Raw genomic sequence first — 71,417 nt, forward strand, 5'->3', positions numbered from 1 at the left:
GATGACGGAACTTTGTTGGGAAATGTGCATGGACAAGCCTGGGCCAAAGTTGGACAGTCGGGCTGAGGCCTGTTTTGTGAACTGCGTTGAGCGCTTCATTGATACAAGCCAATTCATCTTGAATCGACTGGAACAGACCCAGAAATCCAAGCCAGTCTTCTCAGAAAGCCTTTCTGACTGACCTGATTATTACCTCTCTGGAAAAGGAAGGTAGTTCAAGAAATGAAGAGCAGTTGATGGGATGGTTGAAGAAAAGGCTGTGGGGGGATCGGCTCCCACCTTTGTCACTCTTGGGACATCCTGTCATCTGAGAATGAACAAAGACCAATTTTTGTGTGTGGGGGTGGTTTGAGGGTCAAATGTGTTTGGGGTTGTGTTTTTTAATGCTAATCTTGGGAAAACAATTGACAGATGAATGGAAAACTCTACTAGGTGTATGTTACTGTATGTGGGACGATGCTTTCCTCATAGTCCCATTAACTGCTTCCTATAATTTTAATAGTGGAACTGCTCTATAATTTGATATGTGGGACCACATAGGTAATAATCTGTTATTTGTGTGGATTCCTTTCAGATTTCTGGAGAGATCGATATACATCTTTGTGTCTCTCAGAAAGGGCAGCAGTGGGGGAAAGAGTAATTTGGTACTTGACTGTAGGCCTCCTTATCTAGTGTTTGATTATCTGTGCTAGAAAAAAAATGTATGGAGTATTCATACAGTACATTTCACCTTTCTAGATTATCTCCCTCCCTTATACTGTGATTCACTTAAATATCTATATATAAAGTACAGTCTTGAGCTAGTACAGGTAGCCTGAGAGTCTAGAGGCCTTTAGTTAAAGGAATCTAGCCAGCGAACATAATTCTCATACTAAACTGCCACAAGGAAGAAGTTAACTTACCCTGTATGTCAGGGTCCAAAAAAATTTAAAGATGTGCCTAAATGAAAAAATAAGTTATAAAGATTTAGGCCAGTCAAAAACTAACAGCAGGGCTTCCCTGGTGGCGCAGTGGTTGGGGGTCTGCCTGCCAGTGCGGGGGACGCGGGTTCGGGCCCTGGTCTGGGAGGATCCCACGTGCCGCGGAGCAGCTGGGCCCGTGGGCCACAGCTACTGAGTCTGCGCGTCTGGAGCCTGTGCTCCGCAGCAAGAGGGGCCGCGATGGTGAGAGGCCCGCGCACCGTGGTGAAGATTGGCCCCCGCTTGCCGCAAATGGAGAAAGCCCTCGCACAGAAACGAGGACCCAACACAGCCATAAATAAATAAATAAATAAATTTAAAAAAAGAAAAACAAAAAAAAACTAACAGCAGTTTCAGGTAGAGGTGCATGCCTAATGTAAACCAGCATACTTTCCATTTACTGCGTTCTTTTAATCACTGAAATAAAAACTTCTACAAGATTCAAAAAAAAAAAAATTCACCAATTAAAGTAAGTGTACAATTCACTAGTTCTTAGTATTTTCACCACCAATATTGTTATCTAATTCCAGAACATTTTTGTCACGCCCCCCACAAAGAAATCTTGTATATGTTAGCTGTTACTCCCTATTTTCCCCTCCCCAACATCCCCTGGCATCCACTAATCTACTTTCTGTCTATACGGATTTGCTCATTCTGGACATTTCATATACATGGAATTATACAATATATGACCTTTTGCTATTGGCTTGAAATATTTCTCCCTTTAATAGTGTCAGTTTTTCGGACTTCCCTGGTGGTACAGTGGTTAAGAATCCGCCTGCCAGTGCAGGGGACACGGGCTCGAGCCCTGGTCTGGGAAGATCCCACATGCCACGAAGCAACTAAGCCCGTGTGCCAAAACTACTGAGCCTGCGCTCTAGAGCCCAAGAGCCACAACTACTGAAGCCCATGCACTTAGAGCCCGTGCTCCTCAACAAGAGAAGCCACCGCAACGAGAAGCCCGCGCACCACAACAAAGAGTAGCCCCTGCTCGCCACAGCTAGAGAAAACCCGCGCGCAGCAACGAAGACCCAACGCAGCCAAAAATAAAAATACAAATAAATAAATAAATAAATTTATTTATTTAAAAATATAGTGTCAGGTTTTATCATTTTAATTCTGTTAGTTTTTTTTGTGTGTATTTGGGACTTGCTTATACTGCATTTGTCTTTTAAGTCATATAGGAGAAAAACTGAATTACAAACAAAAATACATTTATACTGTCTTTTGTATTTCCTTATGTAGTTACCTTTAGTACTTTTTTCATGTGGATTTAAGTTACTGTCTGGTGTTCACCATTCCATCTTGAAAAAAATCTCTTTAGTATTTTCTGTGGGTCAGTTTGCTAGCAGTGGAGTCTTTCAACTGTTGTTTATCTGAGAATGTCTTAATCTCTCCTTCATTTCTGAAGGGTAGTTTTGCTAGGTACAGAATACTTGGTAGGCAGGTTTTTTTCCTCAGCTCTTTGCATATGTCATTGCAATGCCTTCTGGCCTCTATGGTTTCTGATGAAAAATCAGCAATTAGTCTTATTGAAGATTCTTTGTACATGATAACTCCGCTCTTGCTGCTTTAACACTGTCTTTGTCATTTGATGGTTTATGATGTATGTAGATGTGGCTCTCTTTGACTGTATCATGCTTGGACTTCCTTGAGCTTTTGGGATGTGCAGATTAACAGCAGTCATCAAATTTGTGAAATTTTAGGCCATTATTTCTCCAAATACTCCTTCAGTCTCTTTTTCTGTCTCTTCATCTGGAACTCCCATTATGTGTATAATAGGATGCTTGAAGGTGTCCCATAGGACTCTGAGATTCTGTTAATTTCTCTTCGTTCTTTTTTCTTTCTGTTTCTCACACTGGATAATCTCAATTGGCCTATCTTCATGTTCACTGACTCATACTTCTGCCTGTTCAAGTCTGATACTGAGCTTTCTCCAGTCAATTTTTTATTTTAGTTATTGTACTTTTCAACTACAGATCTTCTATTTGGTTCTTTTTTGTAATTTCTCTTTATTGATATTCTCTATTTGGTAAGACACTGTTCTTATACTTCTTTAGACATGGTTTCATTTAGTTCTTTGAACATATTTTAAATAGCTATTTTAACATCTTCATTTAGTAAGTCCAATGTCTGAGATTCCTCACAGACAGTTTCTAAACTGCTATTTTTCTTTTGTATGGTCCATATATATATTTTTTTACTTTGAATTTCCATATCTTGTAACTTTTTGTTGAAAACTGGACATCTTAAAAAATATAATGTGACAACCCTGGAAATCAGAGTCTACTACCTCCCTAGGGTTTCCTGCTGTTGCTTTACGCTGTTTTTTTTTTTTTAAGTAACTTTTCTGAACAAATTCTATAAAGTCTACTGAAGCTGCCACTCAACTAGCTTAGTGGTCAGCTAATGCCTAGATGGAGATATCCTTAAACATCTAGAAACAATAAATCTCCCAGTCTTTGCCGAGGGACTACGTGCACATAGCCATCAACGCTGAGGGCAGGGAGTTATCAATTCGGCCTTAGCCTTCCCTTTCTTCTTGCCCAGAGCCTCAAGGGCAGCCAAAGGTAAAGGGTAGGCCCCTCTCAGATCTTTCCTGAGCATGCACTCAGGCCTGTGCACACTTGTGGTCTTCTAGAGTCCTAGGAATATATCAGTGCTTTTCAACATATCTATGGACATCTCATCCTCAGTTTTTCCGATAAAGCTTTTGGTTAGTCTATTGTTTGTCTCAAGTGTTATCCACTGCCTCATGCATTGTGACATTAAAACAGTTGCTTGGGGACTTCCCTGGTGGTCTAGGGGGTAAGACTCCGAGCTCCCAATGCAGGGGCCCTGGGATCGATCCCTGGTCAGGGAACTAGGTCCTGCAACTAAGGAGTCCGCATGCCGCAACGAAGATCCTGAGTGGTGCAACTAAGACCCGGCACAGCCAAAATAAATAAATTAAATAAATAAATATTTAAGAAACTAAAATAAAACACTTGCCTGTAAGTGTTTTTTGACAAACACCTCACACATAGACACAGAGGCTCATACGCACTGGATAGCTCTGAGTAAGGTCGAATAAAGATAAGCCTTTTGAGTGGAGTCTTCCAGAGAGCCATCAGACAGGTCAAATACTGACAATTCTTTGGGAATGAAATTGTGAAAGAGGTCCAGCTCTGTTCTGCTCCCTCCAGTCCTGGGAATGCAGGCTGATATTTTTCAAGGTTATCAATCACTGAGCTGAGTATGGCAATGAGAATAGGGCAAGGTAAAATGCCACAAGCTTATTACTATTCTTATCAAGGTTCAGCCATTTTTCTTGAATAAATGCTTACTACAAAAGCTACAAGCCTTTGGTTAATTTCCAGAGTTTTGGAAAAGTTTTCCATAAAGTTTTGCCAAAATTCTGTTGCTTTTATCACAGGGCAAAATGTTGGAGGTCTTTACTCCACCATTTTTTTCTGCTATTAACTCCTCACTTTGTTTTAAAACTCCCAGCCAGTTCTCTCCCCATGGCTTTTTGCTCCTATTGACAGTACTAGTACATAAAGTATTTAAATGTCTTTAAATGAATATCAAAATAACATCTATATTATATATTGGTATGAGGTATAAAATGGCTTACAAAAAAAAAGGCATAGTACCTATCTTCACAGAACTTACTGTCAGATATAAATGAAATCCTGTTACTACTTCAGAGTGTTACTTGACCTAATGAGTAAATCTCTAACATCTATCTCTTTCTTTGCGAGGTTACCTTTGCCTTGTTTTTTTGTTTTTGTTTTGTTTTTAATTTATTTATTTTTATTTTTGCCTGTGTAGGGTCTTCGGTGCTGTGCACGGGCTTTCTCTAGTTGCGGCGAGCGGGGGCTACTCTTCGTTGCAGTGCGCGGGCTTCTCATTGCGGTGGCTTCTCTTGTTGCGGAGCATGGGTTCTAGGCATGCGGGCTTCAGTAGTCATGGCTCGCAGGCTCTAAAGCGCAGGCTCAGTAGTTGTGGCGCACAGGCTTAGTTGCTCTGTGGCATGTGGGATCTTCCCGGACCAGGGCTGGAACCCGTGTCCTCTGCATTGGCAGGCGGATTCTTAACCACTGCGCCACGAGGGAAGTCCCTTTGTTTTTGTCTTTAAAAGAATTTTATGAGTTCAATTGTTTACTCATTCTCAACTGAGGAGAAATTATTTGGTCCAAATATCTGCAACGGTTTATGACTTGCCCTTGGCCCCAAACTCTAGTTGGATCTTTCTAGTATCTATAGAATCACAACACACTAATAGACACTATCTATCAGAACAATTCCTAGGCTTTCAGCTAGATCAGCTCTACTGGTCTAAGAAACTATTATTTTCTTCTGTCAACTCCCTCACTCTCAGAATAGATGCAGAACATGATAAATGACAACCTCAAGTATATATAGCCAACAGATCTCTTCTTGTCTAATTGATGCATTCAGTACTTTATTTATACGGACAGTATTTCTCAGGATACAGTGTACCATCCCTGAGTAGTCATTTCCTCTTCCCACTACTGTCCAATTTTTCTCAAAGTTAATGTCTCCAAAGGGAAGAGTTAGGATGTAAATGAATAGAAGTACACAGGAGGCCTCAAAAAATACTGGAACACCTGATTACACTTCTATTGGTACATTCTGTCTTCTGAACTAGGGGGCTGAAAGTGAGACTGAGATAAAAGATTTTCCTACCTACAATCAATTAAGTAAGCTTGTTTTATGTCTCGTAGCCACTAAGTGAATTTTTAAAATCATAGCCATGCAGGTAGTGAAAATTTCTTCCAGTTCCTGGTTATAGGCTTCATAATCAATCCTAACATATGAGCATTTTGTGGTTCTTTTTTTCAGTGGCATCACAGTGGGAAATCAGGAGCAATTATATCAGGGGCTTTAACTCAGTTACCATTAGATACTAGTTGGGTCCTCTTAAAATTAACAGAAAATCTGCATAAGACCAGGGACAACTACTTTCTTTTTAATTTCTACACCTATAAAGATGTCTATTGACAAATCATGAACAATTTATATCTACACGGAACCAAGTCAACTCCTGTGGACCAATCAATATGTTATCCCAACAATCAAAACCCCGCACCATACCAACTCCGTATCCTTATAATTTTCCACAGAAAATATTTATTCAGTTCCTCCACAGGATGCTATTCATTTTCTAAATCTGCAGTTCTATTGTGGTGATCTCACAGGGATGTTGTGGGATATTTTAAAACTCTAGAGAAACAGTGATATGTAATATCTGGTGTACAGGACAAAAACTAATAGCTAAAGATAGTTTAAAGTTTCAACATTAGATACTGCTACATTCCTTTCAATGCTGCTGTCTGTATCTCTGCAGAGTTGGATTTTTGACAGTTTCTGTAACAAAAGCAATAAATGAGGGTGGTTGTGTCCAATCTCATCTCAAGGTGTGAGAAACTGTGCCCTAATAGCCACACATATCTCGTTAGCAAGTAATTATGCATATTTCTGAACAAAGTAAAATGTTTTCTTTCAAACACAAAACCAAAAATATTTTTGCTTATTAAGCTGTAAGATCAAAACGGTAAGTATTTTTATACCCTAATAACATAATAGCTTAGTATCTGAAAAAATACTTCATGTATTTATATGCTGCTGATGATTTATATCCCCACGATGATGAGAAAAGAAATCACCCAAACACTAAGGTGACTGTGAACAGAGAAAACTTGGAAACCTTTGTCCTAGATGGAGTCCACTAACCCAAACAAGTAACTGTTCATACAATTTTCTTCAAATATTTATCAAATGTTTGAGTGTACACAATACATCTGACCAAATAACTCACCTATCTGAACCAGAGACTGTGTCATGAAAATCTCCATGTTTCACTTAAAGATTAAATAGCACTGAGCTTTCATATGTCATCCAGAATTAAACAGCCAATCCACAAATAAAATTTCAAAAAGTAAAATTTTGAATAATTTCTGCATAATACCTGAGTGTGAGCTCTCAATGGTGGTGTCTGACTTGGAATCCAGAGATGAAGGAATTTGTCTTAATTGGGGAACATAGTACATCTTTGTACTACCAGAAGGCTTATATGGCAACAGTAAAGGCTGGCCTAAGGACATAAAGATCAGAATAATTAATAAGAAAACATTTATTAATTAACTGAACAAATATTAAGTACCTTTAATGTGCCAAGCAGTGGTCAAGATTCTTGGAATGTATCAGTAAACTAGCATTCTAGAAGAGGGAGATAGACAGTAAACAATTAGCATACTAAATAAGTAAATCATCTAGTGTTTTTATAAATTATTAGTGACATAAAAAATTAGAAAATACTGGGACTTCCCTGGTCGTGCAGTGGGTTAAGAATCTGCCTGCCAATGCAGGGGACAGGGGTTCGATACCTGGTCTGGGAAGATCTCACATGCTGTGGAGCAACTAAGCCTGTGCACCACAACTACTGAGCCTGCGTGCCACAACTACCAAAGCCCGCCCGCCCTAGAGCCCGAGCGCCACAACTACTGAGCCCATGTGCCGCAACTACTGAAGCCCACGTGCTCTAGGGCCCTTGTGCTGCGAGTACTGAGCCCTCGTGCTGCAACTACTGAAACCTGTGCGCCTAGAGCCCGCACTCTGCAACAGGAGAAGCCACCACAATAAGAAACCCATGCAGCACAACGAAGAGTAGCCCCTACTCACCACAGCTAGGGAAAGCCCGTGTGCAGCAACAAAGACCCAAAACAGCCACTCCCCCCCCCAAAAAATTAGAAAATGCTGAGGAAGATTAGAAGTATTTGGGAAATTGCAGCAGGATGCAGTTTAAATAGAGTGGTAAGGGTAGGATTCATTGAGAAGACGACTTCTTAGCAATCTATTCCATATTTAGATGGCTCTAACTAAGAAACACTTTATCTTATATTGAACCCAAACCTGGTCGTTGTTAACCCCTACTACTGATCTTTGAAGATTCTCCCTCCAGAGTCATAGAAAGTAAATCTAATTCTCTTCTATGTGGCAGATTTTCAAAATAAGTTTTCCATTATAAAAGTATAAATTCTCAATATTAAAAAAATACACAGAAATAAAAAAGACAAAGTCTTACCACTCAAAGATAACTATTATTAATATTTTAATGTATTTCTACAGGTCTTTCCTCTGTATTGCTTATTTGTTTACATAGTTGTGTATAGTATGTATAATGTGGAATTCAGTTTTTCTACTTTACATTGATAATAAAATATTCATTTTATTTCCTATCTTCACATTTTTTATCATTCTACTACACATTAAGTGTTTTTAACCCTTCTCATAATGTTAAAAATTTAGGCTGGATTAAATTTTCAATAATAAAGAATTCTGTAATAAAGACTTCCTGTTCATAGCATACCCATTCTCCCCTGCTGCCCCATTTCACATAAGTTTCCTGATTTCAGAGTGAAAAATTATGTCATTTATAAAGTTTCGTTTTTTTAAATACTAACTGCTAAAATTCTTTCTAAAATGTCTGTGACATGGTAGTAATTTGATTATTATAGAAGATGAAATCTTTTTCTTCTTCTTATTTTTTTGCTTCATTGGGTCTTCATTGCTGCACGCGGGCTTTCTCTAGTTGCGGTGTGGGGGGCTACTCTTCGTTGTGGTGCGCGAGCTTCTCACTCTTCTCACTGCAGTGGCTTCTCTTGTTGTGGAGCACAGGCTCTAGGCATGCAGGCTTCAGTAGTTGTGGAGCATGGGCTCAGTAGTTGTGGCTCGCGGGCTCTAGAGCACAGGCTCAGTAGTTGTGGAGCACGGGCTTAGTTGCTCTGCGGCATGTGGGATCTTCCCGGACCAGGGCTCGAACCCGTGTCCCCTGCACTGGCAGGTGGATTCTTAACCACTGCGCCACCAGGGCAGTCCCTGAAATCTTTTTCTATACACTTGTTTTTCTTTCATGATGTGGTAGAAACTCTGTCTCTGTAACAGCATTTTGATATTTAGCTGGGTACATACTGCTCATCTGTACACTGTATTTCCCAATCTCCCTTGCAGACATGTATGGACATATGACTGAGTCTGGGCCCATAGGTCAAGGGTGAGAATAATGTCTGCAACTTCCAGGCATCCCATGAAAACACTCCACTGGCTGCTGCTAAAATTTATCCTCCCCATTACTCTTCTTTTCCAGTATTTTCTTTATTATTCTTCCTGAAAAAACTTAAGATCAATTAAACAAGTTCAAAAGAACAATTCCATTAGAATTTTGAGTAGAATTACATTAGAGTTTAAATTCATTTGGGAATAAATGACATCTTTAAATATTCAATTTTCCCATTCAGAAATATCCCATCCCTCCTTTTAGTCTACTGTCCTTTTCTATGCCTACACAAAGGATTAGTGTTGCCATCACATGAGCCCTATAAAATTCTTGTTTAGGTTACTCCTCAGTATTCATGGGGTTGTACTGCTCATTCAAATAGAATTTTGTAGATAGCTACCACTTCTCCTGATTAAACACAACAGCTTCTTCAGTTTATCCTTATGGACCATGGTCTTCTCTTGCATCCTGTAATCACCTCTAGATGGACTCCTAGTTGCCCATGTCTAGTTTATAAAAATCAAAATACTCTAGACAGAGTCTGATAGTCCCAGAGTAGAATGAGATCTCCTTCATTCTGGATGCAATAACAACTTATAAACTACTTAGAATTGTGTTACCATCCTTGGCCACTCCATGATTCTGATGATTTGACATGGAATCCATATTACTAGTACCCTGCTTCCAACCAAGGAACTGACTTCATAGTGAAGGAAATGAGACAAAAGGCTGACGACTAAAGGGAGTCACTGTTCTCCTCACAAGCCTGATCACCCACAGCTATGGTAAACTCAAGAACAAAAAAGCGAGTGAACAATTTACTGATAACTGTCATGGCACAAGCTGGGAGGCATCACTTTCTGAGGCTGGAATGCTAGCTTACTGAATACGGCATGTGCTCAGAACCACATGTGGCACTTGCCTATCCCACAGACAGAATGCATGTATTTAGGAACAAAGGCAGAAGCCTTTAAAATCTTTTGCTTTCTATCTCTGTGACTCTGCTTTGTTTGATGGAAGATCTTAGAAATAAGGGAGGGGCACTTCTACCGGGAGACAGGAGCCATCTAGTCATTTTACATTCTTTTTTTTTTTTTTTTTTTTTTTTTTTTTATACCTGTATTCGGTTTTTTTTTTTTTTTTTTTTTTTTATTTATTTATTTATTTATTTATTTATTTATTTATGACTGTGTTGAGTCTTCGTTTCTGTGTGAGGGCTTTCTCTAGTTGCGGCAAGTGGGGACCACTCTTCATCGCGGTGCGCGGGCCTCTCACCATCGCGGCCCCTCTTGCTGTGGAGCACAGGCTCCAGACGCGCAGGCTCAGTAATTGTGGCTCACGGGCCCAGTTGCTCCGTGGCATGTGGGATCTTCCCAGACCAGGGCTCGAACCCGTGTCCCCTGCATTTGCAGGCAGATTCTCAACCACTGCGCCACCAGGGAAGCCCCTCATTTTACATTCTTTATGTCACTGAAACAATACAGGGAATAGGATGCCATAGTGTTGACTAAAACTACAATTGACCTTAACTATCAGGGAGAAATAAGGTTACCTTAAAAGAAGAAAGTCAGTAGGAGTATGGCTTACACCTAGGGGACCACTTTACCAAGCCTGGTCATAGAAATTAACAAAAAATTACCTTAAACCTATGCAGGGCTAGCAAAGCCTTAGACTACTTAGGAACACTTGTACCAACCTATCAGGCAAAACCCCAGCCAATGAGAACCTGGCTGAATTCAAGGAGAATGAAGAAATGTATAGAGGCTGGAAGAATTTAAATAACAGGAAAAATAGGTTGTAGCCTCTACTTCTCTTTGGACGTTGCTGTAGTCATTATTGTTAGGATATTGACTTAGTAGTTTTCTTCCTCCACCAGTGTATATAAAGCTTGGTGGTGATGGTTAAATTTACCATTTAGTTCAAAGTTTGCAGAAAATGGACAACAACAATTGGGCAGAATTACAATGGACCCAGAGCAAGAATGGTTACCATGTGGAGATGGAGAATTCAGAGGCAAGATAAGTGGCTTTTTGAAATTCTCAACAACTTTATGTTTGGATGCAGAAGTCTTAAAGTTACTTTGGACTGCCTATCTCTGGGGGAAGAAGCGACTATTCAGCAAATAATGGTTGTTCCTGGGAGAGAAAGAAAGGACTGGAGAAGGGTAAAGAAGAAAGTCCAACCATAAAATTTATTTCTTCAAAAAACTTGCAAATGGAACTAAATATAAACATATAGCATATTACTCTTAATTTGTTAATTCAGAGCAGTGGACACATAGTCATAAATTCAACATGCTATTCTGTATACTTTTTTTTTTTTTTAAAGCAATTCCTTTATTTTTATTATTTATTTATTTATTTTTGGCTGTGTTGGGTCTTCGTTTCTGTGCAAGGGCTTTCTCTAGTTGCGGCAAGCGGGGGCCACTCTTCATCGCGGTGCGCGGGCCTCTCGCTATCGCGGCCTCTCCTGTTGCAGAGCACAAGCTCCAGACACGCAGGCTCAGTATTTGTGGCTCACGGGCCTAGTTGCTCTGCGGCATGTGGGATCTTCCCAGACCAGGGCTCGAACCCGTGTCCCCTGCATTGCCAGGCGGATTCTCAAGCACTGCGCCACCAGGGAAGCCCTATTCTGTATACTTTTAAAATATTTTTTAAAATTTTACTTCTGAATCCACAGAGTTAAAAATATTTTATTATTAAACCAAATAATATTTCTCTTTTAAAGGAGTCCTTTCTACCAAGTACCTGTATGTAAAGGTAAGACCATGAACTGTGGGCTCTCTATAGACTGATCCATTTGATGTCAGAAGAGGTATAAAATACACTTTCACAGTTGGATTTCCTCTCCTGTGCTCTTCCACCAACATGAAAACAGCATAGCCCAGAGTAGCCTGGGTTTCAGTACAAGGCATGTGGAACAGACCCAAACCGTTTTTGCATCCTGATGCCAAACTCCAACGGACTCATAAGCCCATGAGTGAGGAAAGCAAATGTCTGTTGTTATAAAGCACTGAGATTTTCGAGGTTCTTATACAGTATCACGGTGGCAATAGGTAACTGACACATTAAAGGTGTTCTGTGTGATATTGATTAGACTATACATTTGGGGGGCATAATTTTATTTCACAATAAAAGTGTATAAGAAATATAACCATCTCGGGCTGCCCTGATAGCTCAGTGGTTAAGAATCCGCCTGCCAATGCAGGGGACACGGGTGCCAGCCCTGGTCCGGGAAGATCCCACATGCCGCGGAGCAACTAAGCCCATGTGCCACAACTACTGAGCCTGCGCTCTAGAGCCCGCGAGCCACAACTACTGAGCCCATGCACCACAACTACCGAAGCCCACGTGCCTAGAGCCCGTGCTCCACCACAAGAGAAGCCACCGCAATGAGAAGCCCGTGCACCGCAATGAAGAGTAGCCCCCGCTCGCCGCAACTAGAGAAAGGCTGCACGCAGCGATGAAGACCCGACACAGCCAAAATAAAATAAATAAAATAAAAAAAAAAGAAAAGAAATATAACCATTTCAACATATAAATGTATTTATTCAAATTAAATTCAGTGCAATTTAAATGTGGAACTAAGCAATTTTCTTTATACATTTAGGCATATTCCATTTATACCTACAGACAGATAAACTTTTTGCACAAGTAGGAACACTTAAAATCTATTTTGAATAGATTTGTACAAACTGTTGAATACTTTAAAATTAGTAATTGAAAGTTCCCACCCTCATTTGGAGGTAGAATGGGAACTTAACTTTCCAGTTACTGGTCTGAAAAAGAAAATAACTTGCTATAATTTTGAATGTTATATAGTGTAAGCACTATAAAAATATCACTGTCATGATAGCATAGGAACACTCTAAATGTTGTAGACCTTATGGTAGAAATTGCTAGCTGTTCACCAAAACTCATTTCTTTTTCATCCTGGAAAGCACAGCTAAACTATTCCTAGTCAGTGGAAAGTGATGTGGGCCACACCTAGGCCTAGACCATAAAAGCCTCCCAACATGTGCTCCTCCATGCTTTTCGTCCCTTCCAGTTGACTATGATGATGAATCCAAGGTTCCATGTTTTAAAGAAAGCAGAGTCACAGTCAACCTGGGTCCCTGCTCAACGTTTCTTGAGCAAGAAATAGACTGGTATTGTGTTTGCTATCTGTTCACTGTCTCATGCAAAACAATAGTAAAAGAAACAATGCCAAATAATTATCTACCTCCCTAAAATTGAACCTCTATAGTTTTTATGTTTTCATGAACTACTTGCATTCTTATGACAAGTATTATGAGTTGAAAATACGTCAGCCACAAGTAGCATGAGTTTCACATAGGTTGTTAACTTCACTAGAAATTGAAGTAAAAACATAATAAATTATATTCTCTTCATAGCTATGTAAATAAAAGATGTTATCATCATGTACAACCTAATGCTTAAAATTAAAATTAGGTTTTCTAACTAGAAAGACCCAATCAAGAAATTTATTGGTTAATGACACACAAAAGTTGGTAATGTGACCTAAAATTCTCTTACCATCTGTGCCATGAAGAACAGTAATCTGTTGGACTGAAGATGATGAAGCAAACTTGACAGGAACTTTGCCCAACTTCTGTGTACTGAGCTCTGGAATATCATGTCCACGATCTTCAGCATTACCAAAAATCTCAGATGAAAACATGGTTTTTCCTGGACTCTCTGTTGTTATCTGAGTGACTGCATCAGATGATAATTTTCCAGAGACGGGAGAAAACGGGGTCTTAATCTCCTTTGGTGATCTGAACAAAAAAGGGAAAGCACACAGCAGGTCATATCCTTGGCTTATCAAATACTGTAATTTCTTTCCAAATGTGGCTTCAATATTTTTTGGAGACACATCCAACTCCAATGGTTAAGTTATTTCTGCAGTACCCTTTGCTTTTTTACATACTTATTACAGGGTGATCATGCATGAGTTTACTTTTACTTATTTTAAAATCTACTTTTATTTTGGATTTAGAATGCTATTATATAAGGAAAGGGTACTTTTCAGTTGAAGTGGAAAGATATCCATTACAAAATAATTACTGGAAGTCCACTATAAATTAGGGGACTATGCTAAACGCATAGAGTGTACAAAAATAAAAAAGAAACAGAGCCTTTCCTCAAAGAGTTTATATGTCAGTGGGGGAACCAGAGGTTTTTAAGGTTGTAATTATGTATATAGATGATAAAGAATCCATATTAAAACATAATGGAGTAAATAAATGAGTGTATAAATAAATAAATAATAGGAGGGAGGGAGAAGACAAATCTTGCCAACAGAAGAATTCCATATGTAGGTAACCTCCCCCCCGCCACCCCCCCCCCCCCCCCCGCCGGCATCCATCTCCTCCCCAAGGAGGTGGAGGTGAAGCTTAATCTTCCCCTTAAGTCCAGTCCTGGGCTGGCCTTAATGATTGAATTCCAAAGAGAGTATAAAATGGGAGAAAAAGTAACTTTACAGTGGAGAAACCAAGCAAACACCATGTTATGCAAGTGATGATGTTTCACATCACCAGTGATGTCACGGAGACACTACATACTCTCTGTTATGATGTGATGAGACGGTTACTTCGCTTCTGTGGTATTCTTTGTCAAAACCTATAACTCCAGTCTAATCATGAGAAAAACATCAGCCAAACCCAGACTGAGGACAATTCTACAAAATATCAGACAAATATTCCTCAAGACTGTCAAAATCATAAAAAACAAGGAAGGAATGAGGAACTGTCATAGACCAGAGAAGACTAAGGAGACATGACAACTAACTAAGTGGAATGTGATATACTGGATTGGGTCCTAGAACAGAAAAAGGTCATTAACAGGAAAACTGGTGAAATCCAAAAAAAGTCTTAAGTTTAGTTAATAGTAATGTATAAATGTTGGCTTTTTAATTTTGAAAAATATAGTATGGTAGTATAAGATGTTAGCAATAGGAAAAACTGGGAGAGAGGTAAAGGGAACTCTGTTTGTATCTTTTCTGCAGATTTGAAACTATTTGAAAATAAAAAAGGTCATTTTTAAAAAATGGAGTAATATTGTATTGTATTATATCACAGAAGAAGAAGACCTTTTAAAAGGTCTTTTAAATCTCTACCCTCTATATACTATTCACTAATTAAAAGGACAATTATGAGAAAAGAAAATAGGCCCATCTCCTTTATGTATACAGAAGCAAAAATCATACACAAAATGTTAGACAATCAAATGTAGAGTGTGTGAGTGAGTGAATGTGTGTGTGTGTGTGTGAATTCCTACCAAGTTGTTTTACTCCAGAAATGCAAGGTGAGTTAACATTCAAATATCAATAAATGTCATGCACCACATGAATAAAATAAAGGAGAAAATGTATATGATCATATCAGTATAGTCAGATAAAGCATTTGATAAAATTCAATAATTATGTATGATTAAAAACTCATAGCAAAGGGAAACTACAAAAAACTTTAGAGCCACCATCCTATTTATAGTGAAATGTGGAGAATGTCCACTGTAAGATTAGGAACAAAATAAGAATGCCAACTCTTACCTTTTCTATTCAACCTGTTAGTAAAAGTATTAAATGGCATTAGCAGTAAGGCAGGAAAAAGAAATCAGAAATATAAGGCTAAGAAAGGAAGAAATAATACTGTCACTTTCCATATTTGATATAATTAAGGATACAGAAAATCCAAAACCATCTACAGATAACTTATTAGAATATCAGTTAGTTTTTAGAAGAGTTGCCAGATAAGAGACCAAACATTAAAAAATTCCACTAACATTTTTCTGTGTCTGAAAAGTTATAAAATTAAAAACTAAAAAATATGCCATCTACATTATCATCAAAACATCATATACCTAATAATAAGTGTAATAAAAAATGTAAGAACCCTGAACAGAAAACTATTAATATATCATAGAGAGAAATTAAAGGTGATCTAAATAGGATTTCTACTTTGAGGCAGGATATATAGGCATACCTCACTTTATTGCACTTCACTTTATTGTACCTTGCAGATAATGCTTTTTTTTTTTTTTTTTTTTTTTTTTTGTAACAAATTGAAGGTTTGTGGCAACCCTGTGTCAAGCAGCTCTACTGGTGGTGCCATTTTTTCCAACAGCATTTGCTCACTTCGTGTCTCTATGTCATGTTTTGGTAAGTCTCACAATATTTCAAACTTTTTCACTATTATACTTGTTACATGATCTGTGATCAGTGATCTTTGATGTTACTATTGCAAAAAGATTACAGCTTGCTGAAGGCTCAGATGATGGGTAGCATTCTTAAAGTCTGCTTTCAAATTAAGATATGTACTTTTTTTAGACATAATGCTATTGCACACTTAATAGACTACAGTATAGCATAAACATAACTTTTACATGCACTGGGAAACCAAACAACTCGTGTGACTTGCTTTCTTATGATATTCTCCTTATTGTGGTGTCTGGGACCAAAGCCATATCTCCATAATAATATGCCTGCACTAGGTAGGCACAGGCCATCACTCCTGCTGCAACGAGCAAACAAACTTGAATAAAGGATCATCGAGCTAAGGAAGCAATCAAGAAACAATATCAACTAGTATGCTAGAGAGGGACATTTAGAGATTTGGAGCAGGGGTTTGGTGTAGGGAGACATACTCCACTGGAAAAGAGAAATCACCATACCTTTTGATGAACTCATTTGCTGGCATGATGGAGTGAAATCTAGCAGAATGTCAAGCCGATTTCCCCCACAGGACATTTCCTTAGTGTCAGGGTGGTACAGGATGATGGGGGACTGAGCCAAGAAAGCAGAGTGAAATTTCCTGCACAGTCATGGCACGAACAAACCAAATCCCGCTAGATAAAGGGGCCTGTGACAATCATTAGGTCTCCTCTTCAAGACATTTGCCAGTTTTTGAACCTATAGAAAGCAGGAAGCTTAAATACCTAATGCCTGAGGGAGAGAACTTTCCAAAGTGAGGAATCAGAGACCTACCAGACTCACAGTAAAAACCCAGAAGTGCCATCCCCAAGAAGGGGGCTGAGTCAGAAAAAGTGAAATCATCTGCAATGTTTCAGTGTTTATGAGACAAATTTTCATTGAGAAAGTGTAACGGTAACAAATACATAGCTGGTCTCTCCTTACATTTGCCATACTCTGAAGCTGTGAGAACTGAGAGCCTAAAGAGCTGAATTCAAACATCTGAAAGACTGAAGTCAATAACTGACTGTATTTATTGAAGAATCAAAGACCTGTCAGGCTCACAGCAAAAATCCAGGGAGGCCACAAATCAGGAAAAATCATAGGTAGGATGAGACAAGTAAAGCTCCAACCCAGTTCTGACCTAGTAAAATTCCTGAAATGACTGAAATGATCAGCCACTCTGATTAACAGAGAAAGGGGTAAATCTTCTCTGGTTCAAAGTAATAGCATCTTCAGTCTCTATGAATTTTTTATTCACCATGTCCAGCACACAATCAAAAATTATGAAATTCCTGAAGCAGGAAAAAGTGACTAAAAATTAAGACAAAAAAAAAAAAAAAAAAAAACAAAACAAGAAAAATTGATTTAGAGGGAATTCAGATTCTGGAGTTAGCACAGAACTTTAAAATGACTATATTGAGAGTAAAAGATGGGGATTAATAGATTAAAATATGGAGAATCTCAACAGAAAATTGGAATCAATTTTAAAAAATCAAATACAGATAAATGAAAAATAAGAAAACTGATCCCCAGCAGAACTTAGGGAATACTAGAAGAAATTTTTTTAGGCTGAAGTAAAATGGCCCAACATAGAACAGAGCTGGCCTCTCCGTCCCATATTGAACTCGAGTTGGAAGAGGCGAGTCCGGTCTCAAAACGGAGGTAAAACCGCCGCCCGGTCGCCCCCAGCCCGACTCCGGCCGTCGCCGCCGCCGCCGCCGCCGCCGCCGCCACCGCCGCCGCCGGGGGGGGGTGGGGAGGAGGGCCATGATCCAAAGGAACCAGAACAGTTGAGAAAACTGTTTATTGGTGGTCTGAGCTTTGAAACTACAGACGATAGCTTAAGAGAACAGTTTGAGGAATGGGGCACACTTACAGATTGTGTGGTGATAAGAGACCCCCAAACAAAACGTTCCAGGGGCTTTGGTTTTGTGACTTACTCTTGGGTTGAAGAGGTGGATGCAGCAATGTGTGCTCGACCACACAAGGTTGATGGGTGTGTAGTGGAACCAAAGAGAGCTGGTTCTAGAGAGGATCTGTAAAGCCTGGTGCCCATCTAACAGTGAAGAAAATTTTTGTTGGTGGTATTAAAGAAGATACAGAAGAATGTAATTTGAGAGACTACTTTGAAAAGCATGGCGAGATTGAAACCATAGAAGTTATGGAAGACAGGCAGAGTGGAAAAAAGAGAGGATTTGCTTTTGTAACTTTTGATGATCATGATACAGTTGATAAAATTGTTGTTCAGAAATACCACACTATTAATGGGCATAATTGTGAAGTGAAAAAGGCCCTTCCTAAAGAAGAAACGCAATCTGCTGGATCACAAAGAGGTCGTGGAGGTGGATCTGGCAACTTTATGGGTCGTGGAGGAAACTTTGGAGGTGGTGGAGGTAACTTTGGCCGTGGTGGAAACTTGGTGGAAGAGGAGGCTATGGTGGTGGAGGTGGTGGCAGCAGAGGTAGTTATGGAGGAGGTGATGGTGGATAGAACGGATTTGGAGGCGACGGTGGTAACTATGGCGGTGGTCCTGGTTACAGTAGTAGAGGAGGCTATGGTGGTGGTGGACCAGGATATGGAAACCAAGATGGGGGATATGGTGGCGGTGGTGGAGGATATGATGGTTACAATGAAGGAGGAAATTTTGGAGGTAACTATGGTGGTGGTGGGAGCTATAATGATTTTGGAAATTATAGTGGACAACAGCAATCAAATGATGGACCCATGAAGGGAGGCAGTTTTGGTGGAAGAAGCTCGGGAAGTCCCTATGGTGGTGGTTATGGATCTGGTGGTGGAAGTGGTGGATATGGTAGCAGAAGGTTCTCAAAACTCACAAGAAAAGGGCTACAGTTCTTGGCAGGAGAGAGAGCGAGGAGGTGTCAGGAAAGCTGCAGGTTACTTTGAGACAGTCGTCCCGAATGCATTAGAGGAACTGTAAAAATCTGCCACAGAAGGAACGATGATCCATAGTCAGAAAAGTTACTGCAGCTTAAACAGGAAACCCTTCTTGCTCAGGACTGTCCTAGCCACAGTTTGCAAAAAGTGCAGCTATTGATTAATGCAATGGAGTGTCAATTAGATGTACATTCCTGAGGTCTTTTATCTGTTGTAGCTTTGTCTTTTTCTTTTTCTTTTCATTACATCAGGTATATTGCCCTGTAAATTGTGGTAGTGGTACCAGGAATAAAAAATTAAGGAATTTTTAACTTTTCAATATTTGTGTAGTTCAGTTTTTCTACATTTTAGTACAGAAACTTTAACAAAATGCAGCTTTGAAGGTGTTTCCTTGTGAGTTAACAAGAAGATCATTGTTAATTAATATTTTGTATGAATTTTGCTGAAGTTAACTGTAAAGAAACACCTGCTGACTTGCAGTTTAAGGGGATCTATTCTCCCCATTTCCAAACCATGAAATGAATGGGCTCTGACATGTGGAGAGAATAGATATTTGTGTTTGCAATGTGTGTCTTAGATAATAGACTTGGGTATTTAAATTAGCATATTTGTGAATTTAATAGCATTAAGACTTACTTCAAATGAAAAATCTCAAAATTCAAAAAAAAAAAAAAAAAGAACAGAGCTGGGAGCTCGATTGGAGCTGCCTGTGGGGGAGGAGCGCCGCCGCCGCCGCCGAGAGCTGGGAGCTCGATTGGCGCTGCCTGCGGGGGAGGAGCGTCGCCGCCGCCGCCGCCGCTCCCGCCGCCGCCGCCGCCGCCGCGAGCTGGGAGCTCAGTTGGCGCTGCCTGCTGGGGAGGAGCGCCGCCGCCGCCGCCGCCGCGAGCTGGGAGCTCGATTGGCGCTGCCTGCGGGGTGGAGCGCCGCCGCCGCGAGCTGGGAGCTCGATTGGCGCTGCCTGCGGGGGAGGAGCGCCGCCGCCGCCGCCGCCGCGAGCTGGGAGCTGGATTGGCGCTGCCTGCGGTGGAGGAGCGCCGCCCCCGCGAGCTGGGAGCTGGATTGGCGCTGCCTGCGGGTGAGGAGCGCCGCCGCCGCCGCCGCGAGCTGGGAGCTCGATTGGCGCTGCCTGCGGGGTAGGAGCGCCGCCGCCGCCGCCGCCGCGAGCTGGGAGCTCAGTTGGCGCTGCCTGCGGGGGAGGAGCGCCGCCGCCGCCGCGAGCTGGGAGCTCGATTGGCGCTGCCTGCGGGGGAGGAGCGCCGCCGCCGCCGCCGCGAGCTGGGAGCTCGATTGGCGCTGCCTGCGGGGGAGGAGCGCCGCCGCCGCCGCGAGCTGGGAGCTCAGTTGGCGCTGCCTGCGGGGGAGGAGCGCCGCCGCCGCCGCCGCCGCGAGCTGGGAGCTCAGTTGGCGCTGCCTGCGGGGGAGGAGCGCCGCCGCCGCCGCCGCCGCGAGCTGGGAGCTCGATTGGCGCTGCCTGCGGGGGAGGAGCGCCGCCGCCGCCGCCGCGAGCTGGGAGCTCGATTGGCGCTGCCTGCGGGGGAGGAGCGCCGCCGCCGCCGCGAGCTGGGAGCTGGATTGGCGCTGCCTGCGGGGGAGGAGCGCCGCCGCCGCCGCGAGCTGGGAGCTCAGTTGGCGCTGCCTGCTGGGGAGGAGCGCCGCCGCCGCCGCCGCCGCGAGCTGGGAGCTCGATTTGCGCTGCCTGCGGGGTGGAGCGCCGCCGCCGCGAGCTGGGAGCTCGATTGGCGCTGCCTGCGGGGGAGGAGCGCCGCCGCCGCGAGCTGGGAGCTGGATTGGCGCTGCCTGCGGTGGAGGAGCGCCGCCCCCGCGAGCTGGGAGCTGGATTGGCGCTGCCTGCGGGTGAGGAGGGCCGCCGCCGCCGCCGCGAGCTGGGAGCTCGATTGGCGCTGCCTGCGGGGTAGGAGCGCCGCCGCCGCCGCCGCCGCGAGCTGGGAGCTCAGTTGGCGCTGCCTGCTGGGGAGGAGCGCCGCCGCCGCCGCCGCCGCGAGCTGGGAGCTCGATTGGCGCTGCCTGCGGGGGAGGAGCGCCGCCGCCGCCGCCGCGAGCTGGGAGCTCGATTGGCGCTGCCTGCGGGGGAGGAGCGCCGCCGCCGCCGCCGCGAGCTGGGAGCTGGATTGGCGCTGCCTGCGGGGGAGGAGCGCCGCCCCCGCGAGCTGTGAGCTGGATTGGCGCTGCCTGCGGGTGAGGAGCGCCGCCGCCGCCGCCGCCGCCGCCGCCGCCGCCGTCGCCGTCGCCGTGAGTGAGGAAGCGCCTCGGTCAGGCCTGCTGAGGGCCCTCGCCGACGCCTGGGCTTACCCGCCGCCCCGCCAGCTCCGCTCGTTTCCCGTCCCCCGCGGCCCGGCGCGGGGCAGGCCTGCCGGGGCCATGGAGGACGAGGTGGTCCGCATTGCCCAGAAGATGGACAAGATGATGCAGAAGAACGCGGTAAGCGCGGCGGGCGGCGCGGGCCGGAGGGAGGCTGGGCGGCGGGCGGGGGTCAGTCGGCCTGAGGGGTTTCCCGGCCCGCGGTGAGCGCGGCGGGTGCCGCGTGACGGCGGCGAGGCCCGCGCTCTGGGGAGGGGTTCCTGGGGAGGGGGGAGCTTCGTGTCCTGCGGCCGCGTCCCGGGCAGGGGTCCTGGGGGGCGTCCTGTCTCGCAGCCGCGTCCCGGGCAGGGGTTCTGGGGGGCGTCCTGTCCCGCAGCTGCGTCCCTGTCAGGGGTTCTGGGGGGCGTCCTGTCCCGCGGCCGCGTCCCGGGGAGGGGGTCCTGGGGGGGTCCCGGGGAGGGCGTCCGGTCCCGCGGCCACCGGCGCTGGGGCCCGCCCTGGGCGCCCGAGGCCCCTCGTGATTAGCGCAGCCCGGTAAACTCCATCGAGGCGTCCTCCTCATTATTTTAAACGTGACGGTGGTAAAGCCTCGCTGGTTTAGCTGAAGAGTGCAGAGAGCCCTCCCTGTTTGAAAAGAATTCGTTGTCTTTCCCGGGCTCATTGGCCAGCAGCGAGAAAACAACATCAAACAGAGGTTTGTGATCAGTTTTAGACATGAAACTGTTCAAGCAAAACGTGAATTTCCTGGATCTTATTTTTGAGGAAGGCTGAACATTCCCTTGATTGTCTCAACTCTCCTGCATGTTTGCTTAGCAATTAAAAAAGGTGAACTATGCCAGCGTACTTGGCAAGTTGCTAAACTTTTTGGAAAAAGTGGATCTTGTTAGGCCGCGGAGTGCGGGGAGCTGTGTTTAAGGCACTGCCGCCGACGAGGCTGTGCTGCCGGCTGGATTTGGACACATGTCGTTGCTGGTCCTCTCAGTGGTTTACGGTTGCTACCGGTGGCGTTTTCTGTTACTGATAACGTGTGCACGTGAACGTGTTCTCTTGTGGTTTGTATGAGGTGCTCCAGTTTTTGCATTTCTGTCCACCTGTGTGGGTCACTCTCAGTCCCTTGCTTCCGAGTCGTCTATATTTTCAGCTAAACTTCTGAAATTCCAAGTCAAACGAATGTGAAGGAGAGAAGGGCTGCTCTGATTTGCACAGCACTTTGGAGTTACAAAGCGTTTGTGCAGAATTCTTTGGCGACTCACGACAGCTGTGTTGCATTCATTTTACAGAATAAGAAACTGAGTCAGACCAAGCAGTTCACCTCCTTAAATGAAGTGTGCGTTGTGGATTAAGCCAGGACCCGAGTTTCCTGCTGGGCAGCATGCAGAAGTAATGTTAAACACCGAATTCTTAAGACTTCAGACTTGGTGTGCGCCTCTTTTCCTTTAACAGGTGCATTGCCCGGCGTGTAATTTCATACCCTGTTAATCTGTCTTTGCAATTTTGGCTTTTTAAAGTACCTCCTGTTTGTTTTCTGTTCCAGACATTGCCTGTGCCATTTATTTTTTCTGTTGATACAGGCCTTTCATTCCTCACTGCAAGTGATGAGTTCTGTATATTTGATTGGCTGAACGTTTCTGTTATTCTGTTTAAACTGGCAAGTTTTTTTTCTTTGCCTAGAGAACCCTAGACTCCCCTAGTAGAAGCTGGCTCCTAGGGAAAAAGGCCGTTTCTTGGGTAATTTTTTTCTCGAACTCAGGCTATAAAATGTGTACCTTTTAATCATCTAGTGCACTAGGTGTTTTTGTTTGTTTCCTTTCCTTGAAATAGACGTTTCCTAGAAATGAGGAATTCCTTAGTGAGCAAGTATGGAGAAGACCAGTTTGTATTTATCTGCAGTTCTCAAATTATAAACACATAATGCGTCAGCAGGAGAATGAGGATAAGCTCCACAGATAATCCTCAAGTCTCATTTTTCTTTTCAAATCTTATATTTCTAGTAGTACAGAACTTTACCAATATAAAAACTTGCCCCCCCCCCCCAAAAAAAAAGAACAGAACTGCAGGAAAGAGCAAAGAGCACTTAAAGTCTGTGTGTGTGTTTAATATATATATGTACATATACCCAGGTACATACACCTTTATATTTATATGTTGTTTTGTAAATAAATGACAATAATAATGTCTTGTGGAGATGTAGAACAGAAGTATACAACAAAAGCACAAACAGCAGGAGGGGGCAAATGGAATTAAACTGTTAAACCTCCATGGGATGGTTCCATGGAGGAGGCAGAGAGGGGGATGGGATCCTCGAAGAGCTGCTGAAGACCTTGCATTTTTTGCAGATCTCTTTAGAATGCTACTTGTATATTATGCTCTCACTGAGTGCACCTGGCTGAGCTATGGCACATTAGCACGGTAAACATTTGTCAGATTTGCCCTAGTCAGAAAATTTTCTATACCTGCCATCCTGCTTGGCACTTAAAATAGTTTTTTTTTTTTAAGGTCTCTATGATATAGGGATGATGGGTGAAGAAGGTAGGCTGCAGGGTAATAATGTAGTATGTATGATCCCATTTTGATACAGTAAACAGAAAGTATTAAATGCATGCCTGTTTGTATGAGCAGTGAGTTTGCATGGTTATCTCAAGAGGGAGGGAATGGGACGGGTAGAGAAAGAGATTGACCACAGGCTATTGTTTTACTTGTTACAAGAGGCATGTGTTGCCTTCATTTCTGATTAAGCTTTTTGTTTACAGATTATTGTAGGTTTACATGCAGTTGTAAGAAATAATAGTGAGATAGGTCCTGTGTGTCCTTTACCCAGTTTTCCCCAATGGTAACATCTTACAGAACCATAGTATACTGTCACAACCTGGGTATTGCCATTGACACAGTCAAGATACAGAACATTTCCATCCCACAGGATCTCTCCTGATGCCATTTTATAGCCACTGCTGCTCCCCCACTCCCCACCAAATCATAATGATCTGATAGTGCAGTGGATAAAGTTGCACTAAAGTTTTTGTGCAGATGATCAAGGGAAAATAGCCCCTGGGGAAGATGGCCCATCTCCCAGTCCCCCGGCCCTATCTGTCCCTGGCAACCTGTCATTTCAAGAATGTTATGTGGGACTTCCCTGGTGGCGCAGCGGTTAAGAATCTGCCTGCCATTGCAGGGGACATGGGTTTGATCCCTTGTCCGGGAAGATCCCACATGCCGCGGAGCAACTAAGCCCATGCGCCACAATGACTGAGCCTGCGCTCTAGAGCCCGGGAGCCACAACTACTGAGCCCACGTGCCACAACTACTGAAGCCCGCGTGCCTAGAGCCCGTGCTCTGCAACAAGAGAAGCCACCGCAGCGAGAAGCCCGCGCACTGCAACAAAGAGTAGCCCCCGCTCGCCGCAACTAGAGAAAGCCCACACGCAGCAACGAAGACCCAACGCAGCCAAAAATAAAATAAATTAACTAATTAATTAAAAAAAAAGAATGCTATGTGAATAAAATCATATAGTGTGTAACCTTTTTTTTTTTTCTTAATTAAAAAAAAGTTTGTTTTTGGCTGCGCTGCCGGTTATGCGATCTTAGTTCCCCGACCAAGGATTGAACCCAGCCCAGGTAGTGAAAGTGCTGAGTGCTAAACACTGGCCCACCAGGGAATTCCCAGTATGTAACCTTTTGGATTGGCCTTTTTCAATCAATGTAATTCCCTGGAGAGTCATCCAAATTGCATGAATCAATAGTGCTCCTTTTTTTAAAAAAAAAAAAATATATATATTTATTTATTTATTTGGCTGTGCGGGTATATAGTTGCAGCATGCGGGATCTAGTTCCCTGACCAGGGATGGAACCTGGGCCCCCTGCATTGAGAGTGCAGAGTCTTAACCGCTGGAACACCAGAGAGGTCCCAGTGCCGCTTTCTTTTTAATTGCTGAGTAGTATTCCATGGTTTGGCTATACTTCAGTTTGTTTAATCACTTGCCCATTGAAGAACATCTGAGTTTTTTCCCATTTCTTGACTATTACTGAGAGAGATGCTGTGGACATTTGTGTACCTTTTTTTGTGCGAACATGCGTTCTCTGGGGTAAATGCCGTATGGTAAGTGTTGCTTTTTTTTTTTTTTTTTTTTTTTTGGCTACGCTGTGCCACATGTGGGATCTTGGTTCCCCAATCAGGGATCGAGCCCGTGCCCCCTGCATTGGGAGCTTGGAGTCTTAACCACTGGACTGCCAGGGAAATTCCTGTATTGCTCCCCCTGCCCCACTTGATTGATTGATTGATTGATTGGTTGATTGGCTGTATTGGGTCTTAGTTGCGGCACGCGGGACCTTCGTTAAGGCATGTGGGATCTTTTTTGTCATTGCGGCGCACGGGCTCTTCGTTGCAGCATGAGAGCTTCTCTCTAGTTGTGGCGTGCGGGTTTTCTCTCTCTAGTTGTGGCACGTGGGCTCTGTAGTTGTGGCGTGCAGGCTCCAGAGCGCGTGGGCTCTGTAGTTTGCTGCACGTGGGCTACCTCATTGAGGTGTGCGAGCTCAGTAGTTTGGCGCGAGGGCTTAGTTGCCCCGCGGCGTGTGGGATCTTAGTTCCCCGACCGGGAATCGAACCCGCGTCCCCTGCATTGCAGGGCGGATTCTTTACCACTGAACCACCAGGGAAGTCCCTGTATTGCTTTTTTAAATTAAAAAAAAAAAAAAAAAAGGAAAAGCAATCAGAGGTAAAACAACTAATTATATGATTGCCTTTCAAAGTACATATTCAAACCCTACATTGTTGGTGTACATAACTTCTTTATGTTGATTTCTGGTGTTTAGCTCTAGTAACAAGACAATAATAATAACGCTGTAGTTTTCCTTGTTTCTTTCAACTGATGATCTGTGTATTTCTTACAAATAATAATTAACACTCACAAGCTACCAGGAGGCAAGTAATGGTTAGTGCTGGTGTGGTTAACTCCTTTATAGATAGGGAGGTTGAGGCATGGATATTGTGGAATTTGCCATGTTGAGGCATGGGTATTGTGGAATTTACCTAAGGTTATAACACTGTGTTCTGACTCAGATTCATTCAGATTTACTCCTTCTCTTTCTGTCTCCTGAATTAATAACTCTTTGTAATTTTGACCTAGGTGTGAGGACACGAAAAGGGTTTTTTCCTGTACCTGAGGTTTAGTGCTTGTTTTATAGAAGCAATATAGTATAGTGGTTAGAGTATGCACTTTAGCATCTGATTTTTTTTTCTTCTTAAGTCTTTAATGAATTTGTTACAATATTGCTTCTGTTTTATGTTTTGCACATGCCGGAAAGGTAATAGGCCTTGGCCCCTGGGCCTGGGCTTCGTCTCTTGTGCTGTCTCCTGTCCCTGTTGCCCCCGCGCGCTGGCCCGTCCGTGCTGTGCCAGGGGATATTGGTCGTCTCCCGGCTCAGTTCACAGTAGCTGAAAGGGACAGTGTGTAATGTTCTGATTTCTGCCCATCGTTTTCAAAGGGAGGCTCTGGCCATTGCTCCTCGGGTAAAATGCAGAGGGAGTGCTTTTTAAGATGGGACTGTCAGTGTTAGGGCCACTCCTTAATTACCAAAACGGAATCCCCTTCAGTTCCTCCAGCTGTGTTGTTTTGGCACAGAAAATGTGAGTAATAGGAATTTGGAACTAAGTTGGAGTGAAAAAACGCACCGGTCCCGCCGAATTTTCCATCGAAACAGTTGATTTGTGTTGTCTCTAGGAATTCTAAAGGGCGTACCGTTGCTTCCTAACCGGTGTCATTTGGGAGATCTACCTCTGTACGTTCAAATGATTAATTTTGAGACTTTGCTCATGTGTGCAGTAAACCCTTTAATTCCCTAAGACCTTCCTTTCCTCCATCTCATACCCCATTAAGCCCGCTTCAGTTTATCTCCTGAATTTCTTTGGAATCTGTCAGCTCTCCCTCAACATTCTAATACTGAACTTGCCTGTCTGTTGCGATTAGGTCCTAACTAGTGTCCATATATCTTGTTTCCTTCCAATCCATTCTTCACACAAGAAACCTTCAAAGCAAGTTGGAACATTGCTCATAAACATCGCTCACAAACATTGTTTTGAGAATAGAAAACACAGTGTTGGCCTTTAAGACTCTGCGTGGTCTAGAATCCTCTCTGCTTCTCTAGCCCCATCTTGTGCCACTTGTGCCCTCACTGTCTATGCTTCAGATACACTGAATTAACCTTAGTTCTCACTCATCTGACAGAAGTCAGTTGAGAAATTATTTTTCACTGTGATTCCTAGCATTAAGGAATTTGATGATCAGGTTTTGTATGAGGACTAAAACTAAACTGGGAAGTGGAAGAATTGAGTTTAAACTGTGTCAGTCAACACGCATGTATTAATGATACCTAAGTATTGAACACGGGACTAGGTTTCATGAGGGATACAGAAGTTCTGGCCATCTCTGGTTTTGGATATCCCTTATTTGTTGAGACCTTTGCGTTGTTTGGTTGCCTTTTGTCTGTTTTCCAGATGGGAAAACAGGAACAAGGGAAGTATAGGTTATTACTAAGTGGGGTTGAACAAGTGGAGCAGCAAACTGCAAAGCAGAAAGAAGAGGGACGTACTATAGAGGGATATGATTTCCATTTTCAAGGCGCCTGCGTCCTGTGCAGGGAGACAGCCTAACATAACATGTGCCTAACAAAAAATATATTGACTTCTTACTAAAATCTCCAGTTCATATAACCAAGGGGTTTATACCTTCTCCTTTAAAAGTGATATTCCTGGGGGGAGGGAGGGGCAAGATGGCAGAAGAGTAAGACGTGGAGATCACCTTCCTTCCCACAGATACAGTAGAAATACATCTACACGTGGAACTGCTCCTACAGAACACCCACTGAACGCTGGCAGAAGACGTCAGACCTCCCAAAAGCTTTATTTTATTTTATTTTATCATCTTTATATCTATATATAAAGTACAGTCTTGAGCTAGTACAGGTAGCCTGAGAGTCTTAGAGGCCTTTAGTTAAAGGAATCTAGCCAGCGAACATAATTCTCATACTAAACTGCCACAAGGAAGAAGTTAACTTACCCTGTATGTCAGGGTCCAAAAAAATTTAAAGATGTGCCTAATGCAAAAATAAGTTATAAAGATTTAGGCCAGTCAAAAACTAACAGCAGTTTCAGGTAGAGGTGCATGCCTAATGTAAACCAGCATAGTTTCCATTTACTGCGTTCTTGTAATCACTGAAATAAAAACTTCTACAAGATTAAAAAAAAAAAATTCACCGATTAAAGTAAGTGTACAATTCACTAGTTCTTAGTATTTTCACAACCAATATTGCTATCTAATTCCAGAACATTTTTGTCACGCCCCCCACAAAGAAATCTTGTATATGTTAGCTGTTACTCCCTATTTTCCCCTCCCCAACATCCCCTGGCATCCACTAATCTACTTTCTGTCTATATGGATTTGCTCATCCTGGACATTTCATAGACATGGAATTATACAATATATGACCTTTTGCTATTGGCTTGAAATATTTCTCCCTTTAATAGTGTCAGTTTTTCGGACTTCCCTGGTGGTACAGTGGTTAAGAATCCGCCTGCCAATGCAGGGGACACGGGCTCGAGCCCTGGTCTGGGAAGATCCCACATGCCGCGGAGCAACTAAGCCCGCACGCCAAAACTACTGAGCCTGCGCTCTAGAGCCCAAGAGCCACAACTACTGAAGCCCATGCACTTAGAGCCCGTGCTCCTCAACAAGAGAAGCCACCGCAACGAGAAGGCCACGCACCACAACAAAGAGTAGCCCCTGCTCGCCACAGCTAGAGAAAACCCGCGCGCAGCAACGAAGACCCAACGCAGCCAAAAATAAAAATACAAATAAATAAATAAATAAATTTATTTATTTATTTAAAAAATAGTGTCAGGCTTTATCATTTTAATTCTGTTAGTTTTTCTTTATGTATTTGGGACTTGCTTATACTGCATTTGTCTTTTAAGTCATATAGGAGAAAAACTGAATTACAAACAAAAATACATTTATACTGTCTTTTGTATTTCCTTATGTAGTGGACATACTCCACTGGAAAAGAGAAATCACCATACCTTTTGATGAACTCATTTGCTGGCATGATGGAGTGAAATCTAGCAGAATGTCAAGCCGATTTCCCCCACAGGACATTTCCTTAGTGTCAGGGTGGTACAGGATGATGGGGGACTGAGCCAAGAAAGCAGAGTGAAATTTCCTGCACAGTCATGGCACGAACAAACCAAATCCCGCTAGATAAAGGGGCCTGTGACAATCATTAGGTCTCCTCTTCAAGACATTTGCCAGTTTTTGAACCTATAGAAAGCAGGAAGCTTAAATACCTAATGCCTGAGGGAGAGAACTTTCCAAAGTGAGGAATCAGAGACCTACCAGACTCACAGTAGAAACCCAGAAGTGCCATCCCCAAGAAGGGGGCTGAGTCAGAAAAAGTGAAATCATCTGCAATGTTTCAGTGTTTATGAGACAAATTTTCATTGAGAAAGTGTAACGGTAACAAATACATAGCTGGTCTCTCCTTACATTTGCCATACTCTGAAGCTGTGAGAACTGAGAGCCTAAAGAGCTGAATTCAAACATCTGAAAGACTGAAGTCAATAACTGACTGTATTTATTGAAGAATCAAAGACCTGTCAGGCTCACAGCAAAAATCCAGGGAGGCCACAAATCAGGAAAAATCATAGGTAGGATGAGACAAGTAAAGCTCCAACCCAGTTCTGACCTAGTAAAATTCCTGAAATGACTGAAATGATCAGCCACTCTGATTAACAGAGAAAGGGGTAAATCTTCTCTGGTTCAAAGTAATAGCATCTTCAGTCTCTATGAATTTTTTATTCACCATGTCCAGCACACAATCAAAAATTATGAAATTCCTGAAGCAGGAAAAAGTGACTAAAAATTAAGACAAAAAAAAAAACAAAACAAAACAAGAAAAATTGATTTAGAGGGAATTCAGATTCTGGAGTTAGCACAGAACTTTAAAATGACTATATTGAGAGTAAAAGATGGGGATTAATAGATTAAAATATGGAGAATCTCAACAGAAAATTGGAATCAATTTTAAAAAATCAAATACAGATAAATGAAAAATAAGAAAACTGATCCCCAGCAGACCTTAGGGAATACTAGAAGAAATTTTTTTAGGCTGAAGTAAAATGGCCCAACATAGAACAGAGCTGGCCTCTCCGTCCCATATTGAACTCGAGTTGGAAGAGGCGAGTCCGGTCTCAAAACGGAGGTAAAACCGCCGCCCGGTCGCCCCCAGCCCGACTCCGGCCGTCGCCGTCGCCGCCGCCGCCGTCGCCGCCGCCGCCGCCGCCGGGGGTGGGGTGGGGAGGAGGGCCATGATCCAAAGGAACCAGAACAGTTGAGAAAACTGTTTATTGGTGGTCTGAGCTTTGAAACTACAGACGATAGCTTAAGAGAACATTTTGAGGAATGGGGCACACTTACAGATTGTGTGGTGATAAGAGACCCCCAAACAAAACGTTCCAGGGGCTTTGGTTTTGTGACTTACTCTTGGGTTGAAGAGGTGGATGCAGCAATGTGTGCTCGACCACACAAGGTTGATGGGCGTGTAGTGGAACCAAAGAGAGCTGGTTCTAGAGAGGATCTGTAAAGCCTGGTGCCCATCTAACAGTGAAGAAAATTTTTGTTGGTGGTATTAAAGAAGATACAGAAGAATGTAATTTGAGAGACTACTTTGAAAAGCATGGCGAGATTGAAACCATAGAAGTTATGGAAGACAGGCAGAGTGGAAAAAAGAGAGGATTTGCTTTTGTAACTTTTGATGATCATGATACAGTTGATAAAATTGTTGTTCAGAAATACCACACTATTAATGGGCATAATTGTGAAGTGAAAAAGGCCCTTCCTAAAGAAGAAACGCAATCTGCTGGATCACAAAGAGGTCGTGGAGGTGGATCTGGCAACTTTATGGGTCGTGGAGGAAACTTTGGAGGTGGTGGAGGTAACTTTGGCCGTGGTGGAAACTTGGTGGAAGAGGAGGCTATGGTGGTGGAGGTGGTGGCAGCAGAGGTAGTTATGGAGGAGGTGATGGTGGATAGAACGGATTTGGAGGCGACGGTGGTAACTATGGCGGTGGTCCTGGTTACAGTAGTAGAGGAGGCTATGGTGGTGGTGGACCAGGATATGGAAACCAAGATGGGGGATATGGTGGCGGTGGTGGAGGATATGATGGTTACAATGAAGGAGGAAATTTTGGAGGTAACTATGGTGGTGGTGGGAGCTATAATGATTTTGGAAATTATAGTGGACAACAGCAATCAAATGATGGACCCATGAAGGGAGGCAGTTTTGGTGGAAGAAGCTCGGGAAGTCCCTATGGTGGTGGTTATGGATCTGGTGGTGGAAGTGGTGGATATGGTAGCAGAAGGTTCTCAAAACTCACAAGAAAAGGGCTACAGTTCTTGGCAGGAGAGAGAGCGAGGAGGTGTCAGGAAAGCTGCAGGTTACTTTGAGACAGTCGTCCCGAATGCATTAGAGGAACTGTAAAAATCTGCCACAGAAGGAACGATGATCCATAGTCAGAAAAGTTACTGCAGCTTAAACAGGAAACCCTTCTTGCTCAGGACTGTCCTAGCCACAGTTTGCAAAAAGTGCAGCTATTGATTAATGCAATGGAGTGTCAATTAGATGTACATTCCTGAGGTCTTTTATCTGTTGTAGCTTTGTCTTTTTCTTTTTCTTTTCATTACATCAGGTATATTGCCCTGTAAATTGTGGTAGTGGTACCAGGAATAAAAAATTAAGGAATTTTTAACTTTTCAATATTTGTGTAGTTCAGTTTTTCTACATTTTAGTACAGAAACTTTAACAAAATGCAGCTTTGAAGGTGTTTCCTTGTGAGTTAACAAGAAGATCATTGTTAATTAATATTTTGTATGAATTTTGCTGAAGTTAACTGTAAAGAAACACCTGCTGACTTGCAGTTTAAGGGGATCTATTCTCCCCATTTCCAAACCATGAAATGAATGGGCTCTGACATGTGGAGAGAATAGATATTTGTGTTTGCAATGTGTGTCTTAGATAATAGACTTGGGTATTTAAATTAGCATATTTGTGAATTTAATAGCATTAAGACTTACTTCAAATGAAAAATCTCAAAATTCAAAAAAAAAAAAAAAAAGAACAGAGCTGGGAGCTCGATTGGAGCTGCCTGTGGGGGAGGAGCGCCGCCGCCGCCGCCGAGAGCTGGGAGCTCGATTGGCGCTGCCTGCGGGGGAGGAGCGTCGCCGCCGCCGCCGCCGCTCCCGCCGCCGCCGCCGCCGCCGCGAGCTGGGAGCTCAGTTGGCGCTGCCTGCTGGGGAGGAGCGCCGCCGCCGCCGCCGCCGCGAGCTGGGAGCTCGATTGGCGCTGCCTGCGGGGTGGAGCGCCGCCGCCGCGAGCTGGGAGCTCGATTGGCGCTGCCTGCGGGGGAGGAGCGCCGCCGCCGCCGCCGCCGCGAGCTGGGAGCTGGATTGGCGCTGCCTGCGGTGGAGGAGCGCCGCCCCCGCGAGCTGGGAGCTGGATTGGCGCTGCCTGCGGGTGAGGAGCGCCGCCGCCGCCGCCGCGAGCTGGGAGCTCGATTGGCGCTGCCTGCGGGGTAGGAGCGCCGCCGCCGCCGCCGCCGCGAGCTGGGAGCTCAGTTGGCGCTGCCTGCGGGGGAGGAGCGCCGCCGCCGCCGCGAGCTGGGAGCTCGATTGGCGCTGCCTGCGGGGGAGGAGCGCCGCCGCCGCCGCCGCGAGCTGGGAGCTGGATTGGCGCTGCCTGCGGGGGAGGAGCGCCGCCGCCGCCGCGAGCTGGGAGCTCAGTTGGCGCTGCCTGCGGGGGAGGAGCGCCGCCGCCGCCGCCGCCGCGAGCTGGGAGCTCAGTTGGCGCTGCCTGCGGGGGAGGAGCGCCGCCGCCGCCGCCGCCGCGAGCTGGGAGCTGGATTGGCGCTGCCTGCGGGGGAGGAGCGCCGCCGCCGCCGCCGCCGCGAGCTGGGAGCTCGATTGGCGCTGCCTGCGGGGGAGGAGCGCCGCCGCCGCCGCGAGCTGGGAGCTGGATTGGCGCTGCCTGCGGGGGAGGAGCGCCGCCGCCGCCGCGAGCTGGGAGCTCAGTTGGCGCTGCCTGCTGGGGAGGAGCGCCGCCGCCGCCGCCGCCGCGAGCTGGGAGCTCGATTTGCGCTGCCTGCGGGGTGGAGCGCCGCCGCCGCGAGCTGGGAGCTCGATTGGCGCTGCCTGCGGGGGAGGAGCGCCGCCGCCGCCGCCGCGAGCTGGGAGCTTGATTGGCGCTGCCTGCGGGGGAGGAGCGCCGCCGCCGCCGCCGCCGCCGCCGCGAGCTGGGAGCTGGATTTGCGCTGCCTGCGGGGGAGGAGCGCCGCCGCCGCCGCCGCCAGCTGGGAGCTTGATTGGCGCTGCCTGCGGGGGAGGAGCGCCGCCCCCGCGAGCTGGGAGCTGGATTGGCGCTGCCTGCGGGTGAGGAGCGCCGCCGCCGCCGCCGCCGCGAGCTGGGAGCTCGATTGGCGCTGCCTGCGGGGTAGGAGCGCCGCCGCCGCCGCCGCCGCGAGCTGGGAGCTCAGTTGGCGCTGCCTGCTGGGGAGGAGCGCCGCCGCCGCCGCCGCCGCGAGCTGGGAGCTCGATTGGCGCTGCCTGCGGGGGAGGAGCGCCGCCGCCGCCGCCGCGAGCTGGGAGCTCGATTGGCGCTGCCTGCGGGGAGGAGCGCCGCCGCCGCCGCCGCCGCGAGCTGGGAGCTGGATTGGCGCTGCCTGCGGGGGAGGAGCACCGCCGCCGCCGCGAGCTGGGAGCTCAGTTGGCGCTGCCTGCTGGGGAGGAGCGCCGCCGCCGCCGCCGCCGCGAGCTGGGAGCTCGATTGGCGCTGCCTGCGGGGTGGAGCGCCGCCGCCGCGAGCTGGGAGCTCGATTGGCGCTGCCTGCGGGGGAGGAGCGCCGCCGCCGCCGCGAGCTGGGAGCTCAGTTGGCGCTGCCTGCTGGGGAGGAGCGCCGCCGCCGCCGCCGCCGCGAGCTGGGAGCTCGATTGGCGCTGCCTGCGGGGTGGAGCGCCGCCGCCGCGAGCTGGGAGCTCGATTGGCGCTGCCTGCGGGGGAGGAGCGCCGCCGCCGCCGCCGCCGCCGTCGCCGTCGCCGTGAGTGAGGAAGCGCCTCGGTCAGGCCTGCTGAGGGCCCTCGCCGACGCCTGGGCTTACCCGCCGCCCCGCCAGCTCCGCTCGTTTCCCGTCCCCCGCGGCCCGGCGCGGGGCAGGCCTGCCGGGGCCATGGAGGACGAGGTGGTCCGCATTGCCCAGAAGATGGACAAGATGATGCAGAAGAACGCGGTAGGCGCGGCGGGCGGCGCGGGCCGGAGGGAGGCTGGGCGGCGGGCGGGGGTCAGTCGGCCTGAGGGGTTTCCCGGCCGCGGTGAGCGCGGCGGGTGCCGCGTGACGGCGGCGAGGCCCGCGCTCTGGGGAGGGGTTCCTGGGGAGGGGGGAGCTTCGTGTCCCGCGGCCGCGTCCCGGGCAGGGGTCCTGGGGGGCGTCCTGTCTCGCAGCCGCGTCCCGGGCAGGGGTTCTGGGGGGCGTCCTGTCCCGCAGCTGCGTCCCGGTCAGGGGTTCTGGGGGGCGTCCTGTCCCGCGGCCGCGTCCCGGGGAGGGGGTCCTGGGGGGGTCCCGGGAGGGCGTCCGGTCCCGCGGCCACCGGCGCTGGGGCCCGCCCTGGGCGCCCGAGGCCCCTCGTGATTAGCGCAGCCCGGTAAACTCCATCGAGGCGTCCTCCTCATTATTTTAAACGTGACGGTGGTAAAGCCTCGCTGGTTTAGCTGAAGAGTGCAGAGAGCCCTCCCTGTTTGAAAAGAATTCGTTGTCTTTCCCGGGCTCATTGGCCAGCAGCGAGAAAACAACATCAAACAGAGGTTTGTGATCAGTTTTAGACATGAAACTGTTCAAGCAAAACGTGAATTTCCTGGATCTTATTTTTGAGGAAGGCTGAACATTCCTTGATTGTCTCAACTCTCCTGCATGTTTGCTTAGCAATTAAAAAAGGTGAACTATGCCAGCGTACTTGGCAAGTTGCTAAACTTTTTGGAAAAAGTGGATCTTGTTAGGCCGCGGAGTGCGGGGAGCTGTGTTTAAGGCACTGCCGCCGACGAGGCTGTGCTGCCGGCTGGATTTGGACACATGTCGTTGCTGGTCCTCTCAGTGGTTTACGGTTGCTACCGGTGGCGTTTTCTGTTACTGATAACGTGTGCACGTGAACGTGTTCTCTTGTGGTTTGTATGAGGTGCTCCAGTTTTTGCATTTCTGTCCACCTGTGTGGGTCACTCTCAGTCCCTTGCTTCCGAGTCGTCTATATTTTCAGCTAAACTTCTGAAATTCCAAGTCAAACGAATGTGAAGGAGAGAAGGGCTGCTCTGATTTGCACAGCACTTTGGAGTTACAAAGCGTTTGTGCAGAATTCTTTGGCGACTCACGACAGCTGTGTTGCATTCATTTTACAGAATAAGAAACTGAGTCAGACCAAGCAGTTCACCTCCTTAAATGAAGTGTGCGTTGTGGATTAAGCCAGGACCCGAGTTTCCTGCTGGGCAGCATGCAGAAGTAATGTTAAACACCGAATTCTTAAGACTTCAGACTTGGTGTGCGCCTCTTTTCCTTTAACAGGTGCATTGCCCGGCGTGTAATTTCATACCCTGTTAATCTGTCTTTGCAATTTTGGCTTTTTAAAGTACCTCCTGTTTGTTTTCTGTTCCAGACGTTGCCTGTGCCATTTATTTTTTCTGTTGATACAGGCCTTTCATTCCTCACTGCAAGTGATGAGTTCTGTATATTTGATTGGCTGAACGTTTCTGTTATTCTGTTTAAACTGGCAAGTTTTTTTTCTTTGCCTAGAGAACCCTAGACTCCCCTAGTAGAAGCTGGCTCCTAGGGAAAAAGGCCGTTTCTTGGGTAATTTTTTTCTCGAACTCAGGCTATAAAATGTGTACCTTTTAATCATCTAGTGCACTAGGTGTTTTTGTTTGTTTCCTTTCCTTGAAATAGACGTTTCCTAGAAATGAGGAATTCCTTAGTGAGCAAGTATGGAGAAGACCAGTTTGTATTTATCTGCAGTTCTCAAATTATAAACACATAATGCGTCAGCAGGAGAATGAGGATAAGCTCCACAGATAATCCTCAAGTCTCATTTTTCTTTTCAAATCTTATATTTCTAGTAGTACAGAACTTTACCAATATAAAAACTTGCCCCCCCCCCCCCAAAAAAAAAGAACAGAACTGCAGGAAAGAGCAAAGAGCACTTAAAGTCTGTGTGTGTGTTTAATATATATATGTACATATACCCAGGTACATACACCTTTATATTTATATGTTGTTTTGTAAATAAATGACAATAATAATGTCTTGTGGAGATGTAGAACAGAAGTATACAACAAAAGCACAAACAGCAGGAGGGGGCAAATGGAGTTAAACTGTTAAACCTCCATGGGATGGTTCCATGGAGGAGGCAGAGAGGGGGATGGGATCCTCGAAGAGCTGCTGAAGACCTTGCATTTTTTGCAGATCTCTTTAGAATGCTACTTGTATATTATGCTCTCACTGAGTGCACCTGGCTGAGCTATGGCACATTAGCACGGTAAACATTTGTCAGATTTGCCCTAGTCAGAAAATTTTCTATACCTGCCATCCTGCTTGGCACTTAAAATAGTTTTTTTTTTTTAAGGTCTCTATGATATAGGGATGATGGGTGAAGAAGGTAGGCTGCAGGGTAATAATGTAGTATGTATGATCCCATTTTGATACAGTAAACAGAAAGTATTAAATGCATGCCTGTTTGTATGGGCAGTGAGTTTGCATGGTTATCTCAAGAGGGAGGGAATGGGACGGGTAGAGAAAGAGATTGACCACAGGCTATTGTTTTACTTGTTACAAGAGGCATGTGTTGCCTTCATTTCTGATTAAGCTTTTTGTTTACAGATTATTGTAGGTTTACATGCAGTTGTAAGAAATAATAGTGAGATAGGTCCTGTGTGTCCTTTACCCAGTTTTCCCCAATGGTAACATCTTACAGAACCATAGTATACTGTCACAACCTGGGTATTGCCATTGACACAGTCAAGATACAGAACATTTCCATCCCACAGGATCTCTCCTGATGCCATTTTATAGCCACTGCTGCTCCCCCACTCCCCACCAAATCATAATGATCTGATAGTGCAGTGGATAAAGTTGCACTAAAGTTTTTGTGCAGATGATCAAGGGAAAATAGCCCCTGGGGAAGATGGCCCATCTCCCAGTCCCCCGGCCCTATCTGTCCCTGGCAACCTGTCATTTCAAGAATGTTATGTGGGACTTCCCTGGTGGCGCAGCGGTTAAGAATCTGCCTGCCATTGCAGGGGACATGGGTTTGATCCCTTGTCCGGGAAGATCCCACATGCCGCGGAGCAACTAAGCCCATGCGCCACAATGACTGAGCCTGCGCTCTAGAGCCCGGGAGCCACAACTACTGAGCCCACGTGCCACAACTACTGAAGCCCGCGTGCCTAGAGCCCGTGCTCTGCAACAAGAGAAGCCACCGCAGCGAGAAGCCCGCGCACTGCAACAAAGAGTAGCCCCCGCTCGCCGCAACTAGAGAAAGCCCACACGCAGCAACGAAGACCCAACGCAGCCAAAAATAAAATAAATTAACTAATTAATTAAAAAAAAAGAATGCTATGTGAATAAAATCATATAGTGTGTAACCTTTTTTTTTTTTCTTAATTAAAAAAAAGTTTGTTTTTGGCTGCGCTGCCGGTTATGCGATCTTAGTTCCCCGACCAAGGATTGAACCCAGCCCAGGTAGTGAAAGTGCTGAGTGCTAAACACTGGCCCGCCGGGGAATTCCCAGTATGTAACCTTTTGGATTGGCCTTTTTCAATCAATGTAATTCCCTGGAGAGTCATCCAAATTGCATGAATCAATAGTGCTCCTTTTTTTTAAAAAAAATATATATATATATTTATTTATTTATTTATTTGGCTGTGCGGGTATTTAGTTGCAGCATGCGGGATCTAGTTCCCTGACCAGGGATGGAACCTGGGCCCCCTGCATTGAGAGTGCAAAGTCTTAACCGCTGGAACACCAGAGAGGTCCCAGTGCCGCTTTCTTTTTAATTGCTGAGTGGTATTCCATGGTTTGGCTATACTTCAGTTTGTTTAATCACTTGCCCATTGAAGAACATCTGAGTTTTTTCCCATTTCTTGACTATTACTGAGAGAGATGCTGTGGACATTTGTGTACCTTTTTTTGTGCGAACATGGGTTCTCTGGGGTAAATGCCGTATGGTATGTGTTGCTTTTTTTTTTTTTTTTTTTTTTTGGCTACGCTGTGCCACATGTGGGATCTTGGTTCCCCAATCAGGGATCGAGCCCGTGCCCCCTGCATTGGGAGCTTGGAGTCTTAACCACTGGACTGCCAGGGAAATTCCTGTATTGCTCCCCCTGCCCCACTTGATTGATTGATTGATTGATTGGTTGATTGGCTGTATTGGGTCTTAGTTGCGGCACGCGGGACCTTCGTTAAGGCATGTGGGATCTTTTTTGTCATTGCGGCGCACGGGCTCTTCGTTGCAGCATGAGAGCTTCTCTCTAGTTGTGGCGTGCGGGTTTTCTCTCTCTAGTTGTGGCACGTGGGCTCTGTAGTTGTGGCGTGCAGGCTCCAGAGCGCGTGGGCTCTGTAGTTTGCTGCACGTGGGCTACCTCATTGAGGTGTGCGAGCTCAGTAGTTTGGCGCGAGGGCTTAGTTGCCCCGCGGCGTGTGGGATCTTAGTTCCCCGACCGGGAATCGAACCCGCGTCCCCTGCATTGCAGGGCGGATTCTTTACCACTGAACCACCAGGGAAGTCCCTGTATTGCTTTTTTAAATTAAAAAAAAAAAAAAAAAAGGAAAAGCAATCAGAGGTAAAACAACTAATTATATGATTGCCTTTCAAAGTACATATTCAAACCCTACATTGTTGGTGTACATAACTTCTTTATGTTGATTTCTGGTGTTTAGCTCTAGTAACAAGACAATAATAATAACGCTGTAGTTTTCCTTGTTTCTTTCAACTGATGATCTGTGTATTTCTTACAAATAATAATTAACACTCACAAGCTACCAGGAGGCAAGTAATGGTTAGTGCTGGTGTGGTTAACTCCTTTATAGATAGGGAGGTTGAGGCATGGATATTGTGGAATTTGCCATGTTGAGGCATGGGTATTGTGGAATTTACCTAAGGTTATAACACTGTGTTCTGACTCAGATTCATTCAGATTTACTCCTTCTCTTTCTGTCTCCTGAATTAATAACTCTTTGTAATTTTGACCTAGGTGTGAGGACACGAAAAGGGTTTTTTCCTGTACCTGAGGTTTAGTGCTTGTTTTATAGAAGCAATATAGTATAGTGGTTAGAGTATGCACTTTAGCATCTGATTTTTTTTTCTTCTTAAGTCTTTAATGAATTTGTTACAATATTGCTTCTGTTTTATGTTTTGCACATGCCGGAAAGGTAATAGGCCTTGGCCCCTGGGCCTGGGCTTCGTCTCTTGTGCTGTCTCCTGTCCCTGTTGCCCCCGCGCGCTGGCCCGTCCGTGCTGTGCCAGGGGATATTGGTCGTCTCCCGGCTCAGTTCACAGTAGCTGAAAGGGACAGTGTGTAATGTTCTGATTTCTGCCCATCGTTTTCAAAGGGAGGCTCTGGCCATTGCTCCTCGGGTAAAATGCAGAGGGAGTGCTTTTTAAGATGGGACTGTCAGTGTTAGGGCCACTCCTTAATTACCAAAACGGAATCCCCTTCAGTTCCTCCAGCTGTGTTGTTTTGGCACAGAAAATGTGAGTAATAGGAATTTGGAACTAAGTTGGAGTGAAAAAACGCACCGGTCCCGCCGAATTTTCCATCGAAACAGTTGATTTGTGTTGTCTCTAGGAATTCTAAAGGGCGTACCGTTGCTTCCTAACCGGTGTCATTTGGGAGATCTACCTCTGTACGTTCAAATGATTAATTTTGAGACTTTGCTCATGTGTGCAGTAAACCCTTTAATTCCCTAAGACCTTCCTTTCCTCCATCTCATACCCCATTAAGCCCGCTTCAGTTTATCTCCTGAATTTCTTTGGAATCTGTCAGCTCTCCCTCAACATTCTAATACTGAACTTGCCTGTCTGTTGCGATTAGGTCCTAACTAGTGTCCATATATCTTGTTTCCTTCCAATCCATTCTTCACACAAGAAACCTTCAAAGCAAGTTGGAACATTGCTCATAAACATCGCTCACAAACATTGTTTTGAGAATAGAAAACACAGTGTTGGCCTTTAAGACTCTGCGTGGTCTAGAATCCTCTCTGCTTCTCTAGCCCCATCTTGTGCCACTTGTGCCCTCACTGTCTATGCTTCAGATACACTGAATTAACCTTAGTTCTCACTCATCTGACAGAAGTCAGTTGAGAAATTATTTTTCACTGTGATTCCTAGCATTAAGGAATTTGATGATCAGGTTTTGTATGAGGACTAAAACTAAACTGGGAAGTGGAAGAATTGAGTTTAAACTGTGTCAGTCAACACGCATGTATTAATGATACCTAAGTATTGAACACGGGACTAGGTTTCATGAGGGATACAGAAGTTCTGGCCATCTCTGGTTTTGGATATCCCTTATTTGTTGAGACCTTTGCGTTGTTTGGTTGCCTTTTGTCTGTTTTCCAGATGGGAAAACAGGAACAAGGGAAGTATAGGTTATTACTAAGTGGGGTTGAACAAGTGGAGCAGCAAACTGCAAAGCAGAAAGAAGAGGGACGTACTATAGAGGGATATGATTTCCATTTTCAAGGCGCCTGCGTCCTGTGCAGGGAGACAGCCTAACATAACATGTGCCTAACAAAAAATATATTGACTTCTTACTAAAATCTCCAGTTCATATAACCAAGGGGTTTATACCTTCTCCTTTAAAAGTGATATTCCTGGGGGGAGGGAGGGGCAAGATGGCAGAAGAGTAAGACGTGGAGATCACCTTCCTTCCCACAGATACAGTAGAAATACATCTACACGTGGAACTGCTCCTACAGAACACCCACTGAACGCTGGCAGAAGACGTCAGACCTCCCAAAAGCTTTATTTTATTTTATTTTATCATCTTTATATCTATATATAAAGTACAGTCTTGAGCTAGTACAGGTAGCCTGAGAGTCTTAGAGGCCTTTAGTTAAAGGAATCTAGCCAGCGAACATAATTCTCATACTAAACTGCCACAAGGAAGAAGTTAACTTACCCTGTATGTCAGGGTCCAAAAAAATTTAAAGATGTGCCTAATGCAAAAATAAGTTATAAAGATTTAGGCCAGTCAAAAACTAACAGCAGTTTCAGGTAGAGGTGCATGCCTAATGTAAACCAGCATAGTTTCCATTTACTGCGTTCTTGTAATCACTGAAATAAAAACTTCTACAAGATTAAAAAAAAAAAATTCACCGATTAAAGTAAGTGTACAATTCACTAGTTCTTAGTATTTTCACAACCAATATTGCTATCTAATTCCAGAACATTTTTGTCACGCCCCCCACAAAGAAATCTTGTATATGTTAGCTGTTACTCCCTATTTTCCCCTCCCCAACATCCCCTGGCATCCACTAATCTACTTTCTGTCTATATGGATTTGCTCATCCTGGACATTTCATAGACATGGAATTATACAATATATGACCTTTTGCTATTGGCTTGAAATATTTCTCCCTTTAATAGTGTCAGTTTTTCGGACTTCCCTGGTGGTACAGTGGTTAAGAATCCGCCTGCCAATGCAGGGGACACGGGCTCGAGCCCTGGTCTGGGAAGATCCCACATGCCGCGGAGCAACTAAGCCCGCACGCCAAAACTACTGAGCCTGCGCTCTAGAGCCCAAGAGCCACAACTACTGAAGCCCATGCACTTAGAGCCCGTGCTCCTCAACAAGAGAAGCCACCGCAACGAGAAGGCCACGCACCACAACAAAGAGTAGCCCCTGCTCGCCACAGCTAGAGAAAACCCGCGCGCAGCAACGAAGACCCAACGCAGCCAAAAATAAAAATACAAATAAATAAATAAATAAATTTATTTATTTATTTAAAAAATAGTGTCAGGCTTTATCATTTTAATTCTGTTAGTTTTTCTTTATGTATTTGGGACTTGCTTATACTGCATTTGTCTTTTAAGTCATATAGGAGAAAAACTGAATTACAAACAAAAATACATTTATACTGTCTTTTGTATTTCCTTATGTAGTGGACATACTCCACTGGAAAAGAGAAATCACCATACCTTTTGATGAACTCATTTGCTGGCATGATGGAGTGAAATCTAGCAGAATGTCAAGCCGATTTCCCCCACAGGACATTTCCTTAGTGTCAGGGTGGTACAGGATGATGGGGGACTGAGCCAAGAAAGCAGAGTGAAATTTCCTGCACAGTCATGGCACGAACAAACCAAATCCCGCTAGATAAAGGGGCCTGTGACAATCATTAGGTCTCCTCTTCAAGACATTTGCCAGTTTTTGAACCTATAGAAAGCAGGAAGCTTAAATACCTAATGCCTGAGGGAGAGAACTTTCCAAAGTGAGGAATCAGAGACCTACCAGACTCACAGTAAAAACCCAGAAGTGCCATCCCCAAGAAGGGGGCTGAGTCAGAAAAAGTGAAATCATCTGCAATGTTTCAGTGTTTATGAGACAAATTTTCATTGAGAAAGTGTAACGGTAACAAATACATAGCTGGTCTCTCCTTACATTTGCCATACTCTGAAGCTGTGAGAACTGAGAGCCTAAAGAGCTGAATTCAAACATCTGAAAGACTGAAGTCAATAACTGACTGTATTTATTGAAGAATCAAAGACCTGTCAGGCTCACAGCAAAAATCCAGGGAGGCCACAAATCAGGAAAAATCATAGGTAGGATGAGACAAGTAAAGCTCCAACCCAGTTCTGACCTAGTAAAATTCCTGAAATGACTGAAATGATCAGCCACTCTGATTAACAGAGAAAGGGGTAAATCTTCTCTGGTTCAAAGTAATAGCATCTTCAGTCTCTATGAATTTTTTATTCACCATGTCCAGCACACAATCAAAAATTATGAAATTCCTGAAGCAGGAAAAAGTGACTAAAAATTAAGACAAAAAAAAAAACAAAACAAAACAAGAAAAATTGATTTAGAGGGAATTCAGATTCTGGAGTTAGCACAGAACTTTAAAATGACTATATTGAGAGTAAAAGATGGGGATTAATAGATTAAAATATGGAGAATCTCAACAGAAAATTGGAATCAATTTTAAAAAATCAAATACAGATAAATGAAAAATAAGAAAACTGATCCCCAGCAGACCTTAGGGAATACTAGAAGAAATTTTTTTAGGCTGAAGTAAAATGGCCCAACATAGAACAGAGCTGGCCTCTCCGTCCCATATTGAACTCGAGTTGGAAGAGGCGAGTCCGGTCTCAAAACGGAGGTAAAACCGCCGCCCGGTCGCCCCCAGCCCGACTCCGGCCGTCGCCGTCGCCGCCGCCGCCGTCGCCGCCGCCGCCGCCGCCGGGGGTGGGGTGGGGAGGAGGGCCATGATCCAAAGGAACCAGAACAGTTGAGAAAACTGTTTATTGGTGGTCTGAGCTTTGAAACTACAGACGATAGCTTAAGAGAACATTTTGAGGAATGGGGCACACTTACAGATTGTGTGGTGATAAGAGACCCCCAAACAAAACGTTCCAGGGGCTTTGGTTTTGTGACTTACTCTTGGGTTGAAGAGGTGGATGCAGCAATGTGTGCTCGACCACACAAGGTTGATGGGCGTGTAGTGGAACCAAAGAGAGCTGGTTCTAGAGAGGATCTGTAAAGCCTGGTGCCCATCTAACAGTGAAGAAAATTTTTGTTGGTGGTATTAAAGAAGATACAGAAGAATGTAATTTGAGAGACTACTTTGAAAAGCATGGCGAGATTGAAACCATAGAAGTTATGGAAGACAGGCAGAGTGGAAAAAAGAGAGGATTTGCTTTTGTAACTTTTGATGATCATGATACAGTTGATAAAATTGTTGTTCAGAAATACCACACTATTAATGGGCATAATTGTGAAGTGAAAAAGGCCCTTCCTAAAGAAGAAACGCAATCTGCTGGATCACAAAGAGGTCGTGGAGGTGGATCTGGCAACTTTATGGGTCGTGGAGGAAACTTTGGAGGTGGTGGAGGTAACTTTGGCCGTGGTGGAAACTTGGTGGAAGAGGAGGCTATGGTGGTGGAGGTGGTGGCAGCAGAGGTAGTTATGGAGGAGGTGATGGTGGATAGAACGGATTTGGAGGCGACGGTGGTAACTATGGCGGTGGTCCTGGTTACAGTAGTAGAGGAGGCTATGGTGGTGGTGGACCAGGATATGGAAACCAAGATGGGGGATATGGTGGCGGTGGTGGAGGATATGATGGTTACAATGAAGGAGGAAATTTTGGAGGTAACTATGGTGGTGGTGGGAGCTATAATGATTTTGGAAATTATAGTGGACAACAGCAATCAAATGATGGACCCATGAAGGGAGGCAGTTTTGGTGGAAGAAGCTCGGGAAGTCCCTATGGTGGTGGTTATGGATCTGGTGGTGGAAGTGGTGGATATGGTAGCAGAAGGTTCTCAAAACTCACAAGAAAAGGGCTACAGTTCTTGGCAGGAGAGAGAGCGAGGAGGTGTCAGGAAAGCTGCAGGTTACTTTGAGACAGTCGTCCCGAATGCATTAGAGGAACTGTAAAAATCTGCCACAGAAGGAACGATGATCCATAGTCAGAAAAGTTACTGCAGCTTAAACAGGAAACCCTTCTTGCTCAGGACTGTCCTAGCCACAGTTTGCAAAAAGTGCAGCTATTGATTAATGCAATGGAGTGTCAATTAGATGTACATTCCTGAGGTCTTTTATCTGTTGTAGCTTTGTCTTTTTCTTTTTCTTTTCATTACATCAGGTATATTGCCCTGTAAATTGTGGTAGTGGTACCAGGAATAAAAAATTAAGGAATTTTTAACTTTTCAATATTTGTGTAGTTCAGTTTTTCTACATTTTAGTACAGAAACTTTAACAAAATGCAGCTTTGAAGGTGTTTCCTTGTGAGTTAACAAGAAGATCATTGTTAATTAATATTTTGTATGAATTTTGCTGAAGTTAACTGTAAAGAAACACCTGCTGACTTGCAGTTTAAGGGGATCTATTCTCCCCATTTCCAAACCATGAAATGAATGGGCTCTGACATGTGGAGAGAATAGATATTTGTGTTTGCAATGTGTGTCTTAGATAATAGACTTGGGTATTTAAATTAGCATATTTGTGAATTTAATAGCATTAAGACTTACTTCAAATGAAAAATCTCAAAATTCAAAAAAAAAAAAAAAAAAGAACAGAGCTGGGAGCTCGATTGGAGTTGCCTGTGGGGGAGGAGCGCCGCCGCCGCCGCCGAGAGCTGGGAGCTCGATTGGCGCTGCCTGCAGGGGAGGAGCGCCGCCGCGAGCTGGGAGCTCGATTGGCGCTGCCTGCGGGGGAGGAGCGTCGCCGCCGCCGCCGCCGCCGCCGCTGCCGCCGCCGCCGCCGCCGCGAGCTGGGAGCTGGATTGGCGCTGCCTGCGGGGGAGGAGCGCCGCCGCCGCCGCCGCCAGCTGGGAGCTTGATTGGCGCTGCCTGCGGGGGAGGAGCGCCGCCGCCGCCGCCGCCGCGAGCTGGGAGCTGGATTTGCGCTGCGTGCGGGGGAGGAGCGCCGCCGCCGCCGCCGCCAGCTGGGAGCTTGATTGGCGCTGCCTGCGGGGGAGGAGCGCCGCCGCCGCCGCGAGCTGGGAGCTCAGTTGGCGCTGCCTGCTGGGGAGGAGCGCCGCCGCCGCCGCCGCCGCGAGCTGGGAGCTCGATTGGCGCTGCCTGCGGGGTGGAGCGCCGCCGCCGCGAGCTGGGAGCTCGATTGGCGCTGCCTGCGGGGGAGGAGCGCCGCCGCCGCCGCCGCCGCGAGCTGGGAGCTGGATTGGCGCTGCCTGCGGGTGAGGAGCGCCGCCGCCGCGAGCTGGGAGCTCGATTGGCGCTGCCTGCGGGGTAGGAGCGCCGCCGCCGCCGCCGCCGCGAGCTGGGAGCTCAGTTGGCGCTGCCTGCTGGGGAGGAGCGCCGCCGCCGCCGCCGCCGCGAGCTGGGAGCTCGATTGGCGCTGCCTGCGGGGGAGGAGCGCCGCCGCCGCCGCCGCCGCGAGCTGGGAGCTGGATTGGCGCTGCCTGCGGGGGAGGAGCGCCGCCGCCGCCGCGAGCTGGGAGCTCAGTTGGCGCTGCCTGCTGGGGAGGAGCGCCGCCGCCGCCGCCGCCGCGAGCTGGGAGCTCGATTGGCGCTGCCTGCGGGGTGGAGCGCCGCCGCCGCGAGCTGGGAGCTCGATTGGCGCTGCCTGCGGGGGAGGAGCGCCGCCCCCGCGAGCTGGGAGCTGGATTGGCGCTGCCTGCGGGTGAGGAGCGCCGCCGCCGCCGCCGCCGCCAGCTGGGAGCTTGATTGGCGCTGCCTGCGGGGGAGGAGCGCCGCCGCCGCCGCGAGCTGGGAGCTCAGTTGGCGCTGCCTGCTGGGGAGGAGCGCCGCCGCCGCCGCCGCCGCGAGCTGGGAGCTCGATTGGCGCTGCCTGCGGAGTGGAGCGCCGCCGCCGCGAGCTGGGAGCTCGATTGGCGCTGCCTGCGGGGGAGGAGCGCCGCCGCCGCCGCCGCCGCGAGCTGGGAGCTGGATTGGCGCTGCCTGCGGTGGAGGAGCGCCGCCCCCGCGAGCTGGGAGCTGGATTGGCGCTGCCTGCGGGTGAGGAGCGCCGCCGCCGCCGCCGCGAGCTGGGAGCTCGATTGGCGCTGCCTGCGGGGTAGGAGCGCCGCCGCCGCCGCCGCCGCGAGCTGGGAGCTCAGTTGGCGCTGCCTGCTGGGGAGGAGCGCCGCCGCCGCCGCCGCCGCCGCGAGCTGGGAGCTCGATTGGCGCTGCCTGCGGGGTGGAGCGCCGCCGCCGCGAGCTGGGAGCTCGATTGGCGCTGCCTGCGGGGGAGGAGCGCCGCCGCCGCCGCCGCCGCGAGCTGGGAGCTGGATTGGCGCTGCCTGCGGTGGAGGAGCGCCGCCCCCGCGAGCTGGGAGCTGGATTGGCGCTGCCTGCGGGTGAGGAGCGCCGCCGCCGCCGCCGCGAGCTGGGAGCTCGATTGGCGCTGCCTGCGGGGTAGGAGCGCCGCCGCCGCCGCCGCCGCGAGCTGGGAGCTCAGTTGGCGCTGCCTGCTGGGGAGGAGCGCCGCCGCCGCCGCCGCCGCGAGCTGGGAGCTCGATTGGCGCTGCCTGCGGGGGAGGAGCGCCGTCGCCGCCGCCGCGAGCTGGGAGCTCGATTGGCGCTGCCTGCGGGGGAGGAGCGCCGCCCCCGCGAGCTGGGAGCTGGATTGGCGCTGCCTGCGGGTGAGGAGCGCCGCCGCCGCCGCCGCCGCCGCCGCCGCCGTCGCCGTCGCCGTGAGTGAGGAAGCGCCTCGGTCAGGCCTGCTGAGGGCCCTCGCCGACGCCTGGGCTTACCCGCCGCCCCGCCAGCTCCGCTCGTTTCCCGTCCCCCGCGGCCCGGCGCGGGGCAGGCCTGCCGGGGCCATGGAGGACGAGGTGGTCCGCATTGCCCAGAAGATGGACAAGATGATGCAGAAGAACGCGGTAGGCGCGGCGGGCGGCGCGGGCCGGAGGGAGGCTGGGCGGCGGGCGGGGGTCAGTCGGCCTGAGGGGTTTCCCGGCCCGCGGTGAGCGCGGCGGGTGCCGCGTGACGGCGGCGAGGCCCGCGCTCTGGGGAGGGGTTCCTGGGGAGGGGGGAGCTTCGTGTCCCGCGGCCGCGTCCCGGGCAGGGGTCCTGGGGGGCGTCCTGTCTCGCAGCCGCGTCCCGGGCAGGGGTTCTGGGGGGCGTCCTGTCCCGCAGCTGCGTCCCGGTCAGGGGTTCTGGGGGGCGTCCTGTCCCGCGGCCGCGTCCCGGGGAGGGGGTCCTGGGGGGGTCCCGGGGAGGGCGTCCGGTCCCGCGGCCACCGGCGCTGGGGCCCGCCCTGGGCGCCCGAGGCCCCTCGTGATTAGCGCAGCCCGGTAAACTCCATGGAGGCGTCCTCCTCATTATTTTAAACGTGACGGTGGTAAAGCCTCGCTGGTTTAGCTGAAGAGTGCAGAGAGCCCTCCCCGTTTGAAAGAATTCGTTGTCTTTCCCGGGCTCATTGGCCAGCAGCGAGAAAACAACATCAAACAGAGGTTTGTGATCAGTTTTAGACATGAAACTGTTCAAGCAAAACGTGAATTTCCTGGATCTTATTTTTGAGGAAGGCTGAACATTCCCTTGATTGTCTCAACTCTCCTGCATGTTTGCTTAGCAATTAAAAAAGGTGAACTATGCCAGTGTACTTGGCAAGTTGCTAAACTTTTTGGAAAAAGTGGATCTTGTTAGGCCGCGGAGTGCGGGGAGCTGTGTTTAAGGCACTGCCGCCGACGAGGCTGTGCTGCCGGCTGGATTTGGACACATGTCGTTGCTGGTCCTCTCAGTGGTTTACGGTTGCTACCGGTGGCGTTTTCTGTTACTGATAACGTGTGCACGTGAACGTGTTCTCTTGTGGTTTGTATGAGGTGCTCCAGTTTTTGCATTTCTGTCCACCTGTGTGGGTCACTCTCAGTCCCTTGCTTCCGAGTCGTCTATATTTTCAGCTAAACTTCTGAAATTCCAAGTCAAACGAATGTGAAGGAGAGAAGGGCTGCTCTGATTTGCACAGCACTTTGGAGTTACAAAGCGTTTGTGCAGAATTCTTTGGCGACTCACGACAGCTGTGTTGCATTCATTTTACAGAATAAGAAACTGAGTCAGACCAAGCAGTTCACCTCCTTAAATGAAGTGTGCGTTGTGGATTAAGCCAGGACCCGAGTTTCCTGCTGGGCAGCATGCAGAAGTAATGTTAAACACCGAATTCTTAAGACTTCAGACTTGGTGTGCGCCTCTTTTCCTTTAACAGGTGCATTGCCCGGCGTGTAATTTCATACCCTGTTAATCTGTCTTTGCAATTTTGGCTTTTTAAAGTACCTCCTGTTTGTTTTCTGTTCCAGACGTTGCCTGTGCCATTTATTTTTTCTGTTGATACAGGCCTTTCATTCCTCACTGCAAGTGATGAGTTCTGTATATTTGATTGGCTGAACGTTTCTGTTATTCTGTTTAAACTGGCAAGTTTTTTTTCTTTGCCTAGAGAACCCTAGACTCCCCTAGTAGAAGCTGGCTCCTAGGGAAAAAGGCCGTTTCTTGGGTAATTTTTTTCTCGAACTCAGGCTATAAAATGTGTACCTTTTAATCATCTAGTGCACTAGGTGTTTTTGTTTGTTTCCTTTCCTTGAAATAGACGTTTCCTAGAAATGAGGAATTCCTTAGTGAGCAAGTATGGAGAAGACCAGTTTGTATTTATCTGCAGTTCTCAAATTATAAACACATAATGCGTCAGCAGGAGAATGAGGATAAGCTCCACAGATAATCCTCAAGTCTCATTTTTCTTTTCAAATCTTATATTTCTAGTAGTACAGAACTTTACCAATATAAAAACTTGCCCCCCCCCCCCAAAAAAAAAGAACAGAACTGCAGGAAAGAGCAAAGAGCACTTAAAGTCTGTGTGTGTGTTTAATATATATATGTACATATACCCAGGTACATACACCTTTATATTTATATGTTGTTTTGTAAATAAATGACAATAATAATGTCTTGTGGAGATGTAGAACAGAAGTATACAACAAAAGCACAAACAGCAGGAGGGGGCAAATGGAGTTAAACTGTTAAACCTCCATGGGATGGTTCCATGGAGGAGGCAGAGAGGGGGATGGGATCCTCGAAGAGCTGCTGAAGACCTTGCATTTTTTGCAGATCTCTTTAGAATGCTACTTGTATATTATGCTCTCACTGAGTGCACCTGGCTGAGCTATGGCACATTAGCACGGTAAACATTTGTCAGATTTGCCCTAGTCAGAAAATTTTCTATACCTGCCATCCTGCTTGGCACTTAAAATAGTTTTTTTTTTTTAAGGTCTCTATGATATAGGGATGATGGGTGAAGAAGGTAGGCTGCAGGGTAATAATGTAGTATGTATGATCCCATTTTGATACAGTAAACAGAAAGTATTAAATGCATGCCTGTTTGTATGGGCAGTGAGTTTGCATGGTTATCTCAAGAGGGAGGGAATGGGACGGGTAGAGAAAGAGATTGACCACAGGCTATTGTTTTACTTGTTACAAGAGGCATGTGTTGCCTTCATTTCTGATTAAGCTTTTTGTTTACAGATTATTGTAGGTTTACATGCAGTTGTAAGAAATAATAGTGAGATAGGTCCTGTGTGTCCTTTACCCAGTTTTCCCCAATGGTAACATCTTACAGAACCATAGTATACTGTCACAACCTGGGTATTGCCATTGACACAGTCAAGATACAGAACATTTCCATCCCACAGGATCTCTCCTGATGCCATTTTATAGCCACTGCTGCTCCCCCACTCCCCACCAAATCATAATGATCTGATAGTGCAGTGGATAAAGTTGCACTAAAGTTTTTGTGCAGATGATCAAGGGAAAATAGCCCCTGGGGAAGATGGCCCATCTCCCAGTCCCCCGGCCCTATCTGTCCCTGGCAACCTGTCATTTCAAGAATGTTATGTGGGACTTCCCTGGTGGCGCAGCGGTTAAGAATCTGCCTGCCATTGCAGGGGACATGGGTTTGATCCCTTGTCCGGGAAGATCCCACATGCCGCGGAGCAACTAAGCCCATGCGCCACAATGACTGAGCCTGCGCTCTAGAGCCCGGGAGCCACAACTACTGAGCCCACGTGCCACAACTACTGAAGCCCGCGTGCCTAGAGCCCGTGCTCTGCAACAAGAGAAGCCACCGCAGCGAGAAGCCCGCGCACTGCAACAAAGAGTAGCCCCCGCTCGCCGCAACTAGAGAAAGCCCACACGCAGCAACGAAGACCCAACGCAGCCAAAAATAAAATAAATTAACTAATTAATTAAAAAAAAAGAATGCTATGTGAATAAAATCATATAGTGTGTAACCTTTTTTTTTTTTCTTAATTAAAAAAAAGTTTGTTTTTGGCTGCGCTGCCGGTTATGCGATCTTAGTTCCCCGACCAAGGATTGAACCCAGCCCAGGTAGTGAAAGTGCTGAGTGCTAAACACTGGCCCGCCGGGGAATTCCCAGTATGTAACCTTTTGGATTGGCCTTTTTCAATCAATGTAATTCCCTGGAGAGTCATCCAAATTGCATGAATCAATAGTGCTCCTTTTTTTTAAAAAAAAATATATATATATTTATTTATTTATTTATTTGGCTGTGCGGGTATTTAGTTGCAGCATGCGGGATCTAGTTCCCTGACCAGGGATGGAACCTGGGCCCCCTGCATTGAGAGTGCAAAGTCTTAACCGCTGGAACACCAGAGAGGTCCCAGTGCCGCTTTCTTTTTAATTGCTGAGTGGTATTCCATGGTTTGGCTATACTTCAGTTTGTTTAATCACTTGCCCATTGAAGAACATCTGAGTTTTTTCCCATTTCTTGACTATTACTGAGAGAGATGCTGTGGACATTTGTGTACCTTTTTTTGTGCGAACATGCGTTCTCTGGGGTAAATGCCGTATGGTATGTGTTGCTTTTTTTTTTTTTTTTTTTTGGCTACGCTGTGCCACATGTGGGATCTTGGTTCCCCAATCAGGGATCGAGCCCGTGCCCCCTGCATTGGGAGCTTGGAGTCTTAACCACTGGACTGCCAGGGAAATTCCTGTATTGCTCCCCCTGCCCCACTTGATTGATTGATTGATTGATTGGTTGATTGGCTGTATTGGGTCTTAGTTGCGGCACGCGGGACCTTCGTTAAGGCATGTGGGATCTTTTTTGTCATTGCGGCGCACGGGCTCTTCGTTGCAGCATGAGAGCTTCTCTCTAGTTGTGGCGTGCGGGTTTTCTCTCTCTAGTTGTGGCGTGCAGTCTCCAGAGCGCGTGGGCTCTGTAGTTTGCTGCACGTGGGCTACCTCATTGAGGTGTGCGAGCTCAGTAGTTTGGCGCGAGGGCTTAGTTGCCCCGCGGCGTGTGGGATCTTAGTTCCCCGACCGGGAATCGAACCCGCGTCCCCTGCATTGCAGGGCGGATTCTTTACCACTGAACCACCAGGGAAGTCCCTGTATTGCTTTTTTAAATTAAAAAAAAAAAAAAAAGGAGAAGCAATTAGAGGTACAACAACTAATTATAAGATTGCCTCTCAAAGTACATATTCAAACCCTACATTGTTGGTGTACATAACTTCTTTATGTTGATTTCTGGTGTTTAGCTCTAGTAACAAGGCAATAATAATAACGCTGTAGTTTTCCTTGTTTCTTTCAACTGATGATCTGTGTATTTATTACAAAATAATTTTTTTTTTTTTTTACAAGTAATATTAACACTCACAAGCTACCAGGAGGCAAGTAATGGTTAGCGCTGGTGTGGTTAACTCCTTTATAGATAGGGAGGTTGAGGCATGGGTATTGTGGAATTTGCCATGTTTAGGCATGGGTATTGTGGAATGTGCCTAAGGTTATACTATAGCACTGTGTTCTGACTCAGATTCATTCAGATTTATTCCTTCTCTTTCTGTCTCCTGAATTAACTCTTTGTAATTTTGACCTAGGTGTGAGGACACGAAAAGGGTTTTTTCTGTATCTGACGTTTAGTGCTTGTTTTATAGAAGCAATATAGTATAGTTTTTAGAGTATGCACTTTAGCATGTGATTTTTTTTTTTTTCTTAAGTCTTTAATGAATTTGTTACAATATTGCTTCTGTTTTATGTTTTGCACATGCCGGAAAGGTAATAGGCCTTGGCCCCTGGGCCTGGACTTCGTCTCTTGTGCTGTCTCCTGTCCCTGTTGCCGCCGCGCGCTGGCCCGTCCGCGCTGTGTCAGGGCGTATTGGTCGTCTCGCGGCTCAGTTCACAGTAGCTGAAAGGGACAGTGTGTTATGTTCTGATTTCTCCCCATCGTTTTCAAAGGGAGGCTCTGGCCATTGCTCCTCGGGTAAAATGCAGAGGGAGTGCTTTTTAAGATGGGACTGTCAGTGTTGGGGACACTCCTCAATTACCAAAACGGAATCCCCTTCAGTTCCTCCAGCTGTGTTGTTTTGGCACAGAAAATGTGAGTAATAGGAATTTGGAACTAAGTTGGAGTGAAAAAACGCACCGGTCCCGCCGAATTTTCCATCGAAACAGTTGATTTGTGTTGTCTCTAGGAATTCTAAAGGGCGTACCGTTGCTTCCTAACCGGTGTCATGTGGGAGATCTACCTCTGTACGTTCAAATGATTAATGTTGAGACTCTGCTCATGTGTGCAGTAAACCCTTTAATTCCCTAAGACCTTCCTTTCCTCCATCTCATACCCCATTAAGCCCGCTTCAGTTTATCTCCTGAATTTCTCTGGAATCTGTCAGCTCTTCCTCAACATCCTAATACTGAACTTGCCTGTCTGTTGCGATTAGGTCCTAACTAGTGTCCATATATCTTGTTTCCCTCCAATCCATTCTTCACACAAGAAACCTTCAAAGCAAGTTGGAACATTGCTCATAAACATCGCTCACAAACATTGTTTTGAGAATAGAAAACACACACTGGTGGCCTTTAAGACTCTGCGTGCTCTAGAATCCTCTCTGCTTCTCTAGCCCCATCTTGTGCCACGTTTGCCCTCACTTTCTATGCTTCAGATACACTGAATTAACCTTAGTTCTCACTCATCTGACAGAAGTCAGTTGAGAAATTATTTTTCACTGTGATTCCTAGCATTAAGGAATTTGATGATCAGGTTTTGTATGAGGACTAAAACTAAACTGGGAAGTGGAAGAATTGCGTTTCAACTGTTTCAGTCAACACGCATGTATTAATGATACCTAAGTATTGAACACCGGGCTAGGTTTCATGAGGGATACAGAAGTTCTGGCCATCTCTGGTTTTGGGTATCCCTTATTTGTTGAGACCTTTGCGTTGTTTGGTTGCCTTTTGTCTGTTTTCCAGATGGGAAAACAGGAACAAGGGAAGTATAGGTTATTACTAGGTGGGGTTGAACAAGTGGAGCAGCAAACTGCAAAGCAGAAAGAAGAGGGACGTACTATAGAGGGATGTGATTTCCATTTTCAAGGCGCCTGCGTCCTGTGCAGGGAGACAGCCTAACATAAAATGTGCCTAACAAAAGATCTATTGACTTCTTACTAAAAATCTCCAGTTCATATAACCCAGGGGTTTATACCTTCTCCTTTAAAAGTTCTATTCCTGGGACTTCCCTGGTGGTCCAGTGGTGAAGACTCTGCGCTTCCAATGCAGCAGGCGTGGGTTCAATCCCTGGTTGGGGAGCTAAGATCCCACATGCTGCGCAGCCAAAGAAATTTTTTTCAAAAGTTATACTCCTGTGTTGTTGAATTTAGTGGTTTAGATTTTGTTTGAATGTTAAGAAGATTTCAGTTTATTTACCAGGAACAAACAAAACATAATGTAAAAATAGTTTCCCAGAAACGATTTCCATCGTTCTCTTCTTCCCTTTCTCCCGCAGACTGACTGGTGTTTCATCTTGACAAGTTCTCTGAACTTCTCTGTCATTCCATAGGAAAGCGGTCTGGCTTGGAGGTTGCAATCCCAGGGAATTTTTCATCAGCGGGGAAGTCTCCATCACTACAGAGGAATCAAGGTTGAAGTCAGTCCCGGGTAAGTGAGATGCTCCCCCTAAACACCAACACAGCAGTCGTGTACCTTTCAAGGGGTTCAGGGGCAAGATGGGCAAGGCATTTCTACTAACTCTTCTTAAGGATCATGGACAGTGTGCCCTATGCTACGAGGTAAGCGGTGACTGTTGTAATTCTTACTGGTGATCATTTCATGTCACTGATCCTTGGCTCTCTTTGTATCTCATAGGACTGTTGTAAGTCCAATACAAAATGAGTCTTCTTTTTAAAAAACTGAAATGTTTTACAAAGCCTAGCATTCTCATAGAGAGTCCTTTGAATTCTCCCCACTTTCCCGAGAGGCTAAGAACACTTCACACCATGAACTAGGAGAGGGGGTAGAGCCCTTTCTGATGAAATATAGAAACAAAGACAGAGTCTTAGCCTGCTTGCTCTCTGGACAGGATCTCGGACCACAAGGTCTTAAATCCTGGTATAAATGACGGAAGTGAGGACAGTTCAACTGGCACTCTCATAACAAGAGTTCTGAAACACCTTCCAAAGAGACTGTAGCAGTAGACGAGGGAAGGGAGTGCTACAGTGTGGTAGTACAGGGGGAATGCTCGGCTACAGCAGTGAAAAATGTGGTACCTATTGGTGTGCTCTCGGGGTTCTTGTACATGTAGCATAGATGACCTTTACAGTGTTCCTCCCACCTTCCCACCTGCATTAGGTGTTCTTTTTGTATTTTTTTTTTTTAATTTACGTTTATTTATTGATTGATTGTTTGAACTTATTTATTCTACGTATTTATTTTTTTGGCTGCACAGGGTCTTCATTGCTGTGCACGGGCTTTCTCTAGTTGCGGCTAGCGGGGTCTACTCTTGGTTGCGGTGTGCGGGCTTCTCTTGTTGCGGAGCATGCGCTCTAGGCGCGTGGGCTTCGGTAGTTGCGGCTCACGGGCTCTAGAATGCAGGCTCAGTCGTTGTGGCACATGGGCTTAGTTGCTCCACGGCATGTGGGATCTTCCCAGACCAGGGCTCGAACCCGTGTCCCCCGCATTGCATTGGCAGGCGGATTCTTAACCACGGCGCCACCAGGGAAGCCCTAGGTGTTCTTACATAGAGTCTAAAAACAGAGGGCACTGAGCGAAGGTAGTGGTTACTAAAGGCTCAGGATCTAAATTCTACCTGTCTCTACACCCCTTCCCAGCTGTCGATTTGACCCCATTTGTGAATGCCGACCTCATTCTTCAACTTTCTCTGCCGTTTGTATACTCACCTTGAAAACTTGTTTCTGTGATGCGTTGAGCAGACACAGGGTGGCAGATTGCAGAGGTGGAAGCTGGTGGTCGGATATTTGTGGGCTGAATCTCCTTCAGTCCCATTCCCATTTCTGGTTGCGCAGAGGCCCTACTTCCTGTGTATGACGCGGAGCCATAGGATTGCGGGCAGGAGCCAAGTTCTCCATACAGTGAAGACCCCAGTGTGCCTTGGTTATAGTAATATACCTGGCTTCCTTCCTGGTAGGGAAGTGACAGGCGGCTATGCCCCTGATTTGGAATCTGAGATGGTGCTCCCTGAGCAAGCCTGGCAGAAAGTGATGGATATAGAGGGACCATGTTATTGGCGTCTGAAGTTTTATCATACTGGGCTGCCATAAACATGGAGGAAGCAGCTGGGTGCCGGTCAGTGAGTGCCAGAGTAAAGTCTCCGAGTGAAGAGGAATTCTTTTCAGTGCTTCCTGTGATGTCCCACTCAAGAACACCTGGATAGGAAGGAGCTGAAGTGGAGATCTGGCTGTGGTCAGTAACTCCAGATAACATAGTCGTGCTGGAATGTTGGTAAAGGTAGGCACTACCCATGAGTGTCTGGAAAGAGGTACCGGTAGCCGATGCCGAACTGACGGCAGGGGCAGAGACTCTGGAGAAGTTGCAGACACTTCGTGTTAGGGAAGTTGCATTGCTCACCACAGGAAGACAATGCTGCAGAGAATTTAGAGTTCCAAGTAGAGATGGATTTTGGAAATTTTCTGTAAGAACAAGAGGGTCATGAAAAACTCAGGGAGGTTGAGAAATTCTCACTACGTTTGAGGAACAGCATTATCTTAAGGTTCTTGCTCTCAGGACACCTCTACTATCGACCCTTCCTGAGAAACCCAAAATCAGACAGTTAATGATGGCTGTAAGGACTGAGCAGTTTTCCACTCTTCTGTATTAACTGCCTGTGCTCCCATCTTGGGCACAGATGGGCAGAAGAGCCAAGTGGTATGGTTCAGACATTGTTCTCTAGGCTGGAAGCAACCTTCTCCCTGCCCTGTCTTTCCCTTCAGCCTGCACTCGTATTGACTTCTATGCTATTTCCTAGACTGGAAGCATTTTAGAACTAGGAGGCCCTTAGAGAACTTTCTCTTTTTTCAGTCTCATTTCACGAGTAAGGAAACTGAGGCTCAGAGAGGTCGGGTTGACTTGTTCAGGTTCTCTCATTATGTTAGTGTCATTACCAGGTTTCAGAACCTAAGTATCCTGACTTCCTTGCCAGGACTCCACTCTGAGCATGATAGTGCCAGAAAGCAGGAGAAATAGAACTTATAATATAAGCATTTTTTTTGTCCATTAGAAAACAGTACGGCCATTACCATTGTCATCTTCAGTGTCTCCCTTTGCTTGTGCAGTTCCCACGCTATTACCTAGAGTTGACGTATAGCTCAGTCCAACTGGTGAACTGAAAGAGTCATTTTTGCCCTCTTCAAGCCTGGTTTCTCATCCTACCTCAAAATGATTACCCGAAAGTGGATTTCTTAAGTGCTTTTGGAAAGAGAAAAGTTATCTGATTACTTCAGATTACTCATCTATAAAGTGGTTATAACACCACCACCAATAATAATAGCAGTAATAATTAATAGATGAATAAGCTGATCTATTGCGTATGATTTATATGGAGGAAGATACAATAAGTTCTAGAAAGACAAAGAAAAATCATGAAAAACATGTTACGTAACGAAAAAGAAATCCATAGATATTAATGAAAACTGGGGTATGTGGGCAAGTATCAAAGCCTAATGAATTTACTAACAAATGACATTCTGTACCATACATGCAATATTATGAAAGTGAATTTTGCCCACTCTATTTTAGTGAATACTATTAACCAAAAAACACGATGGAGGTGATAGAGGTGAATGAATTCCTAGCCAATGCATACAGACAGAGACGATAAATCAGTAAAAAATGCACAACAAGCAACAGAATGCAACAAATGTGAATGTATAGGTAGCCACAACATATATAGACAAGTATTTCAATGAAAACCGGTACAAAGCAGACAGCAAAATAGTAAGTGTAAAAGAGTTTCATTATTGTGCTCATTCATATTTTTACCCAGCAAGTAACAGGTATTAAGCCTAGGAGAAATATATCTGTCCATGAATATAACTCATATAATAAGCAGAAAGGAAGCTTAAAAAGTATCAAGAAGGTTTTTGTATTTATCCTAGAACTTAGAATCATCTTCCACATCCAAGAAGATGACATCCCAAGACCTCAAAAAACCATCATCCCTAGAATCCAATTAAAAAAGATTTTCAAATGTAAGAAAATCCAAAGGACTCCACAACATTGTTTTAGATAAATGTGGATGTTTGTGTTTTCTTTTTTTCTTTTGCCGCGCCGCGTGGCCCTGGCCGTGAAAGCACCGAGTCCTAAGCGCTGGACCGCCAGGGAATTCCCTAAATGGGGAATTAGAGATGTGGGGCTTGACTTTTTCTTTTTCTTCTCCGGTAGCTAAGATCTACAAGCGAACGATGGCTGTTGATCAATGTGCTCTCTGTGTTAGGAAGGAAATAACTGTAAAAATTGAAAAGCAACCTTGCCTTAGAAGCTACATATCACACAAAGGAAATAGTCCTTCTGATTCAATGTAGAAGATATCATTTAAAATGTTTAATTGGTCAAATGTCTACCTAGTTTAAAAATTAGAAAGAATAGAACACTGAAAAGCAGCCCCCTAGATAACCACTTTGGTTTCTGGTTTCTAGGAAGCATCATTTCTAAAACATACTTCTAAAATGTTTCTATTCCAAACTGTCAAGTGCCAGCTGTATTCAGAGAGGCAATAAAAGAAAGAAAACGGAGTATGACTTTTCTGATAGGCTGCCCTTCCTGGTGATCCCCTGTTCTGGCCTTACTTTCCTTCTTAGTCTGTTAATGTAAGGATTTGCTACCATCAGCTTTGTTTTGCCCTGCTCTGAGCAGATTTCCCTCTGTGCTGTTTCTGCTTTAATTTAAAATCTTTGGCTCCCATCAACATTCCATGGCAAACTGCCTCTTTCTTGAGAGCTCCTCTATGCTTTCCCTCTTCATTCTTATATTTTTTTCCCATCTCTTGGTTCCTGTTGGCCTGTGCTAATGAAAACAATCCTAAACTTGCTTACGTTTGACTCTGTGCCTCCCTATATAGCCCAGTACTCTCCATCCTCTCTCCCTATTCTCTCTTTTCAACTAGTCGAAATACTAGTGGAGGGAGACCATTGGAGATGAAACATCTTGGTATATATCGCTAGTTTTCTGTGTCACCTGGCTTTTCTATGTTTCTGTTGAAACACTCTTTTGAGAAGTCTCTGATTTCATTTTCTACATGGGTACCCTTTAAGGCTCAATATTGGAAAAGAAGGGGATCAGAGTGATCAACCCAATGTGGTATCCTAACGTAACAGATAAGGAAAGCAGCAGGCTTTGTGAGGCAGTCAGTGATTTGTCCAAAGTCACACAGACAGTAAACGTCAAAGTCAAAACTGAAATTAGGTCTCCAGACTTGTAGTTCAATACTTTCCCTCATTATTCCACGCTATTTTGAATCTCCTCCTCAATTTAGGGGCACAAGAAATCGAACGCAAAACTTTCCAAAGTTTCTTTTCTTACCTGACATGGTCAGAGAAGAGGAGACATCAACTGCAGGTACAAGGGATGAGGAGACAACACTAGAGGATGTCTGAGTGGCTGCAGCTGAACGGCGCACGTGTCCAGTACAAAGGTCACTGGTTACTGGTCCAAACGGCTCCACGGAAACCCCAAGACCTCTACCAAGTGGTAGTAGGTTTGGTAGGAGAGTGATGTCACAAAGCAGGCAGTTGAAAGGTATGAGCTAGCCAATAGGGAGGTCCGATCCCCAACAGGAGGGCGGGCTTGGGTGAAGAGAGCGTAGGAGAGCTAAAACAACCCCTCAATTTCTGAGCTCTGGGGAGGAAATCCTAGAAGACAGATTTACCTCCCCCAGGCTCTTCCATTAGGGAAATCATTGCAACATTTCTTACAGACGTTCATTAATATAATTAACTAACAGTTACTTATATTCTACAGAGTATTCTATTTTATGTATCATATACTTAGAGCTATATAGATCTTATTTAACTAGTATCCTTAGGAAGGAAAGAGCCATGTAGTTTGAACTATTACAGTTGTAACTTGGTTAAAGAGCAGGGTGAAGTTTGTTGAGTGTACCCTGTGGAGAATGTTGTGGTCCAAGGCTCTTCTCTTTTAGTTTCTTCTCCTTGACTCCTACCTTCCTTGGGCTGGGCTAGGCTGGGGGCCAGGTTGGACTTGCGACTTAACATTTCTCTTCCGCTTTCTTTTTTTTTTTTTTTCTTCCATTATGGGCATTGCTTCTAGGACAAGCCTTGGTCTTGCATTGGATGTTCCTTCCTGTCAACTTCCAGCAGCAGGAGTCTTCTTTTCAGTGCTTGATGCTTCACGAAATAGACTCTGCCCATTGGCAGCAAATACCAGAGAGCCAGGAGACAGAGCTGGTTGCAGACCTTTCCTCTTCCAGCCTTTGGTTGCAATTGTTTTGCCCATGATTTGCTAGCTCTAGTTCCTTGGGCCACACAGGTATCCTGCCATCCAGCTCTTTTTATATGTGAGAGACATTCTGAACACTGTCCCTCTTTCTTTGCACAGAAGTATATACAGTGTGGCAGTTACCGTAATCTCCTCCCCCTTGCAAACAGCCCCTCTAGAATCTCGGACCTCTAGGACTCTCTGTCTTGCATGCTTGGGTGCAAGGCCAAGCACAATGAAGAGGAGAATAATTAGAGAAAGAGGAGGACATTGGTGGAGAACTGGGAGCAGGTAAGGTGAAAGGGCACCGGAGAAAAGAGATGCATGTAGGTTTTTTGGTTTCTGTGGGAAACAAGTTGACACACTTGGGCCTCATTTTGTATTAACAGAACAGAGAGTTGTAGATATAAGTAGCTAGATCGTGCAGCAACTGCCATGAAGTCTGTACACTGAAGAGAACAGTCTCACATCTAGTTTTCATTTTGTTTTATGTCATATTACCTTATTTATAGCATTCACTGGTATGTTTGTAGAACGCAGATGTTTTCAAATGCTCTGGTTTTGTCTACATGGTTATTTCCTTGTCCTATTTGTAAGGAATCCAACATTGTAAGACATATTGCATGTTTTTCTCTTGACGATTGTTTACCTTGAAGCGTCATGAACTAACTTGAGCTGTTGGATTTTGTGGAGAAACTTTAAAAAGGGTCTGTGAAAAAGGCATTGTGGTGAGTCGCATTATGCACCCGAGCGTAAGGAGCAGATATCTGCCACCAGCCCAGCTTGGCCTGGATTGCCTCTGTGTTAGTTCCCCTGGTTAGTGCTTTTCTCCCTAACCACTCTTGTGACTGTGATAATGTGAGTTAAGGGCTGAGTTGCTAGTGATTTATGTGTGAGGTAGGCTGGTTTGAGGGAGGAAATCTATGGACCTAGTCATTTTCCTTGGTGGTAAGCTTTCAGGGGTGCAAAGATCGATCTTCCTGGGGACTTCTCTGGTACCAGGAAGATATCGCATAGATGGGACCTCCAAAGACACACATTTAATTTTTAGGCCTGTTGTTCCTATTATGAGATGTGAGTTTCTTCACTGATGGGGATGCTGCTTATCTGAGAAGAAACTGTGAAAGGTGGTGTAGTATAGAGGTGTGGCTTAAGCTTTTAAGTTTTCTTCAAGGTTTTTCCCCTAAGCTTCATACTTCAGACGGCCTACTTACATGAGACTAGTATGTGATGTCAGGCTAACAACTTCCTAAATACCTGCAAGCCAGATCAGTGTCTCTTTTCTCTATATTCCCATGGAAATCAAGGGTCCCGCCGAATTTTCCATCGAAACAGTTGATTTGTGCTGTCTCTAGGAATTCTAAAGGGCGTACCGTTGCTTCCTAACCGGTGTCATTTGGGAGATCCCCCTCTGTACGTTCAAATGATTAATTTTGAGACTCTGCTCATGTGTGCAGTAAACCCTTTAATTCCCTAAGACCTTCCTTTCCTCCATCTCATACCCCATTAAGCCCGCCTCAGTTTATCTCCTGAATTTCTTTGGAATCTGTCAGCTCTCCCTCAACATCCTAATACTGAACTTGCCTGTCTGTTGCGATTAGGTCCTAACTAGTGTCCATATATCTTGTTTCCCTCCAATCCATTCTTCACACAAGAAAGCTTCAAAGCAAGTTGGAACATTGCTCATAAACATCGCTCACAAACATTGTTTTGAGAATAGAAAACACACTGGTGGCCTTTAAGACTCTGCGTGCTCTAGAATCCTCTCTGCTTCTCTAGCCCCATCTTGTGCCACGTTTGCCCTCACTTTCTATGCTTCAGATACACTGAATTAACCTTAGTTCTCACTCATCTGACAGAAGTCAGTTGAGAAATTATTTTTCACTGTGATTCCTAGCATTAAGGAATTTGATGATCAGGTTTTGTATGAGGACTAAAACTAAACTGGGAAGTGGAAGAATTGCGTTTCAACTGTTTCAGTCAACACGCATGTATTAATGATACCTAAGTATTGAACACCGGGCTAGGTTTCATGAGGGATACAGAAGTTCTGGCCATCTCTGGTTTTGGGTATCCCTTATTTGTTGAGACCTTTGCGTTGTTTGGTTGCCTTTTGTCTGTTTTCCAGATGGGAAAACAGGAACAAGGGAAGTATAGGTTATTACTAGGTGGGGTTGAACAAGTGGAGCAGCAAACTGCAAAGCAGAAAGAAGAGGGACGTACTATAGAGGGATGTGATTTCCATTTTCAAGGCGCCTGCGTCCTGTGCAGGGAGACAGCCTAACATAAAATGTGCCTAACAAAAGATCTATTGACTTCTTACTAAAAATCTCCAGTTCATATAACCCAGGGGTTTATACCTTCTCCTTTAAAAGTTCTATTCCTGGGACTTCCCTGGTGGTCCAGTGGTGAAGACTCTGCGCTTCCAATGCAGCAGGCGTGGGTTCAATCCCTGGTTGGGGAGCTAAGATCCCACATGCTGCGCAGCCAAAGAAATTTTTTTCAAAAGTTATACTCCTGTGTTGTTGAATTTAGTGGTTTAGATTTTGTTTGAATGTTAAGAAGATTTCAGTTTATTTACCAGGAACAAACAAAACATAATGTAAAAATAGTTTCCCAGAAACGATTTCCATCGTTCTCTTCTTCCCTTTCTCCCGCAGACTGACTGGTGTTTCATCTTGACAAGTTCTCTGAAGTTCTCTGTCATTCCATAGGAAAGCGGTCTGGCTTGGAGGTTGCAATCCCAGGGAATTTTTCATCAGCGGGGAAGTCTCCATCACTACAGAGGAATCAAGGTTGAAGTCAGTCCCGGGTAAGTGAGATGCTCCCCCTAAACACCAACACAGCAGTCGTGTACCTTTCAAGGGGTTCAGGGGCAAGATGGGCAAGGCATTTCTACTAACTCTTCTTAAGGATCATGGACAGTGTGCCCTATGCTACGAGGTAAGCGGTGACTGTTGTAATTCTTACTGGTGATCATTTCATGTCACTGATCCTTGGCTCTCTTTGTATCTCATAGGACTGTTGTAAGTCCAATACAAAATGAGTCTTCTTTTTAAAAAACTGAAATGTTTTACAAAGCCTAGCATTCTCATAGAGAGTCCTTTGAATTCTCCCCACTTTCCCGAGAGGCTAAGAACACTTCACACCATGAACTAGGAGAGGGGGTAGAGCCCTTTCTGATGAAATATAGAAACAAAGACAGAGTCTTAGCCTGCTTGCTCTCTGGACAGGATCTCGGACCACAAGGTCTTAAATCCTGGTATAAATGACGGAAGTGAGGACAGTTCAACTGGCACTCTCATAACAAGAGTTCTGAAACACCTTCCAAAGAGACTGTAGCAGTAGACGAGGGAAGGGAGTGCTACAGTGTGGTAGTACAGGGGGAATGCTCGGCTACAGCAGTGAAAAATGTGGTACCTATTGGTGTGCTCTCGGGGTTCTTGTACATGTAGCATAGATGACCTTTACAGTGTCCCTCCCACCTTCCCACCTGCATTAGGTGTTCTGTTTTTTTGTTTGTTTTTTTTTTTAATTTACGTTTATTGATTGATTGATTGATTGAACTTATTTATTCTACGTATTTATTTTTTTGGCTGCACTGGGTCCTCATTGGTGTGCACGGGCTTTCTCTAGTTGCGGCTAGCGGGGTCTACTCTTGGTTGCGGTGTGCGGGCTTCTCATCGCGGTGGCCTCTCTTGTTGCGGAGCATGGGCTGTAGGCGCGTGGGCTTCGGTAGTTGCGGCTCACGGGCTCTGGAATGCTGGCTCAGTCGTTGTGGCACATGCGCTTAGTTGCTGCACGGCATGTGGGATCTTCGCAGACCGGGGCTCGAAGCCGTGTCCCCTGCATTGGCAGGCGCCACCAGGGAAGCCCTAGCTGTTCTTATATAGAGTCTAAAAACAGAGAGCACTGAGAGAAGGTAGTGGTTATTAAAGGCTCAGGATCTAAATTCTACCTGTCTCTACACCCCTTCCCAGCTGTCGATTTGACCCCGTTTGTGAATGCCGACCTCATTCTTCAACTTTCTCTGCCGTTTGTATACTCACCTTGAAAACTTGTTTCTGTGATGCGTTGAGCAGACACAGGGTGGCAGATTGCAGAGGTGGAAGCTGGTGGTCGGATATTTGTGGGCTGAATCTCCTTCAGTCCCATTCCCATTTCTGGTTGCGCAGAGGCCCTACTTCCTGTGTATGACGCGGAGCCATAGGATTGCGGGCAGGAGCCAAGTTCTCCATACAGTGAAGACCCCAGTGTGCCTTGGTTATAGTAATATACCTGGCTTCCTTCCTGGTAGGGAAGTGACAGGCGGCTATGCCCCTGATTTGTTCGTGGGCCTCCTGATACAGCAGTTCCCTTGGCTCTGGCCCTGTCGTCAGCTGCCCCTAGGAGGACTCTGAGCCCTAGCCACTTCTCTGGTAGATTTGCCTATTCCCCCACTATAATCACACCTGAATAAGGCAACTCAAACCTTTCAGAGATGTGTCGTGAACCTCTTGTTTTCTGAAATACCTATCTGGTGGTTGTGAGACTTAAGGCCAACCTCCCCGAGAGACTTTGTTTCTATTTCTCCTAGTAAACCTAGACTCATCTCCTGTCACCTTCAACTCTACTCCAATTGTGTTCTTTCAACCCAGACCCCTGACCCTGCTTTTTACTTCTGCCATTTCATCCTCACTCCTGCTTCCTTTCCTAAATCCATACGTCTCTTTTGGCCTTCCTAGCCCTGGGCCAAGTTCCTTCCTCTTTCCTCAGTTTTTACCCCTTTCCTTCATTCTCCCATCCAACTTTCAGGCCTTCCTTTCTCACGCCCCAGTTAGCAGCATCTCAAAATTCGAAAGGTTTATTACTCATCTATTAATTCTATTCCATTTACTTATTCGGTTCTATACCTATCTTACCTATGTATGGAAGAACCGCTGGTAGCCAAGGTGGCAGCAAGAATCCTAGCAGCTGTCACCTGACGTATCCGTAGTAGTCAGCAATTTCCATTTCTTTGTCCCTCTGGGTGAAAAATTGCAGCTTCCCCGAAGAGGTGTATCTGGCAGCATTCTCCCGTTGTTGTTGAGCCCGCCTCTTCATGGCCTCTCGCTCTGGCCTCTGCTCTTGTTCGATGGGCTTTGACATGACTGGCTCAGGCACGTTGGGTTCCCTCCATGGAACTCGTTGCTTGCTGAAGTCTTGGAGTAGAAGTTGGGTTTGGAGCTTGGGTGGGGACTGGCGCTTAGTCACAGCAGGGGGAACAGGCTCGCGCTGGAGAGAAGCGCCAGATGAAGTTTTGTAGGGTGCAGGCCTAGGAGCAGCAGGCTGAGGGACACGAGGCTGGGTATGGTTGGTCCAAGCCGGTTGGGTTGGGTTGGCCACAGTTGGCTGAGCTGGTTTGGCGGGACCTGGCAAAGAGGCAGGAGCTGGCTGGGATGAATTGACTGCAGCAGGTTGAGCTGAGTCAGTAGAACCAGGCTGGGCACGGTAAGCCACAGCAGGCCGATGTGAGGCCAGAGACTGTGGCCTCCGAGGAGCGGGTCGAGCTTGAGGCTTGTCCCAGGCAGAAAAAGGCAGAGGTATCAACTTGACCTTCCCAGGAGGAGGCCGCTCACACTGGGATGGAGATGGACACTCTGTTTCAGCACTGCTGTCTGGTTTCTGGGCTTGGACTTGCGTTTTCTCAGGCCTCTTACCCTCACGTGGGGTATGCCGCCGTGGCTGGATCGCTGGGGGTGGCTGGGGGTCTTTGGGGTTGCTTGAATTTCCCAAGAGCCGACAGGAAGAGAGCCCAGTTTTCGTCTCATTCTTCTTCCCCAGCGCATGAAGAACCTTCACAGACTCCAGCATGCACACGCCAAGGGAGGTTCGAGGCTTTTGAAAGCTCTCTTGGCGAAGCTCAGTTTGGTGTTCCTTTCGCTTCGTGTTGGGGATTGCTGGCTTGTCTTCTGCCTTGACTTTGTTCCCTGACTGCTTGTTCTCTTCAGCCTTGTTTCTTCCTCTGGTCCTTTTGGTCTTTTCCTGCCCATGGCTCTCAGTTTTGCTGATCTTTCCGGATGCAGCTTTCTGAGGTTTGCCTTGAGAGTGCTTGGCCGTGTTCGCAGGAGCCCTGTCACTGACTGCAGCAGTGCATATAACCGCTTCTCCCCCTAACAGGCACTCTGGATCCTTTGGCTGGATTTTGGCCTTGGGAGCACCACCGATAGGCTCAGAGGCTTTCTGTTTGTTCTTCCTGGGTTGATCAGAGGGAACCTTTACGACACTTGGCTTTTCCTGCACCTGATTCACCTTAATGGCTCTGGTGTCTTCAGCTTTGATCACGTTGGGACCTTGGGATCGATCAAGATCTTTCCAAGAATTAAAGAGCTGGGGAAGGTGAATATCCTCCGCCAGTGTAGTAATGTCTGCAAGACCACTGCTAGGTTCAGTCCCATTTTCAAGTGTCCCTAGGTCCTGACGACTCAGGCTGTTCTCTCCCAGATCAGCATTTTCAGAACCAGGCTGCTCCTCTTGGCTGAGGGGATCGGTGCAGGCCAGCGGCTGGGGAATATCAGGGATTCCTAAAGGGAGTAGTGGAGGATCTTGGTTTTCTATTGGGATCTGGTAGGCCTCCAGAGGCTTTGACAGCTTGGTTTTGATATCCTCCACGTTCTTACTCTCTGTTTGTCCCTGGCTTGGAGCTGGAGGCAGGGCCAGGAGACGCCTGGCACTCTGGACTGGAGCTGTCACTGAAATGTCCCCAAGTTCAGATGGTGGGTTACTCTCAAGTATGTGACTGTTTCTGCTACTGCAGGACTTGGGGAGTTCTTGAGTTTGTGTCACACAAAACGTCTGGCTTGGAGGTTGCAATCCCAGGGAATTTTTCATCACCAGGGAAGTCTCCATCACTACAAAGGGATCAAGGGAGAAGTCAGTCCCTGGTAAATGAGATGCTCCCCCTAAACACCAACACAGCAGTCATGTACCTTTCAAGGGGTTCAGGGGCAAGATGGGCAAGGCATTTCTACTAACTCTTCTTAAGGATCATGGACAGTGCCCTATGCTACGAGGTAAGCGGTGACTGTTGTAATGCTTAACTGGTGATCATTTCATGTCACTGATCCTTGGCTCTCTTTGTATCTCATAGGACTGTTGTAAGTCCAATACAAAATGAGTCTTCTTTTTAAACAACTGAAATGTTTTACAAAGCCTAGCATTCTCATATAGAGTCCTTTCAATTCTCCCCACTTTCCCGAGAGGCTAAGAACACTTCACACCATGAACTAGGAGAGGGGGTAGAGCCCTTTCTGATGAAATACAGAAACAAAGACAGAGTCTTAGCCTGCTTGCTCTCTGGACAGGATCTCGGACCACAAGGTCTTAAATCCTGGTATAAATGACGGAAGTGAGGACACTTCAACTGGCACTCTCATAACAAGAGTTCTGAGACACCTTCCAAAGAGACTGTAGCAGTAGACGAGGGAAGGGAGTGCTACAGTGTGGTAGTACAGGGGGAATGCTCGGCTACAGCAGTGAAAAATGTGGTACCTATTGGTGTGCTCTCGGGGTTCTTGTACATGTAGCATAGATGACCTTTACAGTGTTCCTCCCACCTTCCCACCTGCATTAGGTGTTCTTTTTGTATTTTTTTTTTTTAATTTACGTTTATTTATTGATTGATTGTTTGAACTTATTTATTCTACGTATTTATTTTTTTGGCTGCACAGGGTCTTCATTGCTGTGCACGGGCTTTCTCTAGTTGCGGCTAGCGGGGTCTACTCTTGGTTGCGGTGTGCGGGCTTCTCTTGTTGCGGAGCATGCGCTCTAGGCGCGTGGGCTTCGGTAGTTGCGGCTCACGGGCTCTAGAATGCAGGCTCAGTCGTTGTGGCACATGGGCTTAGTTGCTCCACGGCATGTGGGATCTTCCCAGACCAGGGCTCGAACCCGTGTCCCCCGCATTGCATTGGCAGGCGGATTCTTAACCACGGCGCCACCAGGGAAGCCCTAGGTGTTCTTACATAGAGTCTAAAAACAGAGGGCACTGAGCGAAGGTAGTGGTTACTAAAGGCTCAGGATCTAAATTCTACCTGTCTCTACACCCCTTCCCAGCTGTCGATTTGACCCCATTTGTGAATGCCGACCTCATTCTTCAACTTTCTCTGCCGTTTGTATACTCACCTTGAAAACTTGTTTCTGTGATGCGTTGAGCAGACACAGGGTGGCAGATTGCAGAGGTGGAAGCTGGTGGTCGGATATTTGTGGGCTGAATCTCCTTCAGTCCCATTCCCATTTCTGGTTGCGCAGAGGCCCTACTTCCTGTGTATGACGCAGAGCCATAGGATTGCGGGCAGGAGCCAAGTTCTCCATACAGTGAAGACCCCAGTGTGCCTTGGTTATAGTAATATACCTGGCTTCCTTCCTGGTAGGGAAGTGACAGGCGGCTATGCCCCTGATTTGGAATCTGAGATGGTGCTCCCTGAGCAAGCCTGGCAGAAAGTGATGGATATAGAGGGACCATGTTATTGGCGTCTGAAGTTTTATCATACTGGGCTGCCATAAACATGGAGGAAGCAGCTGGGTGCCGGTCAGTGAGTGCCAGAGTAAAGTCTCCGAGTGAAGAGGAATTCTTTTCAGTGCTTCCTGTGATGTCCCACTCAAGAACACCTGGATAGGAAGGAGCTGAAGTGGAGATCTGGCTGTGGTCAGTAACTCCAGATAACATAGTCGTGCTGGAATGTTGGTAAAGGTAGGCACTACCCATGAGTGTCTGGAAAGAGGTACCGGTAGCCGATGCCGAACTGACGGCAGGGGCAGAGACTCTGGAGAAGTTGCAGACACTTCGTGTTAGGGAAGTTGCATTGCTCACCACAGGAAGACAATGCTGCAGAGAATTTAGAGTTCCAAGTAGAGATGGATTTTGGAAATTTTCTGTAAGAACAAGAGGGTCATGAAAAACTCAGGGAGGTTGAGAAATTCTCACTACGTTTGAGGAACAGCATTATCTTAAGGTTCTTGCTCTCAGGACACCTCTACTATCGACCCTTCCTGAGAAACCCAAAATCAGACAGTTAATGATGGCTGTAAGGACTGAGCAGTTTTCCACTCTTCTGTATTAACTGCCTGTGCTCCCATCTTGGGCACAGATGGGCAGAAGAGCCAAGTGGTATGGTTCAGACATTGTTCTCTAGGCTGGAAGCAACCTTCTCCCTGCCCTGTCTTTCCCTTCAGCCTGCACTCGTATTGACTTCTATGCTATTTCCTAGACTGGAAGCATTTTAGAACTAGGAGGCCCTTAGAGAACTTTCTCTTTTTTCAGTCTCATTTCACGAGTAAGGAAACTGAGGCTCAGAGAGGTCGGGTTGACTTGTTCAGGTTCTCTCATTATGTTAGTGTCATTACCAGGTTTCAGAACCTAAGTATCCTGACTTCCTTGCCAGGACTCCACTCTGAGCATGATAGTGCCAGAAAGCAGGAGAAATAGAACTTATAATATAAGCATTTTTTTTGTCCATTAGAAAACAGTACGGCCATTACCATTGTCATCTTCAGTGTCTCCCTTTGCTTGTGCAGTTCCCACGCTATTACCTAGAGTTGACGTATAGCTCAGTCCAACTGGTGAACTGAAAGAGTCATTTTTGCCCTCTTCAAGCCTGGTTTCTCATCCTACCTCAAAATGATTACCCGAAAGTGGATTTCTTAAGTGCTTTTGGAAAGAGAAAAGTTATCTGATTACTTCAGATTACTCATCTATAAAGTGGTTATAACACCACCACCAATAATAATAGCAGTAATAATTAATAGATGAATAAGCTGATCTATTGCGTATGATTTATATGGAGGAAGATACAATAAGTTCTAGAAAGACAAAGAAAAATCATGAAAAACATGTTACGTAACGAAAAAGAAATCCATAGATATTAATGAAAACTGGGGTATGTGGGCAAGTATCAAAGCCTAATGAATTTACTAACAAATGACATTCTGTACCATACATGCAATATTATGAAAGTGAATTTTGCCCACTCTATTTTAGTGAATACTATTAACCAAAAAACACGATGGAGGTGATAGAGGTGAATGAATTCCTAGCCAATGCATACAGACAGAGACGATAAATCAGTAAAAAATGCACAACAAGCAACAGAATGCAACAAATGTGAATGTATAGGTAGCCACAACATATATAGACAAGTATTTCAATGAAAACCGGTACAAAGCAGACAGCAAAATAGTAAGTGTAAAAGAGTTTCATTATTGTGCTCATTCATATTTTTACCCAGCAAGTAACAGGTATTAAGCCTAGGAGAAATATATCTGTCCATGAATATAACTCATATAATAAGCAGAAAGGAAGCTTAAAAAGTATCAAGAAGGTTTTTGTATTTATCCTAGAACTTAGAATCATCTTCCACATCCAAGAAGATGACATCCCAAGACCTCAAAAAACCATCATCCCTAGAATCCAATTAAAAAAGATTTTCAAATGTAAGAAAATCCAAAGGACTCCACAACATTGTTTTAGATAAATGTGGATGTTTGTGTTTTCTTTTTTTCTTTT

The 71,417-nt window shown here is 46.1% G+C and overlaps 1 long non-coding RNA gene and 2 pseudogenes across 3 annotated transcripts in view; 2 read left to right on the top strand and 1 right to left on the bottom strand.

Moving 5' to 3' along the window:
- LOC309653959 (mitochondrial import inner membrane translocase subunit Tim8 A pseudogene) overlaps positions 1–1,160 on the top strand; it is a 2,394-nt pseudogene extending 1,234 nt beyond the window's left edge. The window contains exon 1 of the transcript in view: positions 1–1,160. This exon is cut by the window's left edge and continues 1,234 nt beyond it. The product of the transcript in view is annotated as a mitochondrial import inner membrane translocase subunit Tim8 A pseudogene (transcript).
- A 1,085-nt stretch (positions 1,161–2,245) lies between these two features.
- On the bottom strand, positions 2,246–15,073 carry LOC309653960. Its single transcript, XR_014259675.1, has 2 exons — positions 13,557–15,073; positions 2,246–7,059 (listed from the first exon to the last, which is right to left on the bottom strand). It is a non-coding gene; the product is annotated as an uncharacterized lncRNA (long non-coding RNA).
- Positions 15,074–15,524: 451 nt separating this feature from the next.
- On the top strand, positions 15,525–53,363 carry LOC309653958 (annotated as a pseudogene). Its single transcript has 5 exons — positions 15,525–15,533; positions 30,699–31,456; positions 31,583–31,819; positions 43,841–45,030; positions 53,354–53,363. The product of its transcript is annotated as an uncharacterized misc_RNA (transcript).
- Positions 53,364–71,417: the final 18,054 nt, after the last annotated feature.

The sequence above is a fragment of the Balaenoptera physalus genome (assembly GCF_965194825.1).
Source record: "Balaenoptera physalus genome assembly, contig: HAP1_SCAFFOLD_1553, whole genome shotgun sequence".
In the NCBI taxonomy this organism is placed as follows: Eukaryota; Metazoa; Chordata; class Mammalia; order Artiodactyla; family Balaenopteridae; genus Balaenoptera; species Balaenoptera physalus.